The sequence below is a fragment of the Ornithodoros turicata genome, chromosome 6 (assembly GCF_037126465.1).
Source record: "Ornithodoros turicata isolate Travis chromosome 6, ASM3712646v1, whole genome shotgun sequence".
NCBI lineage: Eukaryota > Metazoa > Arthropoda > Arachnida > Ixodida > Argasidae > Ornithodoros > Ornithodoros turicata.
In genome coordinates this window covers 66,105,569-66,175,980 of record NC_088206.1, presented here as the reverse complement: position 1 = coordinate 66,175,980, position 70,412 = coordinate 66,105,569, and the positions used below count along the sequence as shown (strand labels likewise).

The 70,412-nt window shown below is 46.0% G+C and overlaps 5 protein-coding genes and 2 long non-coding RNA genes across 7 annotated transcripts; all 7 read right to left on the bottom strand.

The window, feature by feature from the left end:
- Positions 1–16,582: 16,582 nt before the first annotated feature.
- Positions 16,583–20,358, bottom strand: LOC135398215 (uncharacterized). The gene is made up of 3 exons (XR_010424040.1): positions 20,203–20,358; positions 18,293–18,476; positions 16,583–16,822 (listed from the first exon to the last, which is right to left on the bottom strand). It is a non-coding gene; the product is annotated as an uncharacterized LOC135398215 (long non-coding RNA).
- Positions 20,359–29,171: 8,813 nt separating this feature from the next.
- On the bottom strand, positions 29,172–33,939 carry LOC135398214 (salivary glue protein Sgs-3-like). The gene is made up of 4 exons (XM_064629638.1): positions 33,815–33,939; positions 32,149–32,332; positions 31,263–31,358; positions 29,172–29,448 (listed from the first exon to the last, which is right to left on the bottom strand). Exons 1-4 carry the CDS (start codon positions 33,888–33,890, stop codon positions 29,259–29,261), a joined length of 546 nt encoding a protein of 181 aa, XP_064485708.1. The 5' UTR covers positions 33,891–33,939; the 3' UTR covers positions 29,172–29,258.
- Positions 33,940–39,896: 5,957 nt separating this feature from the next.
- LOC135398213 (uncharacterized) lies at positions 39,897–42,983 on the bottom strand. Its single transcript, XM_064629637.1, has 4 exons — positions 42,888–42,983; positions 41,731–41,868; positions 40,732–40,918; positions 39,897–40,189 (listed from the first exon to the last, which is right to left on the bottom strand). The coding sequence occupies exons 1-4, from the start codon at positions 42,928–42,930 to the stop codon at positions 39,964–39,966; spliced, it is 594 nt and encodes a 197-aa protein (XP_064485707.1). The 5' UTR covers positions 42,931–42,983; the 3' UTR covers positions 39,897–39,963.
- An 807-nt stretch (positions 42,984–43,790) lies between these two features.
- On the bottom strand, positions 43,791–45,110 carry LOC135398696 (uncharacterized). The gene is made up of 3 exons (XM_064630081.1): positions 44,580–45,110; positions 44,141–44,481; positions 43,791–44,070 (listed from the first exon to the last, which is right to left on the bottom strand). The coding sequence occupies exons 1-3, from the start codon at positions 45,108–45,110 to the stop codon at positions 43,791–43,793; spliced, it is 1,152 nt and encodes a 383-aa protein (XP_064486151.1).
- Positions 45,111–46,658: 1,548 nt separating this feature from the next.
- On the bottom strand, positions 46,659–51,462 carry LOC135397081 (uncharacterized). The gene is made up of 3 exons (XM_064628417.1): positions 51,268–51,462; positions 48,954–49,131; positions 46,659–46,918 (listed from the first exon to the last, which is right to left on the bottom strand). Exons 1-3 carry the CDS (start codon positions 51,344–51,346, stop codon positions 46,720–46,722), a joined length of 456 nt encoding a protein of 151 aa, XP_064484487.1. The 5' UTR covers positions 51,347–51,462; the 3' UTR covers positions 46,659–46,719.
- Positions 51,463–53,765: 2,303 nt separating this feature from the next.
- On the bottom strand, positions 53,766–57,676 carry LOC135398212 (uncharacterized). Its single transcript, XR_010424039.1, has 3 exons — positions 57,561–57,676; positions 56,390–56,570; positions 53,766–54,030 (listed from the first exon to the last, which is right to left on the bottom strand). It is a non-coding gene; the product is annotated as an uncharacterized LOC135398212 (long non-coding RNA).
- Positions 57,677–64,760: 7,084 nt separating this feature from the next.
- Positions 64,761–66,988, bottom strand: LOC135398211 (uncharacterized). Its single transcript, XM_064629636.1, has 3 exons — positions 66,733–66,988; positions 65,579–65,645; positions 64,761–65,073 (listed from the first exon to the last, which is right to left on the bottom strand). The coding sequence occupies exons 1-3, from the start codon at positions 66,803–66,805 to the stop codon at positions 64,851–64,853; spliced, it is 363 nt and encodes a 120-aa protein (XP_064485706.1). The 5' UTR covers positions 66,806–66,988; the 3' UTR covers positions 64,761–64,850.
- Positions 66,989–70,412: the final 3,424 nt, after the last annotated feature.

The window sequence follows — 70,412 nt, the reverse complement described above, 5'->3', positions numbered from 1 at the left end:
GTCTTCGTCATCACACACGGGCCGCCACAATGCCACCAACGGCAAGCTGTTACCGTCATCATCATCACCACCACAACGTCATAACCCATCATTCAACTTCGCACATCACACACATTACATAATTTTTCATGATGTGATGGTGAATTGTCTATATGAGTCATCACAAGTCAATTTACCTACATTCGTCCGAAGTGTTTCCTTACTGCCGTTTGGGTTTTTATAGCGCCGCTCCCCTCGGACTGCCCGACACGATGATGGTGTGCTGAATTTATGCGTACAATGCACCCAGTACTTTATTGTTTCTGCTGATATTATTGTTGGGCAGCAGCGACGGCTGGACGCCTTTCCGAGTCTAAGTTCCGCAGCTATGCAAATGACGTAAAGGCCTCTCTAAGGCGCCTGAATCTTACTGTTCACTGAAGGGCATCTGATTTTGGATATATTCACATAGATACAAACATATTTTGCCCAGAAGAACAGTCTCTGTTCGGCCGCATACCCACATGCGATAGAGATGTGCGCAACCACCTGCCGCTTGCCGCGCATATGCATGCCGCCTCAGCTATACTACCTCCGCCCGCGGCTCTCCACAGCGAACGACAGCGAAGTCGAGTTATTGACTGTAGTGAACGTTTTCGTTCTAACATCTGAGCTTTTGTGAAATCAACATCGCAGATGCAGGCTTTGGGTTCACTCACTGTGGCGATGGCGCATTGTTTTCTTGTGAACAGTGTTTAGCTTTCAACTTCCTGACACTATGGCCTACCACCACCTCCACTCCCAAATTTTATACCAGTGTCGGTAAAAAGGTAATTTTAATGCAACGCTCTATAATGTAGGCAGCAATGACATTTTATTTCCTTCATAAATTCGCCGGTTGAAAAACGTGAGCACCGCTGCAACGTACCTTCCAGTCAACGACGCCGTCAATGCGCTCCTTGCAGGAGGCCGGAAGAAAACAAGAACGTCACACAACTTCTGTTTACTTCCTGATTAGCCGGGCATGTGCGGATGCCGCTAAAAATCGTGCACTGCGCGATCGCCAAAAAGCGGTAAGCGAAGGTGGCGTTTCCCGCCCAGCGGCAAGAGTTTACCGCGCCACGTTCGCGTTTCCACGCAGATTCTCTGCATGTGGGTACGCGGCCTTCGAGGTATCAGCGGCTACCTCGTATTGAGGCTCCTCCCTTTTCACTTCTTTACGAGTTCTGAGTATTCTACCTTGCTATACGTGCTTTGGTGTAGTTATGTCGGTACATTTTATGTTGTACGCACAGCTCCTTCACACCGCTGGTGTTACTGACACTGCTTTTTCCCCATGTACTGCCCTTTCTTTCTCTTGTCTAGTAGTAGTGTTCCTTTTTTTGCGTTTAATTCAACTGCATGCGTTGTATTTGCAGTGGTTTCGACAAGAATGGTCTGAAAAAAAGGTACAGACCTAAACGCGGAAAGAAACAGGAAAAGGAATCTGGAACGAAACAGGGGTGAGCGAAGAAGGACACTGTGTGTTCCCACCGAGGAACCACGAACAGGATTCGCGCACTAACCTTCCCCCGAGTAAAAACATTTTCACGTATTCTTTCTCTTCTTGGTTTACTTTGAGTTATCTCCGTCTGCCCACAATAAAGATGTGCATAGAACCTCCACCAGAACAGTGCAATAGATTTGTGTTCGTCCTCGACAGAACATGTAGAGGTATAGATCTGCAAGGTTCCATTTTCTTTGATTGATTTCTCGCCCTGATACTGTTTTACGATCGTGAGTTCGAGTGGCATTATGGAATTATATGTCGTACCTATAACCCTGATCTCATCTGATCGGCGATGAGATCTCACCTGGAAAGTGAATTTTAGATCTACACTCTTAAAACGTTCACTTCTAATAGAGGCATAAAATGTATACGCGTTTTTACATCGAAAAGTAAAAAGTATGGGATAACCTCTAACTGGTGAAATAATTCAACATATTCAGCAAAGCGAAAAACGATCAAGCACATGGTAGTGAGAAACGTTACCGATTTATAAGTAACAATTTGTGAAGCGGAGGCTCAAACGATCGCCATTGTAATGACAAGCGTTACTCACTTACTAGTAAAAATCTGCTCAGAAGCCATGTAAGCGGGAGCAAAGAGATCGCTCCAGTTGTAATAAATGTCACCGATTTAGTCGTAACCACTGGGGGGAGTATATGTTTGTTAAGAAAAAAAAGAAAGGAAAGGTTAGCCAATCAAAGAGCCGGCTCGCTATTCCAAAAAAAGAAAAAAGAAAAGATGCAAAAGAAAAAGAAGGAAAGAAAGACAGGAAGAAGAACAAATACACTAGAACGTCAGATGCAGTTCACGAGTCCTGAGAGTCCGAGGAGAGTAGCAATGACAGCCTACTGGTTGGAATGCAGGACGGGGCCAAGGAGAGCGGCGAACGAAAAGTCGTTACAGTCAGTCTGGAGGAGACGGCAACGGAGGGTGCTGCTATGATGAAGGTGCTGCTGACAATGCAGGTGCTGTTGTGGGATGTCAGCTGCAACGCCACAGACACCGCAGTTTGGTAAATTTGGCCGACCCATCTTGAAGAGAAATGAGGGTGTACGGGGAACATTGAGTCGTAGACGGTGGAGAAGGGATTCTTCTTTACGACTGCGGTTGCAAGCAATGACAAGCTCCATCAATGGTTCGATAGACCATATAAATGGGTTGTAAGTCATAGTTTCAGACTGGAACTGCTGAGCACATGTGGCACACCGACGGCGAATATGTAGAAGGCATGTGGAGGCTGTAAGCAGCAGAGGTGCCAGGGCTGAAGTGTCATCATACCCCATAGCTGGGCGAACTCACTCATGAGGGCCCTCATGAGTGTCCCTCACCCTCACCTCACGCCTTTGAGGTGAGGGTGAGTGAGGGCAAGCCCGCGATCAGGCCATCCGTGAGTGCACTCATGAGGTTCTTACCCTCATGAGGTCTCCTGTGAGTGCACTCATGAGGTCTTACCCTCACGAAGTCTCCTGTGAGTGCACTCATGAGGTTTTGCCCCTCATGAGACCTCCTGTGAGTGCACTCATAAGGTCTGAGGGACGCCAGGTCTGTGTGAGTGAAGTCACTGGTGAGGCCTGAGGGGTGTGAGGTCAGTATGAGTGCATTCAGAAATGAGGTTAAATGACCCTTACGAGACATGGGCAAATTATGAAGGCACTAGTGATATGGTTCCAGCGATCCAACTACCGGCAGAGTGCACTTTAAAGGGCTGGTGTTCCCGTTTTTAGCAGTTTCATCTACGTCGCGCTGGGAACACAGCCAAGCGTCGTGAACTGACGGACTAGTTGGTGATATGGTTCCAGCGACCCAATTACACGGAGTGTGCACTTTAAAGGGCTGGTGTGCCCGTTTTTACAAATTTAGTCTATGTCGCGCTGGGAACACAGCAAAGCGTCCTGAGCTGACTGATTACTTGGTGATATCGATCCATCGACCCACCTACACGCAGTGTACACTTTAAAGGGCTGGTGTGCCCGTTTTTAGCAGTTTCGTATATGTCGCGCTGGGAACAGAGCAAAGCGTCTTGGCTGACTGATTACTTGGTGACATAGTTCCAGCGACCCAACTACTGGCAGGGTGCACTTTAAAGGGCTGATGTGCACGTTTTTAGCAATTTCGTCTACGTCGCTCTAGGAACACAGCCACGCGTCCTGAGCTGACTAATTACTTGGTGATATGGTTCCAGCGACCCGACCACAGGCAGGGTGTACTTTAAAGGGCTGGCGTGCACGATTTTACCAATTTCGTCTATGTCGCGCTGGGAACACAGCAAAGCGTCCTGAGCTGACTGATTACTTGGTGATATCGATCCATCGACCCACCTACACGCAGTGTGCACTTTAAAGGGCTGGTGTGCCCGTTTTTAGCAGTTTCGTATATGTCGCGCTGGGAACAGAGCAAAGCGTCTTGGCTGACTGATTACTTGGTGACATAGTTCCAGAGACCCAACTACTGGCAGGGTGCACTTTAAAGGGCTGATGTGCACGTTTTTAGCAATTTCATCTACGTCGCTCTAGGAACACAGCCACGCGTCCTGAGCTGACTAATTACTTGGTGATATGGTTCCAGCGACCCGACCACAGTCAGGGTGTACTTTAAAGGGCTGGTGTGCACGATTTTACCAATTTCGTCTATGTCGCGCTGGGAACACAGCAAAGCCTCCTGAGCTGACTGATTACTTGGTGATATGGTTCCGTCGACCCACCTACACGCAGGGTGCACTTTAAAGGGCTGGTGTGCCTGTTTTTTTGCAGTTTCGTATATGTCGCGCTGGGAACAAAGCAAAGCGTCTTGGCTGACTGATTACTTGGTGACATAGTTCCATTAGTTCCAACATAGACCAAATTGGTGAAAACGGGCACACCAGCCCTTTAAAGTGCCCCCTGCCTGTAGTTGGATCGCTGGAACTATGTCACCAAGTAATCAGTCAGCTCAGGACGCTTCGTTGTGTTTCCAGCGCGACGTAGACAAAATTGCTAAAAACGGGCACACCAGCCCTTTAAATTGCACCCTGTCGGTAGTTCGGTCACTGGAACCATATCGCCAAGTAATCAGTCAGCTCAGGACGCTATGCTGTGTTCCCAGCGCGACATAGACTAAATTTGTAAAAACGTGCACACCAGCCCTTTAAAGTGTACCCTGCCTGTAGTTGGGTCGCTGGAACCATATCGCCAAGTAATCAGTCAGCTCAGGACGCTTTGCTGCGTTCCCAGCGCGACGTAGACGAAATTGCTAAAAACGGGCACACCAGCCCTTTAAAGTGCACCCTGCCGGTAGTTCGGTCACTGGAACCATATCACGAAGTAATCAGTCAGCTCAGGACGCTTTGCTGTGTTCCCAGCGCAACATAGACGAAATTGGTGAAAACGGGCACACCAGCCCTTTAAAGTGCACCCTGCCTGTAGTTGGATCGCTGGAACCATATCACCAAGTAATCAGTCAGCTCAGGACGCTTTGCTGTGTTCCCAGCGCGACACAGACGAAATTGGTAAAAACGGGCACACCAGCCCTTCAAAGTGCACCCTGCCTGTAGTTGGATCGCTGGAACCATACCACCAAGTAATCAGTCAGCTCAGGACGCTTCGCTGTGTTCCCAGCGCGACGTAGACGAAATTGCTAAAAACGGGCACACCAGCCCTTTAAAGTGCACCCTGCCGGTAGTTCGGTCACTGGAACCACATCGCCAAGTAATCAGTCAGCTCAGGAGGCTTTGCTGTGTTCCCAGCGCGACGTAGATGAAATTGCTAAATACGTGCACACCAGCCCTTTAAACTGTACACAGGCAGTGGTTGTGTCGCTGTAACCATATCATCAGTGTTCATAATTTAATTTGCGCACGTCTGGTATGCGTCATTTGACCTCATTTCTGAATGCCCTCATACTGACCTCACATACCTGAGGCCTCACCAGTGACTTCACTCACAGGGACCTGGCGCCCCTCAGACCTCATGAGTGCACTCACAGGAGGTCTCATGAGGGGCACAACCTCATGAGTACACTCACAGGAGACCTTATGAGGGTCAGACCCTCAGGGCTTGCGTTTATGAGTGCCGTGAGGGTGAGGGCGAGTGAGGGCCAGTGCTCGTGAGGGCGGTGAGGGTGAGGGCAATTGAGGGCATGTGTCTGTGAGGGCCGTGAGGGTGAGGGCAAGTGAGGGCCTGTGCTCGTGAGGGCGATGAGGGTGAGGGCGATTGAGGGCATGTGTCTGTGAGGGCCGTGAGGGCGAGGGCGAGTGAGGGCATGTGCTCGTGAGGGCGGTGAGGGTGAGGGCGAGTGAGGGCATGTGCCCGTGAGGGCCGTGAGGGTGAGGGCGAGTGAGGTTTCACCAAAATGCCCACCTATGTACCCAGCACGTCTCGCTACTACGTCTGCTCGGGTATTTCCATACATGTCTACGTGGAAAGGGACCCATTGAAACGTGATGTTGTAACCAGCGGCTAAGAGTTGATTAAATTTCAGAAGTGTCACAGCATGCAAATCGCTTATTATGCTGGCGCGAGATGGCAACAATATATCTAATTATGCCTTGCGGTTGGTAAGAATGACCCACGTTGCCTCTCCCGATCCGATAATATGCTCCATTATTGCCAGGTTGCCAAGCAGATCGGCTTCTGTCGAGCACACTGCATAGGGGAGTTTGTAACCATGCCCCTTGTCTTCATCCGAGATGTAGAAAGCCGCGCTCGAACTATGATGTGTTACTGAGCCATCAGTGTATATACTGCGGATTAGTCGGTGTCTTGAGGCGAGATGCTCGAGTGTAAACTGGTGGGTGGGCCACAACTGTGGTGGCGTCTTTCTTTCGCTGGAGACGAGGAATGGGAGAGTAAATACGGGGTCTTTCAAGAATCCACGTCGCCACTGGCTTAAAAGTAACAGGAAGCTGAAAAGTAACATGCCGGAGGATGCCGCCCCACTTGTAACCTTTTAACCCGTAAGTGTTGTATAGGCACGAAACCGGCTGCAATGTGATCTAGCATAAAGATCATAGATGTTCACGATTAACATTAGATGTGACCATTTTAAAGGAGCATAGAAAGCCATCTAGAAACATTTTCAGTTCCAAACGTGTTGTGGAAGCAGGTAACTTAACTTGATGATTGACACACAAATTGTCTCTGTACGCAGTATTTGTTATCTGACGAAACAAAAACATCACACTAACAAATCAGACCCGCTCCGCAGAGTCGAACGAAAAGGGGGAGGAGAAAACATCATCGGTGATGTCTGCATCAGGAGCATGCATATGGCGAATGAGTTGAGCATCAGTGTCCAAATGGAGAGCTGTACAACGATATAACAAAAGTCTCCAAATTACCGTGGGCACTATGAAGATCAGCCAGACAAGTACCACAGAGTGAATCTCTCGCCACTGTCGCCCCAATCATCATAGCGAATTAAGTCATTCTCTATATTCTGAACGATGACAATGGCAGAAGAGCATTGACGACTTATACCCCTGGTGATGAAATTCCCCACTCATCAGTAGTATATCACTATTGCACACAACACCACCTTTTTCGAATCCAATAGAAGCCAGTTCCAATCCAGTTCCAAGCAAAAATCCTGTTCTGATACAACACAAGCCAATTCTAAGCCATTCGATCCGCCGATTGTAGCTCCGCCCCTTTACGCTAATGAGCTGGCTTGGCTCCGCCCACTTCATGCTGACTGGTCCAGCCTACTGATCGCTGATTGGCCAGTAATCAGTGATTCACCCAATCCGCGATCAGTAGGCTTGGAACGAACCAATCAGCGTGAAGTGGGCGGGCCCAAGCCACAATTAGCATAAAGGGGCGGAGCTACGATCGACCGATCGGATGACAGAATTGGCTTGTTTTTTTGTTTTTTAGTTCCGTCTTAGCGCCGCGAAGCAACTGTGGCTATGAGAGGCGTACAGACGTGGACAGATGGAGCGAGGACGGCAGGAAGGAGTGGGGGACAGGGGGCTTAGTACGCGTCCTGGGCCGACTTCAGGGGGAACTGTGCCGACATTCAGAATTGGCTTGTGTTGGATTAGAACTGAATTTTGGCTTAGAACTGGATTAGAATTGGCTTCTATTGGAATAGAAAAAGGTGGTTGTTGTGTGTGGTAGCGAAATACTACTCTCATAATCATTTAAATAAAGTTATTAACTGTATTGTGACGGCATTCATGGGTCTGACTCCGAATTATTATTATTATTAACCTGTGCGTAGGGCTGTCTCATGGAGAAAGCCCCTGCAAATGTTTCACGCAGAACACTCATGAGCATGGTAACTCATGCGCACTCATGCTGATTGTGACGAATGAGGTGAGCATGTGTGAGCAAACAGAAAGCTGAGCGGGGAGGTGGTGAGCATGAGTGAGCAAATGGTTAACTGAGCAAGAAGTGAGTGCACATGAGTGAGCAAACAAGGAGTTGAGCTGGGCAGGAGTCTCAAGTGCTGATCTCTGTCGCTCATTGGCCACCTCAGCACTTCCCGAGTCATTCAGGGTGCTGAGTTTCTACGCGTCGTATTTAAGATGTCGCGTTAGTCGTAAACGTTGTAAAACCCTATAGACAGACAGAAACCCTAAGGCTATTATCGGAACGGCTGTTACTTCACCTGAAGTTCAGCTATCATTACGAAACACATCATTCGCTGCTCTGATTTGTCAAAAACAAGAGGTCTACGCCTTTTTTGACAATTATGCAGTTCATAATTGCCACAAAAAAGGGGTACGCCCCGTGTTTTCAACAAATCTGGGCAGGGGAACGAGGTCATTTGAAATGAGGGTTGGACTATAGGTGAAGTAACGTTCGCTCCACTAATGAACTTAGGTTTGCCTTTTGACTAGGGTATGAGGCTACATTAACATCAATGCTGATAAACACCTCTTAAAATTGTCATAACCTGGGTCACAACGCCATTAAACGATTGTGCGGTGATATACGGTGACCTGTACCCCAAGAACACAGACAGTTCCCAGGACGTCCTCACAGAGTCATCGTGTCCTCGTCCTTCGTTTTGTGTTCCCAGAATGTCCTGAGTATGACACTCGTGGATTGTCTGTCAAGAGTCATTCAGGTACATCCTGTGCCAGTCCCAGCAGGTAGCTCTCGGGACGAGAAATACCACCTTGTTCAATTTACCTGCTAAGACTCTGCAAATATTGAGAAACACAATTGTTTTGTTTTATGGGCCGATACCAGGGGCTGAATGACAATCATCAGAAGAGGTCGCGGTCCTACGTAAAAGTTCTCTCCCTCCAAAACTGTGTCTGTCTATGATACCTGGAACATTTACTGCAGAAAAGACGGAAAAGCACGACTCTGTAGCTCTGCTTTTGACTTTTGAAGGTACTACCTGAATGTGTCAAACCAAAAGGAGTAAGAAACATAGACTTCGCATTGCGTGAGAGTTGACCCTTCAAACAATTCGTCACTTAAGTATTGTGTGTTTGCTAAATTTAATTAAACTTCGATGGCTCACCCTTCGTTTTGTGTCGGAGGCGAGGAGTACTCTCGAACCTACGGAGGATCGCATAACAAGCAATACATAGTGTCTGACTTTTCTTTGGAAGGGAATTCCAGTACCTTTCGAACTAGGTTTGTCGGCCTTTGTTCTCTGGGCAAGACTTCTTTTTTTTTTTTCACCTTCTATAGGTTTCTGTCTTTTTAAGTTGCCGTGCTCATTTAAGTTATGGAAAGTACTACACTTCATGCGGCAGTTTGTCAATATGAATTGACAGTAATCAATCAGTGAAACAGAAGTTGCAAAGACTTTGTGTGGTTCCTGACAAAATCAAATAAGGTACAATAAAACGATGCTAGATTATGTCCCTGCTGTATCATCACACTCTCCAACATCAGTCCTTGGTGACCTCCTAGGGGCAACCAAAACATCATTATAAGGACATGTGTGAGCCCCGTTTTAACGCATGAGAGATATTCTGAGGACCGATTTCGCCCACCGGCGGGCGTCTGTCTGTCCTTGTATGATAACTGTCAGATATCGCAGGGATGACAGTGTGTTCTTAGGGTATAGAACAGGTAAAGGTTGCTTTGTAATTTTCTATAACCAAGTGAACAACCTGGAACAAAACTTTGGTTTAGGAAGGAGTTTTAAACACTTACTGTATCTTAAGTTCCAAGCTACAATATAAATATTCGCCGTAAAGGTTATATCCAATGTTGACATGTGTTCAAATCAAATCTTGTTCTTATCTCGAAACAAACTGGTAACATTTGTTACTAGCACCTCAATTTCAATTTCAATCTATTGCTTTGAAGTACTGTTATGCTTCAAAAATGAGTGATGAGCAGGCAACAGTAGATCTAGCAGTATGCCATTAACCGTGCTTCGCAAGCAGTACAACATCTCTTTAAGTGGCATATGCTCATTGTGTTAATTCTATAAGAAATATCTATGAGTTATACGCTTTTGATCTTTTGTAGTAGTCAATCATACTGCAGAAGTGGAATACCTTCCACGAGGGGGACGAACTTATTGCATCTTTCACTCGTTTGTGGACAATAGACGTTGTCTGGTTATGATACGATGTACTTTACCCGCCGCAACTTTCCGGCAGTTTCCCAGATGGTTTCGCATCGAGGAAATGTGTTTCTGAAAGGTCGCATCTTTCACAATATTTATAGTTAGGTGTGGAGAATGAGTTTGTATACAGGGTGTCCCAGAAAACGTGTCATTGAATTATAATAAAAAAACTACGCCGCCTAGAATCATGCGGTCAACAGCATTTATTCTTATTAGGTTTTTGCCACCTCCTAATGTGAATGTCGTGTACTCCAAGTTTAATTATGTAAATTTTTGCGAACTGAACTCGGAAATTTGCCAAGTAAAGGTCACTTTTTTACCCCACCAATGCGAAGAGCGTGCCGAATTCACTCAAATTTACGATAATTGACAGTGATATTCACGAGCTATACCATCGGAAAGAATAGCCCAATATCATGCTTTTCGCGGCACCGGACCATAACGCGCGATGACTTTTTGAGCGCAATCGCTCTCAGTGCGACGAAAGGAGGCTCAGAAGCCTGCCCACAGAGTGATAGTAGAGAAAGTAACAGTTCCTAAAATTGGGAGAGGGAAAGCGTTATCCCAGCGAAAGTCGGATGTGATAAGCCGTGCCTGTTTTATCTCGTTCTGCGATGTCGGGGAGGGCTGGGTTTCCAACCTCCTTTCGTCGGACTGACAAAAATTGCGCTGAAAAATTCATCGTGCGCTATTTTGTGCGACCTCCGTAGAGCATGATGTTTGGCTATTTTTTCCGATGGGATAGCTCCTGAATATCCCTGTCAATTATCATTAATTTGACTAAATTAGACACGCTCTTCACATTCGTGGGGGTAAAAAAGTGACATTTACTAGGCAAATTTCCGACTTAAGCTCGCAAAAATTTACATAATTAAACTTACGTTACACGATATTCACATGAGGAGGTGGCAAAAACCCAGTAAGAACAAATGCCATTGACCGCATGACTATAGGTGGTGTAGCTTTTTATTATAATTCAATGACACGTTTTCTGGGACACCCTGTATACAGCATAGCTTTGAGGTTTTTCACGATTGCAACGAGGCAGACGCGGCGTCTTAAGCATGATTGTTAAATAAATGGCATAATGGTCATTGTAGGCTATAGTTTGTCTTTTTTTTTATTTGACATGAAGTTTTTCTAATGTTTCATACTTAGAGTTTGTTGACCAGTGTGTGGGGCTGTGGCTGTGGCATATAAACTGACCGTGTATGAAGTGAATTCAGTCCTTTCCTTTCTTTTTTTTAATGAGCATATCCCCCCCCAATTCAGTCATAATTGTTCATTAAGCTTAACTAATCAGTCGCGAAAGTCGCCAAGTGATTTTTGGCACGCTAAATGTGACTGTCAACAAACTGATAGCATAGTATAAATGCAGTTAACCTAGTGAATGAAATTCATGATAAAAAAATTCTGAACGTTAGCCACGAAATCGTGGCCTCCGTTGAGGCTCCACCGTGGCTACTAAAAGACCAGGCTTCTGCAACGGTGCCAAATCAACCGTTATTGGATTCTCAAACTATTTTTGTTGTCCCATGATGCATTTTGTGGTTGCTGTGATCTTTGGGCCTGTAGATCTGTCGACCTATCTCCATCTCCCTTTCTCCTCGAAGCTTTCCTTCGCTCTTAACTTTATCAAAAATCAATTGCGTTTTTTTTGTCCCGGTTACGACACGGGAACAAGCATGAAAGAAATTATCCAATGCGGAAAATATATTCTGCTATGTAGCACTTGTATGTCAATGGAGAATGCATATCGTGCATTTTGAAACAGGCATTGCACAATGTACAAACAAAAGGCAACAGTGTCGTGACCGAACTGCGTTACGAAGATACTTCTTCAATGAGAAAAAGAAGTCATGTTCTTTTTCCGCTTGTGCTGGAGTGAACAGAGACAACTTCTACCCAAGGATGATTGATTGTGTCAAAGACTGCTCGCCAGGTAAGGCACTTTTTGTTTAAAATGGGAAATTTCCTAAGGCATGCAATATTGTTTTCTAACAATCGAGTTTCCATCTCCAGCGGTCACAGAGTAGACAGCATTCAGGCCAATGCATAGCAAAATATATAACCTGTATAACTGTCAGTTCAAAGAGAAAATATAATATCTGCACTGCGCTCTTCGTTCGAGCCTATGATAACAGGCAATATATTGAATACTATTCGCAGCAAAATCGAACTCTAGGTGGCATGGCGGAGGAGCCCTACAGTACGGATCCGGCGCAGCAGAAATGCGCTTTTCCACGCGGTCAGCTTCATGTGCCGTAGTGTTTCTTGATGAATTGCCGATGTCAGTGCTCCATATACTGTGGGTAAATTTTCTTGCGTACTCAAATGCGTTACTTCGAACACTGAAAAAGTTGTGAAAGTTCACAAGTTCACGAAAAGTGCCGCTATGCGAATCGCGAAACTCTGAACAGAAACTCTCCGGTGGGGAGGACCTCGATATCCCCGGTTCCAAAATCCCCAATATCGAAATTCAGCTTATCGAAAGCAGGAAAATCAAGGATAATGCTCGATTGCTTCGTAAGATGATATGCCGTTGTTAAAAAAACGACGTGACTATTTAACCACTCAAATTCACGGGTTTTCTATGTGTGTCCAAGTAACATTTTAGCAGTTGTTAGGCATAGCAGGGCGGACACGACGGAACAGCAACACGTTGGTTAGTTTGTTATTAAGATAGTCGATGTTCGGTGTTTGCATTCATATGTCCAGGTTAGTCTAAGTTAATTACGACTTGCCAAGGGGCAAGTCGTAGGCTAGTCGTAGGCTAGTCGTAGTCGTAGGCCCGGTTTCACCAACGACTCTCCACAATTGAACAGAGATCGACAGTGCCTCAACTTAAATTTAACGCTTAACTGTGCTTCACAAACGGGAGTTATTGGTACTGCAACATTAATCACATCACCAAACAACGTTTACAAAAAGAATTGAGGGTTAACTTCGAGTTTTAACAAAGCTTGATCCCGGTTCAAAGTTAAGCAGCATTGGTGAAACCGGACCCTAGTCATGTAACATTTATTTACAGTACACTGTTAGAAGAAAACGTATATAAAAGGTATAAAAAAGGTATAAATAAGGTCGGGAGTACGACATTTATACCTCATCACCATTGTCTATACCCTGTTTAAACCATGTGTAAGGTATAGATCACTGATTCTATACCTTCCACGGCAGCTGAGGGTATAAAAAAAGTACTTCTATATTACGTTTATACCTTCAGCATTTTGTATACCTCTTCCCCCGCAACATCTGGGATCACATTAATTTGTGACGGCGACTATATCATCTCAGTTAAACAATAAGTTATTTTAAAAACATAGTCAGTAATACAGTAGCATTCTAATTACATTGGGTAGTGACATCTGGAAGCCAATTACTTGATCCCAAAATAAATAAATTTACACGCCCTCACTTCTTAAGTTGCTTCCCGGGCGAAGGATGGTCTCCACCATGTGTAGCCGCGGTGTGTTGTATATGTACCTATTCTCCAGCAAATGCCAACAGCTCCTGGAAATATTTTTCCTAATATTTGTTGGTGTCACTTCTTGGTTTCCAATTTATTGCTAATTGTTACTTAATTTCTTTCCTCTCTGATTCACATCCATGCTTTGTGAGTTTGTGCGCGAGTGTCTCCAGGTATTTTCTTTTTTATTATCGTTCCTTTGGTCTTTTTTTTTTTCAATATTTGTGGAAAGCTGCGCTGGGAAGCCGCCACTCGGATATGACGCTGAAACAAATCGAATATTACCATTTTCTTCAATTATACCACAAGGTCTTCAAAATATACCCTCTAGGAGGTATATGTTTATACCCTGTTGTGCAAATAATATACCTTCAGGGAGGTATAACGATAGTATACCTTGAGGAAGGTATAGCGTTTATACCTCAAAAGGTATACGCCCTGGGACAAGCCGTTTATACCTCAAAAGGTATAAATTTTTCTAACAGTGTAGTTTATTTTGCAAAGGGGATTTCGATTACGTCTACTGTACCCCTCCGGTGTACAGTAGACGTCCAGCAAGAGCATCACGAATGACAATTTTCGACCAATATGAAAGAACCGAAACAAACGTGTGCGTATAAAGGGCTTTTGGTAGGAAAAGGACTATCACGGTCCCTAGATAGATTTCTGGTCTTGCAGCTCCGTCAAAAAGTTGGCCTAGGGACAACGGGAGCCGGGGAACACGGGAGAAGGTCCCCCTCCGCCAAGTCATGGGAACGGCAGATGCAGTGTTGTTTTTGCGCTTTTCCAAACATCCTACAGGAAAATTATTTGTTGCGATGGCTTCCTGCTATGTTGCAGCAGGTATAATGCGAATAATCGTTTTCTAAGAGAGAACTACAAGAAGAACAACATCCTACAGCTGGCTAACCTTTTCAGTGACTTTCATCTTTCATCATTAATCGTTTTCTGTTCGACTTTATTTTATGCGGAAAGCTGCTGCCGATCACTTCGAGTGGCACGGATGTATTTTCGCGAGTCTCCTATTTTCAAGCCCTCAACCGGAGATTCTGGCGCTGTTTATGTGCATAGTGCCCGGCGGTACGACGACCTGTACTCTATTTAGCGCGTAGAGGACCTTCTACTCTTAATCGTAGACAATTTTCTGCACCCATGACGGCGTACTAATTGACGCGATCGGCCGATCGCAATCACACCGGTCTCTTTTACGTGGTACCAGATGACTCACTCTCAGTTGTTGCCGCAAAGCTGATGAAGACAAAAGTATAGATTCTAAGAGAATCTCGACTGACTCAGACATGTCACAAAATATACCCGCTGTGTCCTTGTTCATCTCTTGTTTTAGTCATCTCGTGTCGCGACTTCATTTCTTTTCCGAGGCTGATAGTAACCGCCATGTGTTCAACATGCTTGCGTGAATCAATCTCGAGCAGCATTTTTATCCTGCTATGCTAAACAACTTTATTAATGCGTACATCATTTACGCGCAGAGCACTTCCTACAGTTAATCGCGGACAGTTAAATGACCGCATAGTATTTGACGCGTTCGGTCGATCGCGATTACAGGAGTATTGCACCAGTTAACATCCCTGGGAGCCAAATCAGCTCAAAAGCCCCAGTTGCTTGAACAATTTACTTTAAGATTCTGTCCATAAAAGCATTGAGTAGTGAATGGGTTCTCATTGATTACGCAGGCGCAAGCCTCATGCTGAAGCAGTTGGGAGGCCCAGAAAAGGGCCGTTTTGTGTCTGCAGACGATGGCTTGGACACTGTGAAATTAACGATGAAAGATGAAAGTCACTGAAAAGGTTAGCCAGCTGTAGGACTCGAACCCACATCTTCTGGATTACCTGGAAGTCGCTGAGGAGGTGTGTTAGCTTTGCTCAATTGGTAGGGGCCTGGATCGTAATCCAGAATATGTGAGTTCGAGTCCTACATCTGGCTAAGCTTTTCGGTGACTTTCATCTTTCATCATTCATTCTGGGTTGAAATGTCACGACTCTATTAAGCAATTGTGGATGATATATATGGTGACCTATATACAACAGACGAAGGTTGCTTTGCAATTTTCCATAACCAAGTGAACAACCCCGGACATGATTGTGATTTTGGAAGAACTTTTATACGTTAATTGTATCGGAAGTTTCACGTCACAATATAAGTATTCCCCGTAAACCCTCGTGGTGAAGGTTATATTCAATGTTGATATGTGTTCAAATCAAATGTCGTTCCTCATCTCGCAACAAACCGGTAACATTTGTGACTATCACTTAAATTTCAATCTTAATCTATTGTTTTGAAGTACCGTTATGCTTCGAGATTGAGTGATGAGCGTTATATATGTGCGTTACAGGATGATGACTGCGGTGTTTCATCGCCGGGGTGTTTCTCTACCCATTGCTGGTGGTGATGGGGGGAATGAAATAATGAGCCCCTTCACAGATTGAGTGATGAGCGAGCAACAGTAAATATAGCGGTATGCCATTCACTGCGCTTCGCAAACAGTATGACATCTGTTCAAGTGGTATGCTCATTGTGTTAATTCTAAAACACAATAACCATGAGTCATACGCTTTTGATCTTTTGTGGTAATCAATCTTACTGCAGAAGCGGAATACCTTTCGCGTGGGGGACGAACTTATTACATCTTTCGCTCGTTTCTAGACAATAGATGTTGCCTGGTTACGATACGAAGCACTTTACCCGCCTCAACTTTCCGGCAGTTTCCCAGATGGTTTCGCATCGAGGAAATGTGTTTCTGAAAGGTCGCATCTTTCAGAAGGAAATAAACGACGTACCAGCCTCCATAAGCGTTGTTTGGTCAGTTTATTGGCAGTATTCCTGATATTCACCGATTCGTTCCAGCTGTGCTAATCAGTCAAGCGTTCAAGGACAAACAACATATTCCAGCACAGGATGCCAAGTAGTGTCCTCTAACTCGACCACCTATAATATAGAGCTTAATGGGTCGAACGTAATCCGTCGAGATAGGCGCAACGGCGGTGTACGATCCACTTGTCCAAATGTTCCCTCGTCGACCCAGCAAATATAATAGAATGACTTCACAGTGACGGATACCACCTGTATTTATTATTGAATGTTCCATGTCTCCTTTATGCTGAGAGCCTTTATATGACCCGCGTACGGTCTGTCACTCTTTTCCTGTTGATGGTTTCGGCTTCTTTTTCTTCTGCTTCTTTTCCTTCTCCTTCTTTTTCTTCTTTTCCTTTTTCTTCTCTGCCTTTCCAGTAGTGTCACTGGGGGCAACTGTCTGAGATGGCGCCGGGGTGGATACACGAGCGTTTGCGCTGGAATACAAACCTTAGTATTAGCAATAAAAAAGAAGAAAAACACTTTTCAGTGGATTATGGTGAACATAAACTTCTTGTTCACCATAAATGAATGTCCCTAATTCGCTTTCCGAAAACCTGGCATCGTTCTACATTGTTTCAGACATATGTCGGCACAGTTCCCTTAGAAGTCGGACCAGGACGCACACTTCCCTCATAGCCCACCTATGTCAGGCCGACAACGGCTAGCTCTTTCAGCACCAGTGTTTCTAACACGTATTTTTTTTACACTGAAAAAAATGGTTAGGAAGCAAGCGAGCTGGTGAAGATGATGCATAATGTAAAACCCCGAGACTAGGGAACACGAAGGGACAGACACAACACGACGTTTCAAGCTTCTCTTGAGACTTCGGGTTGTGTCTGTCCCTTCGTGTTCCCTAGTCTCGGGGTTTTACATTACGTATTTTTTGTATGCTGGTGTCAGCTACATCTCACCAGAGTGTATCTCTTATGGCAAAGTGTTGTTCGTGTGCTGTTTTATCCGGCCAAACGTCTCGACCAATACAAACAAGCCGGTGTAGTGGTAAGCTACGTGCACACGCTATGTCATCTAAAACGCGTCATACGCAGGGCTAACTTACACTTTTACACATACGGATGTAACACAGTAAGTGCACGTTCGATCACGTCGCAAAAGTACAAATGATCCGTGTAGAAGGCACAAGACAAAAAACTAAATAAATAAATAAATAAAAAGATAGGGTCTCTCAAGGACAAAAATAAAAAAAAAACTACGGGAGGAAAGATCAGCTAAACAGGACGTGGGCTTGCTATTCCACAAAGAAACAGAAATACAAGAAGAATAAAATAAATAAAAAGAAAATAATTAGGAAATAAAGTATAACTAACAAACAGTGAAAGAAGGATGAGATGGATTAAAGACAAATATGACTTTACAAACATGAGGTTAATGTGTTGAGGGTTAATGCGTGCGTTCCGTACAGCTTGGGACGAAAGTTTACGGACCGCGGCATCTGCGTATTTATTCATCGCGCTGCTCCCATACTAGTTTTCAGGAAGAGACCGAATAAGAAACGGGTGGTCGGCTATTCCTCTTATCTCTCAGTATGTGTGTAAACTCCTGTTCGCTGCTAGGTTGTCTCTCCATTGGACAAATGCGACACACACCGGTGTTCCGTAAACTTTTGTCCCAAGCTGTACGACTGGTACAACAGTAACGGCTACAAAAAAAAGGAGAAGAAAAAACACACAAATAACGAAACACCAGACTACTGATGTCTGTAAGTCTGAGGAGAGCTAGGCCCCATCATCTATTTCTGTGGCATTACCATGATTACTAAATTCATGCTGTCAATTTTGTCTTCTTGTAATCTCAGTGGTGCCTTTTAATATGACAGAACAACATTATTTATCCAATAATGAAAGGTGGCCTTTCCGGAAGAAATAACCAGTAGATCGCATACTTACGTGCAATTCTTGTGCACCTGACTACAGTCCGTCCATAGGGCGTAGGCGTGGCCTATAACGTGCACACATGCTCGCCATTTCCGGCACCGTTTGGCATCAGCATCGTATACGTATAGCTGAATCAACCTCCGAAAGGGATTATAGGGACATACCACAGTAGGCCTCAGGGAACAATTCGGCGTCGCTGTAAATGTAAACACACAAAAATTCAGCCTTATCAATTGGTCCTGCAGCTCGCTATAGGAGTAATTAAATACTTTCCGAAAGCAACTCCATAACGCAATGCGAATGTGCAACGGGCGTTATAGGTAAGAAGCCGGCAATATCCAGGGAGGCCAAGACGAAAACCAGACTTGTACTATTGCGCTATTGGACTTGTATTTGGACTACTGGACTTGTACTAGTGCCATACTTCAACCGGCAGGAAATGTGCCGCAAATATTTATGCTGCGCGGTCCCCCAGGCGACCACGGCAACGAGCGCCCATTTATGCTTGAAGAAATTTCCCTTGAGCATGAAGCAGTGGACAATGACAACATATTTGCCTCTGTTACCACAAGTCCAGGACAGTTTTTACCCTTGGCTTGGACTCCATGTGCCTATTACAACAGGGCCCGTTTGCACGAAATTTTTTCAATGCAACACTCAACGAGTGACGGTGATGGATAGAAGAAAAACAGTATTCCCGCTTAACCCTGAGGGATCCCTGCGCTTCCAGGGAACCTTCCAGCAGCTTTGGCAATGCATTGGGCGCTCGCTCGCTGACGCGTGCATAATTGAGTTGCAAAAGCCACTGGAAGGGTCCCTCAGGACTGAGCGAGAATACGCGGTAATCGGACTGGCTCGAGCCCTAGTGCTTGTCAATAGTCTTGAGTGAAAGACTCGCTGCTCTTGCACTCAAAGAGTTTCGTGCAAGAGGGGCCACGCGTGAAAGCCTCAAGAAGAGGCTCTGTCGCACTTAGTTCGGATACCTGCTACAGTGGCGCCGTCTACCTGGTAAACCGCGATCTGCCGCGGTCTTCTACAGGAAACAATAATTGTGAGGTATAACCTCAGTCCGCCCTGGCAATTGCGTGCTACAGGTTCCCCAAATTTAGTCTAAAGCGTTGTGTGCACCACTCGTTTACATAGATTGTCACCGGAGTTTCCAAAACAGTGGTGCAATAGTAATTTCGGGTACCCGTCGTCCTCGCACTTTTTATATCATGTACACGTACGAGAATTCATTGCTATTTAGGTAATTGCTATGGAACACAGCGTGCCACCCTTGGCTGCCGCCCCTTCAACTTGTCGACCATCCTCGGCCCTTGGGACACCGCGGCCGACTCCAGGGCGGCCTTATACGTCACGTGGTTGACTTCTTTGAGGCGACAGGCATAAAGGACTCATTATGACCCCAGCAGCGCCCTCGGACATTCCCACCATCACGATCACGTCCAGCATCGTCATCGCCACTTCGATCATTCCCGTCATCTCTCATCGTCATCACTCATCATTGTCACCACTCATATTAGACCCCTATCTATGGGGTAGCGTTCCACTCCAAGAGTGGAAAACCTCCCCACTTCATCATCACAATATATATGTTGTTGTTGTTGCTATGGAAGAATCCAATTCGTTCTTGAAAACAGCGATATTATAACTATGTGACATATTACCACATTTTCCGGGTCCGTCATTGAAAGACGTCGCCTCTATTTGGCCACGTATGGAGAGCGCCATTGCGGTAAGGAAATAAACTAAGGTCGAATAAAGCTTTCAGTAGGAGAGTCGTAAGGGTTTCACGTCTTGTGCAGTAACCCTTGGTAAATTTCCCATCATACAAAGCGTCAACCTCTTTCTCCGTGAACGTCCAACCTGTGATGACGTCGAAATCAAACCGCTATACTTTCATTTTACATTATACTCACAGTCGTTCTTCCCAAACGTCCTGATTATCCGTCCAACTCGAATGCCGATTAACTGTATGTTCTCCTCTGCTTGTATTGAAGCGAATAGCAGAACAACGACAACGCCGAGGTGCATTGTTTCCTCGATCCGATCGGTCTACATCGTACATCTTTTAATGCGGCTACCACTTCCCACGTTGACGGTGAAGAAAATGCCCGAGCGAACCAATGGCCTCAGATCGCAATCACGTGACATTCAGGTTGGAAGAAAACAATTCCGTGTAAAGTACCGATTGTTCAGACACGGAAGGGATCCACAGTAATGATGTACGAAGAGTGGTTTGCGCCCCGTCTGAGTCATCCATTAAAGATATGAAGAGAACTGCTTCCTGACGAGAGCCGCCGATATTTCGAAGAGAGACTGTTCTGAAAACTCTCTTAATACATTCCTTCCAGTTCGCCGGATGTCTACCCGTCTACGCCCAGTAAACCGTAGACGTCTATGAGATGTCCACCTGATATCCGAAATTGGATGTTTGGATATCCCATGGATCATTGCAGACAGCCCGCAGACGTCGCATGTACGTTTTGGCGACTATGGTTTGTCCCACTTTTTCCGCATTCCACGAACGTCGCAGAAACGCGACATCGGGATATTTGGATATTCACAGGACGTTCTCAAATCTGCACATATTATTGCTATAAATGTGTTCTTTCAGAAATATGTTTTGTATTGTGTATGTATGTATTGTGTAGTATGTATGCATTGTGGTGCCACACATTCTCATAAGATATGTAACAAGGTTTTATTTCGAGGGTAAATTATGGCCAGGTTTTTGGCACCATAAGCGTATTGTAGTGCGGTAAATGGCAGCCCAGCGACCTTTCGGCCATAATGCAAGACCGCCCGTTAATAAATGTGCTTTTGCCTTTCACCATATGAGACGCAGGCTCCCTTTTTGGCCCCTCCACCGCGTACGCGGATTTCAAGAGATACCAGAGCAAGTATATACTGAAATACAAATTGTTGGAGTACGTTCATCAAGTGTAGCGTGGCGTATCACATTTGCAACGGTGACAAGATCTTTACAGTTAGCTTGTGAGTCTCCAAACGACGTGAGCCTAATACTCGCGAACGTTCCTGACACCCCAACCTGGCATATATCGTGTTTTAACTGAAGCTACCGTCTATAATGTGATTACTTGGTAAATAGAGCAGCAAATCCAAAAATGTTCCCTTTCGCTTACGTCATGCCACTAAGGGTCACGTGTCGTAGGTGTCTCCGAAAAATTTCAAAGTCACATTGAGGACGTACAGGTAATGTCGCATAGACGTGACGGACATATGCGACTTATGCGACCTTTGTGGGACCTAGCTGGGATATTTCTGGTCTCCTACTGATGATCCGATGGCCTCAGGAGGTAAGCAACCCGCACTCTCTTTCTCGCCCAGAAGAAGAACAGTCTCTCTTCGAAATATCGGCGGCTTGTCCTGTCGCAATTCCCTTCATACTTCCCTACCGGTTCGCTGGATTTCTACCCGTCTACACCCACTAAAGATGTCGGACGTGTGCTTCCGGGGGGTGCGATGGGGGGGGGATATATGTTTATTTACGAAAATAGGAAAAGTTAGCCCGCGCTACAGCGGCTGCGTCCACCAAGTCACGTGGCAGGCTTCTATAGTGCGAGATATATGTGCTTTGTGGTTCAAGATTGACAGGACCCGAGGACTATTTTTTCTATGCCGTCTGCGGTTAGGCCATCATGAAAGTGACCATTATGAAACACGAAATCATTGAACGTCGTTTGGAGTCAATAGTCCAATCACTGTAAACTTTTTTATTTTCTTTGGAGGGTCCTAACGATGTCCATCGCAATATACCTGCACAACCAACGGTCGATACACTAGCCATATTCGGAATCAATCGGATATTCCGAAAAGTATGGAGATCGGATGAAGGCTTCTCTACGCTTCTTCCTGTAACACAACACAATCGCTATACTCTTGACTGAAAGGCTTCTTCTTTAAGACATAGTCACGTAGCTATAATCATCCTTTGGTGTAGTAATGTTGTGGTTTGGCAAAGTGGGACTGAAAAGGGACTAGAAAACCAGGGAGAGTCCGTCGACAGGAAAACCCCGCAAACAGGGTAGGGGGATATATTTATTAGAACAAAGAAAAAAATGAGGAAAGGTCAGCCAAAAGTGACGTAGGCTTGATATTCCACATAAAAAGAAATAGACAAGAGACAGGGAGGAGTGAAGAAGAACACTGTTTGCTTGCTTCACTAGGCTGTACGGTGTTTAGTCTTCTGTTCCAGGAACCACGGAAGCGAATCACAGACTACGTTTACTTCTACGTTTCTTTCTTTGCCAATAAACCTCTCTATGTATTCTGACTTCTTGCTTCACTTTCGATTATCTGCCGCCAGCAAAGAATAAAGATGTGGTGGTGGTGATGATAGGGCTCGCCGTTTTAAGAAAGGTCGACAAGAAAGTGTCCAATGACCTTGTATTCCTCTTGGACAGAATTGTGTGCCTTAGCCGCACTCAAATGGGCATCGTCACGACTATAGCAAAAAAAAAAAAAAAAAAAAAGGAAAGTGGGAGAGGGGAGTTGAAGACTTCAAAGTGATGCATAGGCAGGATGACCGATACTGATGGGACGGAGGCACACTGTAGGTGAGTGGCGCACTAGAGTGGTCTTTCTGCTAGGCCCGTTGTTTGAAGAAAGCGCACGAGGCCGCGAGTTTTTGAGAGTCGTTCCGCACAAGAACCTTCGGGGAAGAGGACGTCCGTCAGTATGCCAGGCCTGGCAACCACCACACACCACCACATAGCACGCTCCTAGCCAACCGTCAACCCGAGTGACTTTGTTCTTTCCCCTGATTTGCTGAAGAGGAGGCGCGTATGCCATTTTTGGGGGATTATGCAATTAATAATTGCAACAAAACGGAGCACGCCCCCCGTTTTCATGAAATCAAGTGACAGAACGTTGTCGTTGCATTTCTGCTAACGACCGATTGTCTTTGAAAACGTTTTAAGATTATGAGTTTGTGTGTAAATATGCAGTTATCTATCTTACCTATAAGGCACATGATTCCATGTGGAAAGCTAGTTTTGGGTTCCCAGAGATGGGAACGCAAATGAATAACTTCAACGGTACCTTATTTAGCACATGAAGCAACACGTAATGAGTTATCGTCTTTATTCTTAAATCTTACGTGATGATCTGTTTGGGCTTTCCAGGAACCAGGGGCAGATGACATTCTCCAACCATTGAAAGGACGAAACCTCTTGATTAATAATCCGTTACTTCACGCACTTACTGAGTGCCAAGGAGAAAGTAATCATTTTCCTACGTGGCGTAATTGGCGTGATACAAACTTTTGAAGCAACTTCTACGTCATACGCTCTGACGTCACAGCAGCGTGAGTTTTGGCGATTCCTATAGGCTCTCGTGAGAACTTCTCACTGGCCTCTTGAGCGTCTGCCGTGTTTTCCCAGTAGAATGAGTTTCGACTGCAGACCGCAGAGTCTATACGCGTCTACTTGTGTCTCCTTCGCCGTAAAACGTGGAAGGATATACGCCCCGTGCAGCGCCTATAGGGGCGCCACAAGCGAATCCCCTAGCGGGTGGAGCGGACACTTTTCCTGGGGCTCGTAGCACACGTAGCGCACTCCGCGGTGTTGCCACTATGCGGCCTGCTGCATCATGCTTACCGTAAACCCTCGATATTTCGAACACAAAAGCAGCAAGCTATCCAGTTCGAGAAAGACTACGACTGCAGAGCGCAGAGATGTGGCACATGTACAGTGGCGTAGCCAGACCTCCAAGGTAGGGGGGGCTCGATACGAAAACTCGCCCCCCCCCCCCCCCCCCCCCGCTGATCGTGTGTCGACAACACACACATACTTGTGCACACTGCAAACTGAGGAGTAAAAAAATGAACGAAAATAGTTTATTTCGACGTTCACAGTACGATTACATGTATAGGCTGTAATGACCAATGAGGTGGTGTTCAGTATTTATTTTATATTGTAGGAATTAAAAAATCTGATGCAAGGTTCCTAACTTTATTCAAGAGTGTAACATGAACGCATGGCACACAGGGTTGCAAAAAATTGCGATAAAATCAAATAAATCGGATTTATTTCATTTTCCTCATAATCGTGAAGTACAACGATATCTTAATAATTCGTAGTGATTCACACATAGCATTAAATTTGTACCCCATGACACGTTGGTTTCCTTGGTGATGTATACTGTCCTATACTGTTAAACAACGGAGCTTGGCCCTATTGGCCTATTATATTGGAACTATTGGCCTTTATGTTTTTGGAATGACGTTGAAATACAAGCTGAGATTTTACGCTATACATTGTGGAGTCCTCTTCCAATGTCACAAAGCAATTTCCTTTCCAAGGAAAGTTATTTGGTAAAAGGCAATAAAATTGTTTAAATCACGTTTAGCATTATAGTGATTTAAATCGAGATTAAAATCAAGATGATACAAATCACGCAACCCTGATGGTACATCAAATGAAGAGCATGCTTATGTTGGGAATGTAAGACAACTTGGGTGTCAGCTGAGACATCGCCCACACGGTGCTGTGTTCTTAGTGAGTAAGTGTAAGCAAGGATCATTTGACTTAGCACCGTCCGCAAAATTGCGATTACATATTACAGTGTTATTGGTGGACATCCACGGCGAGCTATCTTTACTAAAAGAAACAGTGAACGAAGTTAAGTTCGCTTAGCTTCCCGACACTGTAAATACACCACTCAAAGCGAAGACGTTTCACTGCAGCGTTTTACTGCGATCCACTTCTCTCCTTTTCACGAGGCTTCCCAAGAAATGAATACAATTTCGTTCCAGGCGGTGCACTTCTATAGGTGAATGCACAATTCGCCACGCAACAATTGTGTTTTGACTTCTTCAGCGCAATACGACGTGCAGCAAACACACAATATCAACACGCTGGACGCTGCGCGCTACGGTCGGAGCCGCGGAAAAACTTTCCATGCTTGACGCAGGGCGGCGCGAGAAGCGCTCTGCACGACGCGTATAATTACTACAGGGGTGACACAAACCCGCCATTGTTGTAACTACCCTCAAGCGGGTGCTTTTGGCAAAACTGCCGTCTTGTCCTGGTCGCACGTCATAGAAAACGTCATTTTGAGGTCATGTGAGTTTGTTTACATGTCGTTTTGCCGCTTACCGACGTATTTTCGCCGTCATAACACCAAGAGATGACCGTATTTCGCCAGCGTAAACTATGCGGTGCTTCTTCCGCAACATGGTAGCCCATTTCACCTTAGTTTAAGTACATCGCATCGGCTCGGAAAGTCTTAACGCGCGGTCGTCATCACATCTTTGGAAGGTGTCAGCAATACGAGGCTTTATGTGTAAAATTGCGCGTTTTACTGCGAGATTATCGGATAGAAATAATTACCGTGATCGAAAAACATCCAAAACGTCGTCCAGAAACAAGAACCGCATTGTTTACAAACGGTTTGGCCGCCGATCACGGGCGCCGCCATCTTTAAGGTCACGTGTGCCTTGACGTTTGCTGTGGCGTGCGACCAGGACCTGTCCAGGATGCATTGCATTCGCTCAGCACGCTTTCGTCTACGGAGCAATACATTGGATGCCACCCCTGTGATAATTACGGTCCCCTTATGCCTACGGAAGACTGTAGCTGTATTCGCATCGATGCAAACAACAATTGTTTAACTTTGTGATAACCCGTAGCGAAATGTCGAGTGAGCTGAGACGTACGGTGATATAAAACAGGTGACCGTCGCTTTATAATTTTCTATAAGGAAGTGCATAACCACGGGAACGCAGATATTATTTTGCAAGAGCTTTGATACCTTGTATCTTAAGTTTCACGCTGCAACAACAACGATAATAATAACAATAATTTGATGCTTACTTTTCCTTGTACCTCTTGTGTTTCCTATTGTAAGTGTCTGCTTTTTATTTTTTATTTTTTTTTAGTGTTCGTCAATGGGTGTCTGTCCCGCTCACAAGCGTTTTAGGCTCACTTGTCACTGAAGGTCACTTGTATTTTTATTGCAGAGCCTCGCAATAAATTGAATTCCATTATTTATTAGTATTGCTATTAAATAATTAAATTCAATTTATCTGATTATATAATTTACTTAACTACAATGTACAATATAATTATTCCCCGTAAGCGCTTCGCTCGAACGTATAATATTCGATGCTGATAGATGTTTGAATCAAATGTCGTCGTCATCTGTCAAAAAATCCGTAATACGTATTTTAACTTACACTTGAATCTATATTGTCTCGACGCGCCGTCATGCTTTTATCTTAAGTGGCGAGCGGGCAACAATATTTCCATGCGTCATGCCAATAACTGCGTTGCGCAAACAGCATTCCGCATCTTGAAATGGTGTGTCCATTGTGTTAATTCTATAAGACAATTCCGATTGCCTATATGCTTTTGACCTTATCGGCCACTCAATCTCACTGCGGCAATTGAAAACCTTCGGCGTGGGGGACGACCCATCATTCTTCTATTCGTTTCTAAGCAGTAGTTGCCACCTAGTTCACTTTATCGTCCGAGATTTTCCCGACAGTTTCGCAGACCTTGCATCGAAGGAATGTGTTTCTGAAAGGTGGAACCTTTCAGAAGGAAAGAAACCACCAGCTTCGAGGAAAACAGTCCCTGTAACATCTTAAATCGATAAAATCGTAACAACCCGTGTAGGGCATAGAAAGGGACGAGGGACACACCACACCACGCACAGAACTGTCCATTAGGACACTAGGGATACTGTGAAATAAAAGTAAATAAATAAATAAACTGACAACCAAGTCTTCATTTTCCACAGCAACAAGCGTAAATATCCTGCAGAACATTCGACATTGCCTGCGGCAGGAGATATTTTTAAGATGTTCGACCGACCCGGTCAGCTTCTAACTCTTTTCATGTCTCTGGAACGTCACGCGTTATCAACTATTGACATGATTCATGTGCACTATCCACGGTTGCATTTTAACATCCGGGATCTTGTTATCACAACTACAGCGCGCATAAATATGTTATAAAATCTTCCGAAATACACATGCAACTATGCACTGGAAATCTTCGAAATATTCGGTAAAAATCTGCAATATATACAGTGTGTTTCATTGTTATTGGTACGAAAGGAATGCACCAAATGCCTATTTTATTAAGTATTTTTTGTATCTCATTAAGTATCTCATTATTGACCATACGGTAAAATAAAGGAGTCTTCGTTCTGCAGCACACAACAAAGAGTACTTGCGCCACATATATAAATTATGGAGCTGAACACATTCCGTTCGTGAGTGATGAAATAGTGTAAACGCAGGGCAACATGAAAAAACACGAACATATACGTATGTTTGTGTCTTCCACCGCATGAGGCTGAACGTTGCATTTACACCTGCCTTTCAACACCGTGTCGGCTCCACCTCGTCCTCCCTCTGCCCCACTTGTGGAGTGCACGGCGACCTCTACCACATCATCCTGACTTGGAGGCAGTATCACCACGAGCGTGCGCTGATCGAAGTTGCCATGCGACGTATTGACAAGCGGCCGTCCAACCTCGCGAAGATCCTCGGACCGCAGTCGAACGCTGCCCACCAGATGCAAGGCCTTCGTCTTCTTGCAGAGTACTTGCGCTCCAGGTGGCCAGCAGGTGGTGACGGCTCTCTGAAAGTGCTCCCCCTCCCCATCATCATCATCCCCTCATGCGTTCCCAATGCGCAATAGGGCGGTGTACCGCCTGCGTGACGGTGGATCACCCGCCGCATCATCATCCAATGCATGTGTGTGTTTTCCACGTTGCCCGTGATCAGGCTTGCTTCATCATCGCTTTGCGTTCGACACCGATGAAAACGGGAACGCAGCCCGCCTTCGTAACGGTATTGCGGCGAAGGTGAAGTACGACCCATCGGCCATGCACGCGCAGTTTAGTATGGAGCAACCAGGGCACGTGCTGAACACCGCATCTCACCGCACTCAAACATGGATTCGATCCCTACGAGAATTTTCGCGACAGACGACGACACCACACCGTCCGGATACCAGAAAAAATCTTCCATAAAAAAGAAGTAAGCTCTCGCACGTGAGAATGTTGCAAAATATGTTGTTTCGATGCGCTTTCGTGCGAAATATGCTACAACGTGGAAAACATGCTTTTATATGCCTCTTGATCGGCCAGAAGCCAAGACTAAAAGTGTTTTCTTTTTTATTGTCTACGAAACCATATCGAGGAATACGGAAGAAAAACCAACAACAACAACGAAATGCACTGGCATGTAAGTCAGCGCTTTAGTGACAACGTTTGATAATCAGTCAAACATTCAGGCGCAAACTATATACCTGAACGTAACATGGTAGTATTCGACCCGTAATTCGACAACCTGTTTATGAGCATCACTTCAGGAGATCGTACATCTCGCGTCATAGTTAACTTGAACGCCATTCCGGCCTACAGGCCATCGTCGTGCTTAGTAGAAACGACAGGCAGTGTCTTTTTGCAATTAGAGGGGTAACCCTTGTTATGAACGCGTTGTTTTTTGCTAGGCGCCGCCAGGGTGACGCTGTTTCCGTTTAGCACGCGGGAGGTGTGTTCAAATACGCTTTGACGCGAGCCGTACATAATTTGTTCACACAGTCGTTGGTGGTGGTGCTGGTGCTGGCGAAAGGGCTCACCGTTTCGGATGGGCAGAGATGGGCAACGTCACGACTGACGCCCTGGCTGAATGTGCGTCTTGGGCCGACTTCTAAGGGAACTGAGCCGACATAGGTCTGAAAGTGTCTCAGACATCACAGCCGGCAACGGGATTCGAATGCGGTTACCTCCCAGTCTCGACGTGACATGGCCAACACGCTAACCATTGAGCCGCTGGCGTATACCAACCATTTTCCCCATATGTTCCCTCAGGGCACCAGCAAATGAAATAAAAAGGGGTGTACTACGATGGACGTCATGTGTATTTATTATAGAATGTTCCATGCCTGGCTTTATACTGAGAGCCGTCGACGTTCACTGAGGCGCGTACGGTCGATCACTGCTTTCCCGCTGACGGTTTCGACTTCTTTGGTTTCTTCCTCTTTTCTTTCTTCTTCTTGTTCTTCTCAGCCTTCTCGCTAGTGACACTGGAAGTAACTGTCGTGCTTTTCAGAGTAGTGGTGGGTGCAGCGGTCGTCGTCGTCGTCGTGGGAGGTGGTGTTTCACTCGATATTTCAGCGTTTTTCCTGGAGTACATATTTTAATATGAAAAAAAGAAAGGAAAAAGCCATTGAATGTTCCTATTTGTACTCGCGTTCGGAAACCTGACGTCGTTCTACACTGTTCATTGCACGTACTTTTTACGTGCTGGTTGTGGAACGCTCTGACGAGGTTTAAAACGAAAGGCCCTGTCAAAACCGTCAAAACCAACACTCGGCTGTCAGCTGGCAAGGTGCTTGCAACTTTTTTTTAGGAACAGCGCGGCATTTCGCACACTGATTCTTTGCATGATCGTCGCACAACCAACGCTGTATATTAAGGTGAACTTTTGAGTGAGGTTAAACTTGCTTATCGCAGCAAAAGGTGTGACCAACCAGCATGCACAGTGATTCTCCTATGACAACACCAGACCCCACACTGCAAGTGTCAGATATATGCAAAAATTAAGGGAAATGGGCTAGATACTACTAGAATATCCTCTCTATATAGCCGTGACTTATCGCCTTATGACTTTCACCTGTTTGGGCCACTCAAAGAAGCTCTGGGGGTAAAAACGATTCGGCGGCGACGACGCAGTGGAGGAGTTTGTGCGCAACTGGCTGCTGGCACAATCCACTTCTTTTTATGAAGAGGGGATCAAAAAGCTACCGCCAGCCGGGAAAACTGCATTTCTACATCGGGATATTTTGTAGAAAAATAATGCTGACTTGGTTCATTTCCTACTACAAATTAAAAAAAATATATAAAACGAAAGTCTCGTTTATATTTGATTCACCCTCTTATATCTCACCGGAGGGTAGCCTTTATATTCCTGGCTGTGGTCGGGCAGGTCGAGCTGGGAGTCACAAATGACTGCGAATTCCCACCTCATTATCGTGCACGGACAGCACATGCCACAAGCCACTTGCATTCGAGTCGGTGCTGTTAACATCGCTGGCAGAGCTCTCACTGACAGAAACGGCCTCTGATGGACCGCAGAGACCAGGCAAAGACCAACAACCTCGAGCGTTGCCTCATCAATGTTCGAATTTAGTATTGAGTGCCGGATTTCACGTATGAGGATCTTTGGTAATCGTCCAAATGTGGAGGCACAAACAATATGCTGCAACGACAAACAATGTGGCTGTTGTCAAACGGTCAAAAACGGGTCTGCAGCTGGACGGCTGCGACACGGAGTGACAAGTGGCTGTCACGACACCCCCAGAAGAAGAGGGGCACGGCACTCCAGTTTCCCTGGAAGAAGAGGGGAGGCTGTCTCCCTTTTTCCTGTGTCTCAACTGCTTTTCCTGTTTTTTACTTGTTCGAACTTGGAGGTCTCTGGACCCCAGGGAAAGCCATCAGCCACCAGCATCAAACCTCGCTTAGCAAAGACATCTTTGTGCTACGTGTCTTCTTATCGGTCCTTTGTACCGGGCCAACGACAGCTTCACGGTATCATCCATATATTGTGTAACGAGTGGGATATCAAGGGGTGCAAGATATTCTTCCACTACAGAGGCACAAGATCTCTCCTGACCTTCCCCAGCAGCACAATGTACTGAAAGTCGAGTGCAATAGGGGTGGACGGTATGTGTCTTATCAATGTTCCTTAGTTTCAAGAGTCTGTTCAAGGTCTTCCACCTACCCGTCCACCCCTATTGCACTCGACTTTCAGTACATTGTGCTGCTTGGGTTAACTCGAGCAGCTGTCTCTGAAGCGCAAGTGTACGAACGGTTTCGTCCAAATATTCCGCGCCTGTGCACCAAATGTGATAAGACGGGTTTGCTGGGGCGCCTAGTTCGTACTCAGAGCCGTCAGCATGGGCAGCCATCTACATGAACATGGCATGCGGTTGCTCACCCCTTTCCTTTTGACGGTTTCGCCTTCTTTGGTTTCTTTGTCTTTTCACCTTTCTTCTTCTTCTCTGTTGTGGCCGTTGTGGGCAATGGTGTCTCCCTAGAACAAATATTTGTTTTACTACTATTAAAAATAAAATAAAAAAGATGTCGCCGATATCACCCTATCCCTACTTGTCTGTTGCTGATGACGGCTACAACGTTCCAAAGTACATTGTTTTAATCGCCAAGTATTTTTGTGTTTCGTTTTCGTTTATCCTATCGTTTCGCCTTCTATATAAACAAGACTCCTCAGCAATCAGATGCGATTATGTGGCGTACACCGTAGGCAGTTTTGTCTTAAAAGGGACATTATGTAGGGTGAATTTATCACTTCTCACATCGCAAAAAATAATTGATTGGAACTGGTAACTCACCTAGAACATCGCATACTGCTAGCCATCTCCCATAACTCCGCCTAACTAACTAACTAAGTCCCATTAACCAACTAACTTAGAGTCCCATATTCTGTTCAGCCGTTATTGTCGTGAACACGACTTAAGAAACAGCGAAATCTTGCCACATGCATTCGCATGCCCTATATCGTTCAAAGGTCGCCAGTTTCCCTCTGTTTGTTTGACTGCATGGCCCCATACTGATGGTTATTAATCTGCAAGCTTTGTGGTGAGTTAGACGCCATCTGGTATCTTTTTCGCCGTGATAACAATGTGGAATGGTTGCTAAGTTCACCCTGCGAATCTATAACCATTGCATTGTGTGAACATGTTTTCCATACCTACAATTCACGTGGAACTTTCAGATATGCCATCGAACAACATGATAGATTCGCTAATCTAAGGCGCCCGGTCATACCGCTTCCAGATAAGATAATAAATAGATTGCGTACTTACGAACAGTGCTTATTCGCTACTCTACAGTGCACCCACATGGAGAACGCGTGGGCTTGAACCTTTTCACATGCTGGCATTTGCCAGCATCGTCCCTCGTCAGCATCGTACACGTACAGCTGAGGCAAACCCCGGCTAGGGCTTGAGCCACATACCTGTCTAGGCTTAAGGGAACAATTCGCCGTTGCTGTAAGTAGAACGACACGAAGCAGCATTAGACATGCACTTGCAGTCAAGCAATCAAACGAATTTCGCAAGCTGCTCCACAAGGCATGGTTACAATACAAAGTGAATGTGCACTTATAGTTGCGTGACGTCATCCTCGTACCAGTTACTCCCGTTCTAAAACTAGACAATTCAAGACTAGAGGTGCTGACAGTATAGACTCCCAGTGAGTCTCTTCTTGATGCCGGTCGCTGGAGTCGATGAGATGACATACGATGACTCTCATACGTCACGAGTTGAATAACAACAACTACAATTTTATTTTAAGACGATCAGTGTGAAGCCTCATCGCCAGAGTCGATACTTTAGCCCATTCCTGGTGGTGATGTGGGAAATGAAATGATGAGCCCCTTCCCAATAAGCATCCAGCAGTCCGATTGTGTTCGGAAAGGTCAACAGTGCTTTGAACGCACAGCGTTGGTGGTCTGGATTCGTCCAGGGACCAAGCAGTTTTGATATGGAGAAGGGGCGAGAGTCCAGCCGACTAAGAGACCCAGAGAGTGCGTCTCGGGAAGGTTGGTAGTCTGGGCAAGTAAGAAGAATGAAGGGCAATGTGTTTGCCTTTGTTTATTCCGTGTCAGCGCCGCGAAGCAACTGTAGCTATGAGTGGCGTACAGATGTGGACGGATAGAGACAGGACAGTAGGAAGGAGTGGGGGATAGGGAGGTTAGTATGCGTCCTGGGACGACTTCAAAGGGAACTGTGCCGACATTCGAAGGGCAATGTGTTGGCAAGGAAGAACGAGTTGAATAGACGAACACAACCGATGTGAATCTCCGATTCCCTATACTTATGGGTAGGGAATTAAGCAGTTTTCAGTAAAGACAAGAAAAAAAAAGAACGAAGAAAGAAAGAAAGAATGGACAGATAAATAAAACGAACTTGTACTATCGAGTGTCATAGTCTAACAGGCAGTAAATGTGCCAGTCATCTCCTGTGGCGCCCCCAGACGACTACAACCATATGACACGCCGCTATACCTCCGCGTGCTTCGCACAACGACTGCTTAGTCCTATCGCCGAAGGACAGAGACCACGCGTTGGGAACCCATCTAGACCACATCTGGCCATTTGATGCGTTTCGCCATCGCCAACCAGGAGCTGTACGTGGAGCGAGACAAACCTTGTCCACGAGATCAAAACACACAGTAAGCAGCATTACATCACGGCATGGCGAGTTATATTAATGCGGCGTTGAGCTTTCCTGTGATGTGCAACACTCTGCTCGTCAGCATAGGGTTTCAGACGTCCGCTCTTTGTTTCCCTGCCTTGCCTGTAGGACGGTGAAGCGGTGGACAATGTTATGTTCTCAACCTCTCTTCATTTTGCCCTTAGCAAGTTCCACCAACGCGTCGAACGTTTTGTTGTCAGTGACGCAAGATTGGCAACGGCAAGGTTGCTGGAGGTTGAAAAGAAACATCTCTTTAACGCCGTATTGTACTCACAGTCTTCTTTTCCAAAGGTCCTGGCACCTGTATGTCTTGCAGCTAGTAGCAGAGCAGCGACAACGGTGACATGCATTGTCTACTGATCTGATCGATCCACGTCACCTATATGGACTTTTAATACTGCTAGCACTTCCTGTATTGAAGGAGGGAAATACCAGGCAGAATTAATGGACAGGATTGACATTACGCTGCATGTGCGTCTGAAGAAACCTATTCCGTATGAAGGATACCCATTGTTTAGACACAAAGAGTATTCGCTGCAACGACGTCCGAAATCAATAATCCGTTACGAATATATCATACGTGTGTTGCGCAAGTTACTTTTACTTTGCAGTCAGTTAGTACGGACCACTAATTTGCTGTTTCAAGATTGACAGGACTCGAACTATATGGTTTCTGTCTGCGGAGAATCAATTTAGTGCACTTGCAGTTACATTTCCATTTTTTTTTTCAATCACATGACATCAGTTGTATCAAACGCAGTGTTGTGCAATCAAATAACGCCATATGCAATTAAAATAACGCCAGCGAAAAGGCGAGAGAAAACATTACGGCTCGCTTGGACCGGCTCTTGACGGAATGTTTGCACGAACAAAGCGCGTTTATCGCGTGAAATCGTCTGATGTTTTGCAATGAACAACGTCATATGAACAAATGCTTATGCACCCCGCATCTTCTTATCCACCATCAATCATCCTTATTCAATCATCATCACAAAATGAAGTTGTTATTGTTGTTTCCTTGTGATATTCGAAATTCGTAGTCGGTTATTTCAATTTCAATTCGTTTTTATTAATATTATTAACTCAAAAAATTAAATTAAGAATTAATGAAATAGTAATTTATAATTATTTTTGTTAATTTATTAATTTTTATTATTATTTAAGTTCGTATTCGGTGTCGGTTACGTGATCACCCCATGCGTGCAGGTGGTTCGTCGCAGTAATAAGGGGCATACATGTGTCCGGGACCGTGGATCTAGGGGGGGGGGTCATTCCTGGAGCCCTTGCAGTGAGTTCCAACCTTCCGCGAGTCACTAAATAAGGTTCGTTTTCAGAGTGTCGACACTGAGGTCCAAGGCAGAGCAGGAGCGCCATCTTGTTTCCGCACCACATCGGTACCATCCCCCAGTTGAGGATCCTAGACAGCTAACACAATACTCGTTGTGGGATAAAGAAGCGCGTGTGATTGTTGCGCGATAATTCATGTATTGTTCACCAGAGCACCCCGAGTATCTCAAGGTGAGCTCAACGCCGTCAGCATCTTGCAAGGGACGGGGACATTTCACCAGCGCAAGATAGATGGCATCGTCCACTAAAATGCGCATGCGCGTGGCAACCGTGGCGCGAAAAGCAGGTGGCACAAGCTCGCTCTTGGAACTCAGTGTCACTACCCTGAAGCGAAGCTTATTTAGCCTTTTTATTAGCTTTAGCTTTATTATTCTTTCTTTTCTTTTTCGCTTATTTAGCTTTCGCTTATTTATCTTCCTTTTCTTTTTCTACCGATGTGAACAGCGCCAATGTGGCCGGTAAGCAAACTAAGTTTGGCGCAACTTCTACTTGGGTCTTCTGGGATTTTTGGTGTCCGCCTCAGCATTCGTCATACCATCCGAAGGCGTAGTGCACGGAAGACGCCTTTCACATCCAACCTCCTCCACAGCTGCGGAACTCTATGCCATGCTTTTCTTTCTACAACACATCGCTGATTTTACACCCCGGGAATGGGCAGTCTTTACAGACCCAAAATCTGCACTTCAAGCAATTGAAAATTCCGGCATACGAGGCCCATCCGTACCCCTAGTCACAGATGTGTTAATGGCTTACCACACTATCTACGCCGCAGGCCACAGGCTAGTTCTCTAGTGGGTTCCAGCCCATTGTGGTGTCGTGGGGAATGAGCAGGCCGACAGCGCCGCAGAAGCAGCACTCTCGTATCGGAAACGGACCCGTATTGTTCTGCTGAGAGGAGACCGCCGTTCAATTCTGCGACGTCTAGTGACACCCCTGGCTTCCCGCCAACGGACAACCGTCATTCTTCCCCCCTCTATGTTGAGCAGAGTTGATCCAACGCTCGCTTTCCGCATGCCACGAAACACCTCTCGTCAAGATGCTGCATTAATCCACCGAATGCGCCTCGATGTGGCCTTTATAGCTCAGTGGCGTTACCGCTTGAGACAAGTTGACTCTCCCACCTGCTGCCACTGTGGTTGAGGATCTGGAGCATATTCTTCATTGCTCTCACTACCAACCTTCCCGGACCACACTCTCCGAGTCTCTTCGTCAGCTGGACTCTCGCTCTTTCTCCCTATCGAAATTATTGGTCCCTTGTCCAATCCAGCCCAGCAACGCTCTGCGCTCAAAGCTCTTCTGACATTTCTGGACACCATCGGACTTCGATCGTTATTGTGAAGGTGCTCGTTATTTTATTCCCCCATTCCAACCAGCAATGGGGTAGAGTATCGCCTGTGGCGATGAAACTCCCCACTCTCCAAGGTCAAAAATAAAGTTGTTGTTGTTTGGTGTAATGCGCACATGAAGGCCTAGCCAAACGGTAAAACGGAAGAGAGGCGAATATATTGTCATCGTCTATTGGTTCACAATGCATTGGAAACTTCTTCAAGCATATGCGGCCATTCGGTCCCTGTGGTCGTCTGTGGGACGCCACAGCAGATGACTGGCACATTTTCTGCCTGTTCAATTATGGCATTGGCTACTGTAGTACAAGTCCGTCTTTTGTCTTGGCCGCCGTGGTTGCTGATAAACTCCTTGCTTGTGACGTTCGTTGCACATTCACATTGCGTAGTAACTATGCTTTGTGGACTGTAGGGTAACTTCTGAAACGAATTTGATCGTTCCTGCAGCTGCATGTGTAACGCTCCTTTGTGGTGTTACATTTGACTACTATGTCCCTACACTCTCGGGAAAATTTCAGATAGTAAGAGTAAAAAAAAAAAAAACGATGCGTTTTTTTTAACCTTATCCTTTTACCCTTATATGCAATTTTGTTGCATATATTCGATTCTGGAAGTAGTGCCCACTAATTGACTCTTAACAACTCGGAAATACGAAATTTGTAGTGATAGTGTGGTGATATAGGAATCGTTACAGCAGTCGCGGGCCGGCACATACGAGTAGTATAGCAGCCGCATACAGCAAGCCAATAAACTCATAACGCCTGTGAGAGAACGGCAGCATGGTCTCACTCTTCACTCTCTTCTCTGCCTCATCACCCTCTCTGTACCCGGAATCGGTGCCGGAAACGGTCTCCCAAGAAGGATAGTCTATGCACTGTTCTCTATAGTAATAGGCTGGATAGCGGACTGAGGGTGCGACTGTACGGTCACCGGCCGCCGTCTTGGGAAGCTCAAAAACATTGCCGTCCGCGACTGCAGCTGCACATTCTGCATGTGCCTTTGCGTAGCATTTTTATGGTGCCATGCCCACCTGCTGTGGTTATGGGTGTACTGCCCGTAGTGGCAAGGCACTGGGGACGACATTTCACAAGTAATTGACTTAGTTTTACAAAGAATTGTGACTTATTATTTCACGAGTGGGGTTACAAAACGTAGCTTTTGAAGCATATGTGCGGCACTTTGTGATTCGTATCTCAAAATCTAACAGTTAAACTTTAAGCGGTACGTTATCTGGATAGAGTCATTGTGATAGTCCAGACTTCCTGCAGTTCACTGATATGATCTGAGCATGCAGCAGGCGTTGAAGTGCGCTTGTCAGGCGTGGGATCTACCGCTGTGTTTGGCGATCACGGTATCGCCGATTGCTTGCAAGGATCAGCCTTATCATCCCTGCCGTAATTCATGGTATAAATTGTTCAATGCAGGTCGCGTAATGGGCTTATCATGCCATCTGACAATGTTGTCACCATTTGCGAAATTGCCGAGAAGCCAAGAAGCTGGTTATGCAGATGCTTAACATTTTTGATGGATCTTTAGCTCCGCATGCTCAGGTTGGGGAGCTTCTAACGAGAGCCGTCTTGCAACATATCTCATCAACATCACTGCTGCCCAGCATCTTCCCTAGTTTGCGACAACATATGTTTGAATGCAGCCCAAATGAAAACCATGTGATCCGTCTGATCAAAGAAGTTTCCCAGTGCTACAGCAGGATCAGGCTGTACCACCTTGCCAATCAATATACAGAGAAGGTCACGGCCAGGTCTCATCTCCGAAAGAAATTGTCAAGGTTGATCGTATTCAACAACCAGTAATGCACTCTGCTCACTTACCTGGTTGACTGCTTCAAACTTGCCTTTGCAACTGGACTTGTGATACTTTGGTGTTGGAGCTTTCACCACAAGACGTTGCTACTTAGCATGGCATATTCACTCAATACATCTAGTTATTTTGAACTGTCTTTACCGCCATTTAACTTCCTAGTGCACATTTTCCTAGTCGATATGTTTTTACCGTCATATAGCCTTTATACCACCTACTTAATCTCATTCTTGTCCTGTGGAAGTGCTTTACTGCCGTTTGACCCCCCCCCCCCTTTCATGTCATACCTAGTCATATCTAAACTTCCTGTGCAAAGCATAATGTTTATGCCCAAGCATTCCTAGGCATATTAAGATAGTTTCATAAAAAAAAAAAAAAAAACGTGCCAAACACTGAGCACTGAATGCCACCACTCAATTCTGAGAATACGGATCCCTAGCATTCCAGACTGCCGAACAAAAAGGAAATGGGAGAAACACGAGAAGCAACATGGCGCACACGCTGCAGACCACAAAGGAAATGTAACACAACAAATACAAAGCCACACAAGACGAGCAATTCACATAATAGAAGTTCAAAGTACAAAATTGAAACGACACGCGCTCACACCAGTACAAAACAGAAAGGAAAAAACACGTACGTGACGGGATTTCACACAAAAAACGTAAGGAACCCAATCACGAGGGATTTCTGTAGCAACCCGTGGCAAAATTCTAGCGAAGCAGCAGGAAGGGAAGCGCTCGCAAAGAGCAAAACATATCACAGCTTACATCCATTCCTATGGGCTGTAATCGCTATCTTTTGAGCACCGCAGTATGGCGGCCGGTTCGCGTACCCTTTCCCGCGATGCCCTCACCCACTGCCAATGCCGTTCTTCCCGCGTCAACAGTTGTACAAATGACGTCACTCGCGTGTCGTTTCCCGCTGTCTTCGTTTGTTCGCTCATACCGCTCCTGGGATAGTATATGGCGGACTAGAAGGTTACCATAGTATATTTCTTCTCTTCTCGGCATTGAATGCTCTTCTCCGCAGTATTTTTGCACTGCGGAATCGAGCAGTGTTTGTTTCTGTTTGAGTTCTGTGAGCTGGGAAACTACATCGCACACGAAAGGAAGTTGCGGCATAGTTTCGCGTCGCCGCCAAACATATCGGCTGCGTTCCAATACCCCGGTTAGTCGACTGCCTAGAGGTCTAACCGGAAGTGCCGCCATGTTAAGTCTCGTTCCAAATCTCGCCAAGTCCGCTATTCAGTCGGCTACCGCCTAGTGCGCATCGATGCAGTCTAATTATACGCCTGACCATCTGACAGCCGGGATGGCTGACAGCGGGAAACGCTAGTGCCTGCTGCGCTTGCGCCGTACGCATTTCTTGCGTGAGCAACGAGATGGCGCCACAGGCGCCTCGGCTAGGCAAGCCTCTTCCAATAGTGACAAGCAAAGGGGTCTACTCAGCTGCCTAGTCAGGCGGCTTCGCGGCCGCGAGGTATTGGAACGCAGCCCCGTGTGCTATCACTGGGGCCCGCTACGTGGCGAGGAGCCAGTTGGAGCGGAGAACAATAATAATTAATAATTGGGTGTTTACGTCACGAGACTACTGAGATAATAAGCGACGCAACAGCGGGCGGTCTGTGGATTGCTTTGCCCACTTGAGGGTTCTTTAACGTGCGATGAAAGCTCAAAACGTGTCCAAATAACTTGTAACCTGCCGCCAAGTACATGGCGCCCTCGGCCGGGTTCTAACCCGCGATCTCGGGATCAGAGGACGAACACGCTACCGACTGAGCCACCGAGGCCGGTAGGAGTTAACGGTAGGAGTTCAGGGAAACGACCAAATGGGTTGCTGCGAAACTGATTATTATTATTTATTTATTTTTTTTGCCATCATCAACATGTACATGAACATCGCGTGTGGTCGCTCAATCCTTCCCTTTCGACGATTTCTTCTTCTTTGGTTTCTTATCCTTTGGTTTCTTCGTTTTTTCATCATTTTGTTGTTTCTCCTTCTTCTTCTTCCTCTGCTTCTTCTTTGCTTTCTCTACCTTCTCAGTAGTGGCAATGGAAGCAACTGTCGTAGTTTTCGGAGCACCGGGAGGTGCAGTGGCCCTCGTGGACAAAGCTGTCACAGTGGGTCGAGCGTTTTGCCTAGAATAAACATTTTACTAAAATAGTAAATAAGTAAATAAATAAAGATAGACATTTCTGATTGTCCCAATTTCTACATTTCTGTTGCTGATGTCAGCTGCACGTTAGGAATTTCTGTTTTTATCGCGAAGTTTTTGTTTTTTCTGTTTCCTTAACGTCCCGGCTCATAGAAACAAGACTCTGCAGTGAAAAGATCCTGCCATGTGCAATACGCATAAGTCCGTTGTGTAGTTTAGAACGGATATCCCACACAGTACATCGGAATACAAGGAGATGGTACAAGATGGAATAGATAGATGGAATAGATAGATAGATAGATGGAATGGATAGAATACAAGGAGATGGTAAACCCACCTCAAACTTTGCAGATTGACAGAGCCCTGAGAGATTAGTAGGGACACACTTTGAGATAGAAGTGTGGCTTGCAAATGTACCCCGTGTGCCGTAATACATTCAGGTGTCATTGAACAACATTATAGGGTCGATTATCGAAGGCGTCCATCCGCTTCCTGACAAGATAAATAAACAGATTTCGCACTTACCCACAGTGCTCATGCGCCCGTCTGCAGTGCAACCATTCCAAGTACGCGTGGGGACAAACTTCTTTACATGCTACCATTTGCCAGCACCTCCTCACATCAGCATCGTACACATATAATCGGGGCGCATAGGCATGACGATGGCTTAAGCGACATACCTGTACAGGCCTCAGGGAACAATCCGGTATCGCTGTAAGTATAACGACACAAAGCCATATTGGACATGCACTTCCAGGAGCAATCAAATGGATTCCACAAAGCAAGGTTACAATACAATGTGAATGTGCAATTGTTTCAATTCATGGCAGGATTCATCAAGGCCAAGAAAGAAACAACAAAACTTGTGCTATTGAGTACCATAGTCTAACCGGCAGAAAATGTGAAAGTCATCTGCTGTGTCGTCCCAAAGTCGACTACAACGACGACACCTCGCTATACAGCCGCATGCTTCGCACACCGACTGCTTAGCCATATATGGGCAAAGGGCAGAGACCGCGGGTTCGGAATCTCCCTATATCTCACATCTGGCCCCGCGATGCATTTGATCATCGCCGACCAGGAGATCCGTATAGCGAGACTACCTCATCCACGAAATCAGCACACACGGGAAGCAGTATTACGTTACGTTATGAGAAGTTACAATGCTTCGTCCAGCTTCCGTGTGTTGCGGAACGCTCTGCTCGTCATCGTAGGGTCTCATACGTCGCCCTTTATTTCCGAATCTTGCCTATATGGAACTGTTTCATCGTGGGGCGCCCTGAGATTGACTCCAACGAACAGTAACGAACGCGCATTGAGCATGACGCCGGCTCACTGAGATCTTGTTTCGCCCAGAGCTCAAAGTGTAGGAGTCAGCCACTTTTCGGTATATGCGCACACTTTTTCTCAACAACAAAATAGAGAAGAAAAAAACGAGAATCAAAGCGTTTCTTGTCAGCGAACCTCAAGATTGATGTGAGGTCGTAACGAAACAACCATACTTCCACTCCGAATCGTACTCACAGTCGTTCTGTGTAAAAGTCCAGGCACTCGCTGCTTGTGTCACAGCTAATTGGAGAGCAACGACAAACGTGGCGTGCATTGTCTCTCGATCTGATCGGTCCACGTCACGTATGTTGTCCTTTAATACGCTATCATTTCCTGCATTGATGGGAAGGGGGAATGCCAGATAGAATTAACGGACAAAGATCGGCATTAGTTGCGTATGTGTCTGAGGAAACCAATTGCGTATGAAGTATCATATCGATTGTTTTGACAGAAAATCGATTAACAGGAACGATGTATGGACGGTGGCTGCACCCCAAATGAGCGATGTATTACAAATATGTAATGCGTGTGTTGTGCAAACTACTTATTTCGTTATGGTTAAAGATTGGCAGGACTCAAACTACAGCGGTGACTGCCTGCAGAGAATGAATTTTATGCACTTCGACTTTGTTCTACCAAGCGCAATGCTGCGCAATCCAATAACTCCAGCCACATAGCGAGACAAACGGCCTCTTAAAAGCCAGATAAAACATTACGGCTAGATTCGACCAGCTCTCGACAGAATTCTTAAAGGAACAATATGGTTTTATCGCCTGAAATTGTTGCGGCAGCCTGAAATCGCCAGATGTGTACTTTGCAACGAACGACAGCGTTTTAACAAATGCTTAGTCTGTGATCTGTGATCTCCCAAAGCCGCATCGCCGTTCCTTCCCGTGGTGATGCTCAGAAAGGGCCCATTGTGTCGACCACATGGTCCCGTCTGGCGTGCCTCATAAGCGTGTTTCTTCCTCTCTATACTCAACCTGATAGCGTAGTTGATATGTCGTACTGTCTCCATTGGAAGAACCACGTGTCCTCATCTGTGCACTCTTGTCTCTTGAACTTTCTTATATTTCTCTTATCTCTTGTGAACTTTGAGGGGGGAAGCATGATTCACAGAAAAAGGAGTAGGAAACATCGCAGGCGTTGGACATTCTCGAGGTAGACTTGGGATGCCCTCATGTCGAATAAAGTGAGTAAATAAGGTACCCCTCTGGGGCACCCTGTGCAGTGATCCCTATGCCGAAGTGCCGAGGTGTAAATGCAATGATGGAGATCACCCTCATTACACAAATGTATACACAGATGCTTACACACTCCTGTAGTATAGATTTGTCTCAAGAGATATGTACCCTTCCTTCCGTGGGAGCTGGTAAACCCTCGATGCGAGATCATCTAAGCGACAAGCCCCGTCAGGGCGACAAGCTCAAGGCGACAAGCACCGTCAACCATTCATCAGGGCATGGCTTTTCTTGCTTGGCTCTCGACTACTGGGGCCCTCAAAAATGGAGTTTGTTTGGATAAATGCAAACTGCTTTATATTTCACCGGCGGTATATGTTCACAAGTGTGTGTGTGGGGGGGGGGGGGGGGTACAGTCCTCAAGCTAAGCCGGAGGTTATTCTTTCCGCATGGCAGACGCGGAATCCACACTTCAAGTCAAGTGGACGTGCTCTTGCGCACTGAGGAGGGGGACATCGGGCAGCGCAGTTCTAGAAGCCGTGAGGTTGGTCCTGTGTAAGGCGTTTCCGGCGCGCCCGCCGTAGAAAGAGACGGAAGAGATTCTTCTGGAACCAACTAGAAGCCGCGCGCGCCCACGAGCTCGTCCCAGGGCAGGGCCCAGGGCCTCCTCTCCGGGCGACCTTGACGATGGAGCGCGCGCGCGGACGTAAGCTTCGAACGAATTTATGGTTGACATGTCTACGCCGCTGCGGCCTGACTTGTACTACCGCCTGCGCGAGCGCCGCCGACCCAAGTCTAACAACAGCCTCAATATTTGTGTCTCTTTTTATTATCGAGTATCGTTAAAATACACGATGCACTAAAAATGTATTTTCGATACCGATACTCCGATACTCTCATTTTTGGCACGCGATACCTAATACCGATGTACAAAATGTATCGAAAGATTGTATCGAAGGTACATCTATCTGCGATACTGCCCACCACTGCTGGAGACTCCTTGCCATCTGCTAGGACCAGGTATGTCTCTGTTGGTTTGGGAACACCCAGGCAGACGCGCAGGCTGCGGGCCATCTATGACAGCATCCGGCCCCCCACGCCAGCCTCTTGGAGTGTCCCACCAACAGTACTGTGGAGTACGCTGTCGTAAGCCTTCGGAACGTCGAGGAAGACAGCGGCGGTATGTAGGCCTTCAGATCGGGCTTGCTGCGCGGAGGAGGTGACGGCGATGACATTGTCAACGGCAGATCTATCTTGTCTGAATCCGGCCATCACCAGCGGGAAGAAGCCCGTACTTTCAAGGTACCAGGCGAGGCGCGAATGGACCATTCTCTCGAAAGTCTTCCCGATGCAGCTGGTAAGGGCAAATGAATCGATGTTGTGTGGTGATTTGCACGGCTTTAAGACAGGGAGTACCATCGCACATTTCCATTCTGTCGGGACGGAACCGGCTACCCAGGACGCGTTGAAAAATGCTCAGAAGAGACTGGCGCGTGCAAAGCGGTAGATTTCTGAGTGCCTTGCAAGACACATGGTCCGCGCCTCGCGAGGTATGCACGGGTGCATTCTCCAGCGCAGATTCAAGTTCAGCAAGGGAGAATGGAATGTCTAGGAGAGGTTCGCTCGACGACTCCAGAACTACGGGGATGTCCTTGGATGAGGCTAGTGAGTTGGTGGGGGCTGAGGCGAGGTGGTCGCAGTACTCCTCCGCTATTTCGAGTTCCTGACGCTTAGAGGCAAGCGAAAGCGATCGAAATGGCTGGCGCTGAGTGACGGTCACATGGAGCCCTTTGAGCACCGACCACAGCCGAGACAGCGGCGTGCGCGGCGACAGTCAAGTCGCAAAGTTCCACCAGTAGGTACGTGCCAGTTTGACCAGGTGCCTGTGGACAGCCTTCTGTACACCTCGCGCCTCAGACGTGTGTTCCGGCAGTGTTCCGGCGACGGGCGCGTCGTTCCGCGCGCAGCCTCTCGTACTCCGCATCGACGGCAGTGAACTTTTTCCGGTATCCGCGCAACGCTGGTGGAGGACTGCGCGGCACGGACGACTGCTTGACAGAAGTCCCTTTCATTCATCGGCATGGAGTCTGCGAAGTCGGTCTCCAGAGCAGATCTGTAGGACGCGCAGTCAGTAGGCTTGACGCACCGTGCGGAGCGCCGCTCCGTTCTGGAGTGCCGAATGTTGACCAGGACAGGCACGTGATCGCTGCCCATCGTGTCAGCGTCGACTTGCCACCTGGAGGTCCGCGCAATGGAGACCGAGGCCACAGTCAGGTCCAAGCAGGACGAAAGGAGAGTCGACTGCACAAACGTTGGGGAGCCGTCGTTTAGGATATGGAGGTCGCGTTCTTCAAACAGGGCAGCCAAGCGACCGCCACGTGTGTCTGTGCGCATACTTCCTCAGACGACATTGTTTGCGTTGAGATCACCACAGAGCAGGTAAGGGGGGGGGACGCTATCTAGTAGCGCCGCTATCTCGCGCATATTCTAAGCAACAGCCGGCGGTACGTACAGTGAGACGGCGGTGAACACAACCTCGCCTAGGCGAACGGTGCAACAGGCGTACTCGCCCACTCCTGTGCAAGGAACAGCTCTCTTTAGTGCCGATATGTCGGACCGGACGAAGAGTGCGGCACAGCTTGTCCTGTCCGGGGAGCGCGAGGTGAAGGTAATATAGCTCGACAGGCGGAAATGTCCATTGATGCCACACTCCGAGATACACATTAAAGGAAACTTGTGCCGCCATGCGAACTGGCGAGCAGGGGGGCATGGGTGGGATGAAGCGGGGTATAGTTGATTGGCGTACATACTGAAGTAAAAATCACCTTTACAGAGACTGTTCTTCTGGGCTGGACTGTTCGAAATATCAGCGGCTCTCGTCCTGAGGTAGTTCCCTTCATACTTCCTTCCCGGTTCGATGAATTATCTATCCTTCTATATACCAAAGAACAGATAGCTCGGGTGGTGTTGTGTGGCCGAGTTTCAAACAGGGAACCCCAATGTCCCTCCCCCGCCCCACACACACACACGCCCCTCAACTGGGAATGCGGGCCTGGCGGCGTTCGCCATGGTTATAGCGGTAAACGCATACGACAATTTCTCGACGGAAGAACGGCCGGACGAACCGCATGCACGGATTTCAACTGCGGCGGACGGTGGCGCCCTAGCGGGCGTTTCGTTAGTCCTTGTTAAATTTTGACATCAAATTAACTGATAAATATTTTGCTACACATAAAAAATTTATAGTGGCACACAAATGAAGTTTTTGCGGACAAAGTATATTCGCGAAGCAAGCGCAACAAAAGCGCCCCCAGACGGCAGCGTGCGTGCGACAGAATGCTTCCTAGTTCCCAGGTTGCTCATACGGGCATCCGTAATGCCCGCCACGTCCGCTCGTGGAACGATAGCGCGTGGAGCGGTCCTATTGGCTGCCGTCAAGCGGCCGCTTCCGCTCTTCGCCGGATTTTTCTGTCCACCGCTGTCGTCGAGAAATTGGTGAAGTTCCCGTTGCTCGCGTCGGCTGACCGGAAAAACGGTTAACGGTGGCCGGTTTTCCGTCGAGAATTCGTCGTATGCGGTTACCGCTGATGTCGAATAACAGCTTAGGCTTGTTCTGCAAACTTAGAAACTCTTAGACCGCACGTGGCGATCGACATGTGTTGTTTCTTTTTACTGGACTACTGTTGCCATTATTAAATTGTTCTATACTTGTCCGTGAAACAAAATTCCGAATGCAGTATGGGGGGACTGACTGTCTGCTGCAATAGCATTTTCTCGCACGTTTAATTTTATAGTAGCATTTCCACAGTTTTCTCACGGGAATATTTTTTGCTCACCCCTTTACTGTGCACAGGAATTGAGTTACTCGATTTCAGGTTTACGTTCATCTTCTGCTGCGTGTGTGGGTGCACTTGTTTGATATACCGTGTCACAGTGACCATGTCGATGTCAGCAACGTTCTCGTTTAATGGTTCAGAGAGGTGTTAGGGCCTTAAGCGCCCTCTTAATCTTTTTTCGTAGTTTTCTTTGGTTTCTTCTTCTTGTTCTTGCCCTTCTTATCCTTCTTCCGCTTCCCCTTCTTCTCTTCCTTTTTGTTCTTCTCCTTTTCTTCCTTCTTTTCCTCAGGTTCGGAACATGCGGTCACAGCTGGTGTCGAGGGTGTGATTGTCGTTGTTGTTGCAGGAGTGGTCGTCCGAGGAGCTCTGCAGACAAACGTCGCAACATGTAAAGACTCAAGTTAGGGGTGTAAAGGTACAGTCCCAAGTGCATAATTTGTACGATCATAATGTTGAACACATACAAAGCGTTGGGTCGTTTCGCTGAACTTTATTCGTGTCTTGACTAACAAGCTTCAGCGGAACGATTCTGGTATATGGAGAGAAGGCTATACTATTCGTATTTGAGTCTATACTGAACCATTTGTGCATACCTACTTTAAAGGCAAAAGTGTCGTATTTAGTTTCCGTTCAAATTGGTGAACGAAATAAGTATTTAAAAAGATTGAAACATTTATTTTATTGAAGAACAAGCTTTCGGACGGAGTCCGTCCTTCATCAGGTGAGGTGAAGGACGGACTCCGTCCGAAAGCTTGTTCTTCAATAAAATAAATGTTTCAATCTCTGTAAGTACTTATTTTATTCACCTGCGAGTGCTAGACTTCTCCCATTTTTGCCTGTTAGTTTCCAAATTGGTGAACGGTAAGACCTGCTGCTCCGATTTACTCCATATGATAAGTTTGCGTTGTGCTTCGCCCTTTAGCAGATTACAATCACTGTTTTATCCAGCTGCAACGAATCCTATGGCACCCTGCACTTGTCGCATGCAGATAATGTACAACAACATTTTATGTCCACAGCTTGACATTTTCACTGATTCTTAGTATCCGAGGAGGGTACGTCGAGGTCTTTTGTGTCAGCCCTATGTTGATCATTTTAAATCGTACTCTCTGTCTCGCTTGCCTTTGCTTTTTCATATGGTTTGCATATGTTTCCTTATGTTAACTGCTCATCGCTGATTTCCTTTGTTTTATGTAGCTGCACTGACCTTTAGGGTACTGCTGTCCGGGACCTTACTAAATGAAATAAAACGATCGAATGAGCTTGCGTGAACTACGACACCATTAGTACCTCTAATAACGTGTCATGAAGGTGTTCGCCAACGTCAAACGCGCACAGAAAGCTGACAGAAAACATTTAAGACATAATGTTGCACCTAGATTCGCTTCGTCCTAATGCTGGGAAATTGCAGTGTTGACTTTTACCCAAGCATTATGCTGCTGAAATCGAACACGTGCGGGGAAAGAAAAATCAGTAACAGTGGTATACCGTAAACAAGTTTTTCAACGGTTTACACAGTGTTGTGCGTTTCTAGATATGCCTGGTGGTTAGTTTCTTCCCGATAATGAGTAACGTTTGCTTATTTAATAAAACATGGGTGTGCCGGTATGCACTTGGAGGGTAAAAACGCACCGGGATAGAATGACAAAACGGCACACACCACTATGCACACTCACAACATTGTTGAATAATCGGGAAAGGTATATAAGAACGTGAATATATACATGGTCCAAGTAACCGAATTCCTTATCTGTCCTCTGTTCCGAGTATTAACTGTAGTGGGTGGTCAAGCAGGTCTTATTAAGTGTTTCATTCGAAGTACTTTACTTTCTTTGAATTGCGTCTCGGTTCAGTGTCCACTGTCCCCTCACTGAACCCCTTACATAACGGACATAAGCATAATGTAGATGAACGGAACCAGGCAGCATCCAGGTAGAAGCAACACAAAAGACAACTAACAATGAACACTACTTTTATGGGCACTAGCTTTCGTTTAACGGACTACACTTCTTCAGGTATAAAGGTACAACATATGATACATTAATATATACAACATACAAGATAACCATGTGACATATAAATGGTGAGAGTGCGGCGTTTTGAGTGTCAGTGTGTATTGTTTTCTCTTTCTGGCATTCTTTCATTCTCACACTTGTTCAATCTCACCACACACATGTCACATGGCTATCTTGTATGTTGTATATACCCATGCATCATACGTTGTACCTTATACCTGAAGGAACGTAGCCTGCTGCATGAAACCTAGTGTGAAACCCATTAAAGAAGAAGTGTTCATCAAGACTAACATCTCCATTTTTTTTCCTTTTACAAATCAATCAATCAAGTGTTCATCATCGATGGTTCTCGTTTGTATAAGGAACATAAGCGATGATATACTCACGAACAATGCTTGTGCGCTTTTTTGCACGAATACAAAGCTGAATAACCATGTTTCTCATACTGCGTGCATTCCCCGGATTGTTTGCACCTCTCGAGGTCGCGGGCGTAAAACCATCTTTGCCTACTCCCAATGCCTTTCTCTTCGCAAGGATTTTGCAGCAGGTCGCATGATGGTATCTCTGCAAAGACGAGGGTAATAGACCTCTACCTGTTTGTAAACAAATGACGTCATAATGTTCGACAGCGCCACGGGTTTGGTAGAGTTGAAGCACGTTCGAAGCCAGTGGCGAACAAGGTCGCGCCTGAAAGCCACGATCTTGAGGGGATTACGATGGTCTCTGAAAGGGACGCCACCTTCGGTCCTACTTTGTTTCAGCGAACAATTGCTCATTCGTGGAACCCAGTTTTCCCCTTCCGATCTGTTTTGGTTTCGGTCTGTCTACCAACGTCATGATGACGTTTGTCGGGTAGAGGTTTATTAACGCTGGAAGCAGCCACTGTGTCGCCTCCCTATGGTTGTCCCGGCACGTGAAGTAATGAATTGTCCTCATTGCGCAATGACATTGGAAGATTGGAATGCACGGCGACGTAATCTTAAAAGCACCGCAATGCAGATGACACGCATTTTATATTGGTGGAGCAGTTCCACGGTTTGTTGCTCGTTAGCCAGTTTGGCCAGCGCAACAAGTTATCCATGTGACAGGGCACTCTTAATATTACCCCAGTAATTTGCTAGCAAAATTGCACTAAAAGGACGCGGGGCGACGTCTGGCGGGAAGCAGTCAATTCTTCAAGCAACAGTGATATACGCGTATCCGAAACACCACCCCTGACGGCTACGTAGCCCGAACGTAGCCGACTTCAATCGTTTTAGCTCCAGTGTTATGGGCATGGAAGTTTTACCGCCGTGCTTGGCGTGCCGCGAACGTCGACATGATGTTGCCGGCGGTTTTGAATTTTAATTATAAAAAAGGACTATCGGGTGCGACTGCGACGAAAATTGGGGCTCAAGAGTAGTGTCGGCTCAGACTATCGAATAGATATTTTTTTAGCTTTCACGTCTACGGTTTTACCGTACTTTTACGGGGCTAGTACGCTCTCGTTTCTGCAACCACGTTCAACAGGGGAACTATATACGTTACGATGCAGTTGTTCCTACGAACATAGCTAAAATAAATTTAGTTGGGAAGGGAAGCCATCCCTGACGTCTAGCAGGAACATGGCCTGGTGGGTAGACAATACTTTTTAATGTATTGCTTTTGTGGTCATCTTTCCAGTGCCTGATGTGGTTAGAAAACCGAATCTAGATATTTTTTTATTTTTGAACAATCAGAGGTACAGTAAGTATTAATTACTGTCCCTTGTCATCTTCTAATTGCTTTCGAAACTCAGTTCGAAGAAAGGGAAGAATCATAGAGCAACACCAAAAATTTAACCTATTAAATGACTGAAAACGAATCAAAACGTCTTTCACGCAAATTGAACCATGCCGCCTATACGATTTAAAAAATGCACGGCTAATCCGATAGATGCTGGTGGGTGTCTCGCTCAGTAAACAATAAGGTACAGAGTACACGCCGCTGAAGGAACTCAGCTACGTGCAGTAAAGATGGAAGTAATTTCTCGTTGTTAAAACAAAAGTTTCAAACTTTTATACATAAGGGTTTGGTTACTGTGTAGCCGAACAGTTGTTTACCGAAAAGCTGGTCACATGCCACAAGTGTCGACGATACGCAGGCGGCACAGACGAATCACACAATGTTGATAATTAGTTGTCAAAGTGGTGGTCTACAGAAGCTGGCCCAGGAGTATCACTCACAAATCGCATTACTTTGTACTTAAAGACCACAACTCTGCGGTTTATGTAACTTTTGCTCTAAGTAGCGCGGCAAGAGGACGCGTGACGACACGAGCAAACGGGCTAATGGGAAAAGCGCTGACGAACGTACGGGAAGAGAAAAGGGAAGTTTGGATTTTGTTGCGTTAGCGGGCACGTTCGAATACACATCGGTGAAGCCCCACAGAATGACGGCAAGTGCGACGCGTAACAAGTCGAACGTGGCCCTGGTCGCTGTTCCTTTGTCTAGCAAAACGCGGAAGCGGCATACGACACTGCTGTTTTGGAGTTCCCGGCAAAACCAGGGGTTCCTCAGCGGGACAAGACAAAGATACCTGAAACTACCAGCGAAACAAAAGTATCTCCTTCGGATAGACTCGTGAAACACGCAATTATCTGTGCGGAAAAGCTAAAAAAAAAGCTCTCCGTATCAACCAGCAGAATTCCCTATAAGCCACTTCTGGTAAGAGAAACATACGCTTCGCATCCTCTTCTTTCCACCCTGCAAACGCCACAGGAAGGAAAAGCAGGAACAGGGCAGCAGTGTTCATGTCCATGCACAATCAGGACGGCAGTCCTTGCTGCAACACGCCGTTGTGCGATCCCGGGGCGTTAATTCAGTATATATGTAGCATTTAAAGCCTCCCTTTGCGCTGGAGAGACAAAGTGGAGTTCACCAATTGAAGCGCAACCAAAAACCCCTACGCATTACAGGTTGCGTCATATGGACACGCAGGCGCCTGTAGTTCGAAGGAATCCAATTACAAATTTTGTATCGCTTAAGACACAGACAGCGACAACAAAAGACACAGTCACAATCGTGTGTCTGGTGTTATTGATGCCAACTTCGCAAACAATACTTCATCAAGCTTCCAGTTAAGAGCGACGTGATGCGGATGCCTTTTTCAAATCGACGCCATCAATCTTCAGCGTCCGCAGTGAATTCCGACACTTCCATTCGTTCTAAACCTCTCAAGTAAATTAATTAGACTTAAGTAACTGATTTCGTAATACGAATCAGCTGTCGAAACTATAATGCTCGTGAAAACGCAACCTTCCGTGCCATTGAGGAGAAACTAGGCTGTTCTTTGCCATGAGCTGAAATCAAGTAAATGACGTGATGTTCAGATTAAACAGAAATTTGTTGGCCTACGGAATGGCCGTATCCTGCAGATGCGATGTCATATGCGTGTTACCTATGCAGTAATTGTTTTTACATCTTTCAGCATGTAAATGAACACCCTGTGAGAGGCCTTTGTTGGGGTGGTCGCTATGCGTAATGACACCCCTGAACACCCTTTTTATTCCGCAGACTCCTGTACATGGTGTAAAAACAATTTTGAGAATGATGTGCGCAAAACACACACGTGAAACTTTGTTTTAAATGGCATACACCACCCCTGAAATGGTACTTTCATTAGAATATGCCATTTGAAAATGTAGAAAAAATGGAAATGAACGGGATACAAAATCGCGCTGATTACTCGACTGAAGGAGAATCAGCTTCATGGTCAAGCTATGACGCTTCCCGCCATGTGTCAGCACGAGAGAATAACACGATGACCATCTTTTTTCCGCATACGCATTGCATAAACGTAGAGCAGTAGTATACAAAGAAACCGAAACCTTCAGATTGTCCTGACAACATGGCCGTCGGTGAGAGAAAACTGGCTTCAGCTTCTCCATGAGCGGTTTCTCCTGCAACCTGTCAATCACACGTCTCGTCCTTGCAAACGTGACCAGTCCCTAAAGGGCGACCCGCATAGAACGCCAAGCGCTCGGCATTTTTACGTTCAGCTCCACGAACAATAGCCGTCGAGCGAGGACGCCGACATCTGAGGTGAACAGATCGCAGCACCCAGCGCAGGAAGCGACGTGTCCGTGTTGACTAATCGCATGCTTGGCCGGAAACGACCGTCTCCACAGCCGCTCAGCTGTGTGGGCATAGACGGTGTGGTCGCGAAGTACGCGCAAGTGGAAGACAGAATGAAGTGGACCAGGCAGAATTGGCTAGAAATGAAAATGAATGCGGACACGGGAGCGACAAAACGTACGCCATCCCACTAGCCATTGTTCGATTGTCGTTTCCCTCTGGCCTAGATTTCGCTGCACCCGTAGTGTGTTCTGGACGGTCTTCTTCAATCCTTCTACCGCAACAGCTGTCGCTTTTAGGGAAGAAGCAGTTTTTTTTTTTCTTCTTTAACAGCAGCATCAATTTTAGCCTTTGGTCCATGCTGAGAGACGCGGGAGAACACCGGACGGAAGCGGAAGTACAAGCTAGAGATTTCCACGTTGATGGTCGGCGCGCTTTGGTTATTGCCTTTGGTTACCAGATATTGTATTTATACAAAGTAATACTGCATGTTTTTCAAGCGATATCTGTCGCGTATGTTATGCCAGCCTATAATAGCTCTTACTCATGACCAGAAATGCCGCCAGGGGCCTCGAGTACAAACTTTGCGCCGGCTCCTAGGCTGCGCCGAGAAAACACCGTTTGCGGGTGGGCCCGACGTTTCTCCATCGGGAGTTACGTCATGACCTCAAAGCTCGGCGTATCTGCGTCGAGAAAACGTCGTATGCGGTTCATCGTGTGAATCGACGCCTAGTCGTCAGCGACCGTTGAAAACGACTGCTTTGAGAAACGCGCGTAGCGCCTCTGTCAACCTCTAAAACGACATTTCTTTCCGTCCAATCATGAATCCAATGATGCTTGACAGGTTGACACGCTTGCTGGCGCTATACGCGCGTTTTTCAAGCCAATTGGCATCCACGGTCGTCGAATGGTGCCCGTGTAAGAGGGGCACAGCATGGGCATAACACGTTTATAAACGCAGTTTTCTCACTAGGATATTTTTCCACTTGTGCCTTTATTGCACAACAGGAAGCCAGTTGCTGCATTTAAAGTTTACGTTGTATCTTTTGTTTTGTGCGGCGCTGCACTCGTTTGCTATAAGGGGACATCATGTGAGCAGCATCCTCCTTTTTATAATCCTGAAAGGTATTTAGGTTTTATTAGGCTTTTGGGCACACTTATTCATCCACTTTCGTAGCTTTCTTTGGCTTCTTCTTCTTGTCCTTCTTCTTGTTTTTCTTCTTCGTCCTCTCCTTCTTTTCTTCCTGATTGGTTGTCTCGTTTCCTTGCTTCGTTACCGGAGCTCCGCAATCTGCTGTCACAGCTGGTGTTGAAGGCGTGGTTGTCGTGGTGGTTGTTGTGGCGGTGGTGGTTGTAGGTCGAGTAGGTCTGCATGCAAACATCACAAGAAGTAAAAATATATTCGTATCCCGGCACGCCGTATTTGCGCGCGCATGGCAGTGCGAGACAAATACAACCGGTGCCAGATCGTCAACTTGTCGTTGTCACATAAAATTTTACTAATCTAATTTAATAATTAATAATGCATTAAATGCATCACTACGCCCATTGGTGGTGGTGGTGGTAGTGAAAGGGCTCGCCGTTTTCTACCTCACCAAGGTGTGCAACGTTCGTACGTAGGTAGGCGGGTATTATCTGCGGCAACGTCATCGGCAACGCATCGTCAGATCGGCAACGTCACGACAGACACACAGGGGAATGCGCGTCCTGGGCCCGTGGTGTTGGTGGTGCTGGTGGTGGTACTGAAATGGCTCGCCGTTGTCGGCCTCACAGAGGTGGGCAACGTCATGACTGACACCCTGGGAGAATGTGAGTCCTGGGCCGACTTCCAGGGGAACTGTGCCGACATATGTCTGAAAGCGTCTGAAGAAAACCCAGGAAAAACCCCAGACAGCACAGCCGGCACCGGGATTCGAACCCAAGTACCTCTCAATAATCCACCACGGGACTTGAGCGGGCTTACAAAAAGCGGCTGTGGAGCGCGCGAAATTTAAATATAGCGATTACTATCGCTATGTGAAAGTTTAGGATCGCGGCCTTGGTGCGGCCGTTCCTCTGGGCGTTATGTGCCTTATGACCCAGGAAGCAGATTATCCTGGTCCATTATTGTCGGGACACTGGAACTACCGGTCTTATATACAGGACCACGTTTGCCATTATTCTTCCAATAATCGTTGCAGCATGGGAATGTTAGTCTAAGGTTGCCATCAATCGGTCAATATTCGCTGGTCACGGGAAATGTGGTCGCCATATAGCCGTGAATCAGGGGATATTGACTGAACATGGGCAATATGGTCTACATGTAGCCGTCGGCGAAGGAATATTGTCCGAAAACTGGCAATACTGTTTACACATAGCCGTCGGCCAAACACTATTACGGGAATGTTGGAAATATGGTCTAATTGCCGGCGACCGAACAATATTCCATGAAAATGGACAATACTCTCTACATATGGCCACCGGCCAACGAATGTTGGCTGAAAACTATTAATATGGTCTAGGACCAAATACGACTAAATAATATTGGATTCAACTGGGCAATATGGTCTACATATAGCCGTAGAACAAATAACATGCCAGGCAGCACACAATATTGGGCTCATATTGGCTAAGCATTGGCGATACGGGTCCTATATGGGGCCAGTTCCGCATGACTTTCCCTATAGTGGCTCAAAGTTGGCAGTATGGGCCCATATGGCGAAGTTTGATCCAATATGCGCCCCATATTGCACATGTGCACCCGATATTGGCTGAAAATGCGGAAAATGGGACGAACCCGTGATGGGTACTTGCACCAAATGCCAAGCAACACGGCAAGATTGCACATTGAAGCGTGCGAAATACCCTACCCAATACGTCGTTACATCCAACAACATCCCGCAAACGATACAAATTGTTCGAAAGAGTGAACATCCGGCAATCCCACTGTAACGTGCACTGCAACTCAGCTTCTGAAGCTGATGCAAACAGCCGTCATCTTGCTTGGCAGTTGCCAATCGGTCGTAGCTGCGGAATAAAATGAAACAACTCAGAGCGTTTGGTCGTTTCAGCGAAATTGCGCGTCCTGCCACTCGTAATGCGCATGCGCGGCACTCGGATCGGTCCTTTTATTCGAGCAAAAATGTCGGTGGTTATGGTCTCTAATGACAATAGAAGCTGCAGGACAAGCAAAAAAGGCAATATCTGATCCGTTCAATAACGCAACGTGTCTTGAAGTTACTGCAAATGCAGTGCGAGATACTGAGGCGTATGTCCGTCAACGTCACCAAAGTGTTTCGCCCCTTTGTACTCTAGGAGTGGGCTGTAAGGTTTTGGTTCATATCGTACTGAGATCCCAATAAAGGCTTCTGAGCGATATTCCGTATGGGTACGGGTGTGTGTATGTGGGTATGAGTTATGGGCAAGCTTTCGCTTGTCCCATCCTACGGTTGGCAATGCGATTTCTTTGGGACTACCTGGATCCTAGAGCAAGACGGGCACTGCTCCTGCTGATTGGCAACCCTAATCCCGATTCAGCGTCGAGCTATAAGGCTTTGCCCAGCCGCCGCTCAGGAGAAGTCCACATTGATATCTGCGTGTAATGGTTGTACATCACACCGCATATGTCAGTCTTCAAGACTCGTCTAAGACCAACGTCTCAACAAAAACTGTCCAGTCTACGCAAAACTTGACATAATTTTTAGGATACTGAAGGCAACACGAGCGAATTGCACATACTGGTACTCACGAGCAAACATGTCGGTGTGCTGTGTTGCATGAAAGGGAATTTGAATATCCATGTATCTGATACTCATTGCAATCTCCGGATTCTTTGCACCTGCCGAGGCCTTTGGCATAAAACCACCTGTCTCTACTCCCAATGCCACTCATTCCGCAAGGATTTTGCGGCAGGTCGCACCTCGGTACCTCTGTATAAAGATTAACAAAATTAATTCACTGTCATTCATGTCACCCATTCTCGTAGTTGCCCTACGACGTAAACCAACGAATTATCCTTGTCATGCGAGGACGGTGGCGAACCCAATTAAAGCGGACCGGACGAGGAGCAATCGCATAAAATGAGTTCACTCAATAGCGCACGTCTCGTCAGGAGTTAAGGTAACAATTTTCGTCACAATCACGGACATATTTTATAGAAAATCCTAATTGAAAATTGCGTGCAACACTGCGCCAAAGTACACACCAACGACACCGCATTGTCCGTCATCGGGTCTAACGCTGCGTTGCGAAGCAAAGTGAGCGCTAGAAAAATGCCGGGTACATGAGCGCTCCTATTGCCCCCTAAAGTCAGGGTTGTCTCACGCCAGGCGTCGCCCCGAGCGATTTTATGCAGCTTTGCAACCAGTAATGCGAAAGATGGGAGTAATTTCGCATTCTATAAAACGAAAGCTTCATAGCCAAACACTCATAGACCTAATACGCAAGAACAAATCCGAACGTAGGCGACCTTGAATAAGAGAAGAAAATATTAGAAATGTCCAATACGAATTCCACTAGCCAATTTCCAGCGAGCACCGAATGCGCAACAGAGCAATGAAATCCAGCACGGAGGGATGGATGCAGACTCAGCAGCGAAAATACAAGCCAAGCCGAGTGTCTGGCACAAGTCTGAGAGTAGATGCGTGGTCCAGTCATCGCCGCTGCTATAGGCCTTAGAAAAAGACGCGAAAGTTACGACCCTGCTCTGTTGACGTTGTTGCAAAAGCCGGAGTTCTATTTTTTTTAGCGGAGGAAGGAGGGATCCGAAACTAGCAGCGAAACAAGCTTATCCCACTTGTGAAACATGCGTTCTCCATCGGGACGCAAAAGAACAAAATCTCGCCAGATCATCCAGGATACAGTCACTAGTTCAGTTCAGTTCCCCATAAGCCACTTCTATAGTATAGGACAAAGCATACGGTTCGCATCGTCTTCTCTCCACCCTGCAAATGCCACAGGAAGAAGAAACAGGAACACGGCAGCTGTGTTCATGTCGGTGCAGTGTCAGCAGTGTTATGAACCGCCGTTGTTCGATCCCGGGGTCTGAATTCTTTTTATATGAAGCGTACAAGCGTACAAGCCTCTCGCGTGCGCGGAGGAAAGCACGTGGAGCTCACCTTTTGAAATGCCACCAAATATTCCTACGCTTCATGTATTACGTGTTCCGCAATATAGACGCAAAAGTGTCTGCATTTCGAAATTATCCAATTACAAATTGTGTATTGTTATGTTTGACGATCAGCTTACAAAACTATACGCAATCGTATAGTAAATTACTTTGGTCCAGTGTTATTCAGGCCAACTGCGCACACAATGCTATACCAAGCTCCCCGTTGAAACAACAACAACAATACACTGTTGATGATGAATGGAAAAATCCGCAGCCGGGCGTTAAAAGGGGTACAATAGAGATACATTTTTCTAACCAACGCAATCATTCTTCAGCGTCATTAGTGAATTCTGACATGCGTTTCATGCGCTCCAAACATCTTAAGCAAATCAATTAGACTTACATGACAGATTCCGTAATACGAAGCAGCTGTTGAGCTTGGAAGCTCTAATTATCGGGAAACCGCGACCTTTCGTGCTATAACACGTAGCAACGATGTAGAAATGTTTGGTACGTGCTGAAATCAGGTAAATGACGGGATTTCAGAGAGGGGAAAAGGGAGAGACAGAAGAAAAGCATTATCCTTCCAGAGGGTGGCCATGAAGAGTCTCAACATAAATTTGTTGACCTATACAGAATGGCCGCATTGCGCAGATGTGAAGTCATGCGTGTCTCCTACGCGCTAAGAAAAGAATGAGTAAAACGGAGAGTAATTGCAGCTTCTACTCCCCTGCACTCTAAATCGTTTCACACATTTAAAGGTGTAAAATAGGTGTATTAACAAAGATCACACCCCTTTCACATCCTACAACTTTGTTTTGGAAGTTCCTGAGGGTGTAACAATGGTGTACTACATCCTGAGGTGAAATATGCATGGTGATAAGTGTGTCGCCTGGGTGTATAGAAAGGGAGAATGTTTATTTTCATTCACATGAACGAAAGTAAATATTTACAATAACAGGGAACGGCAAGTTACATTACAAAAGTGCATGGCGTGGATTTACAACACATCTACCATCTGGTAATGTATGCAGGTTTAGAATATCTGTTAAGATAGTGCTTAAATTTCTTCAAACACGTTGCTCCCCATTGGAAGACAGAACAAATGCAAGATAGTGCTCATCATACTCAACTGTAGTTAATGTTTGTATGAGAAAAATGGTATCAGAGTTAGTGACATATATGCCTGCAATCTCAACGAACACGGTAAGTCCTCCTAGGAAGATTCTTTGGCGACAACACAGCCAACAGCAAAGGTGTTATCATTATAAATCAACTGTACTTTTCACATAGACTATAGGTTCTGCTTGAATATCACGGTCATGAATTTAACTCTGGATTGCTTCTGGAGCATGTTGAAGTAGTATCTCCTTGGAACCATGAGTAGATGTAGCATTTCTGAAGAAGGGCTGCGGCCACACATACATTTGATAAAATAGATGGCTTCTTGCCAATGAAAGGGTAATGTTCTTAAAAATTTCGAGTTTTTCTAGCAACATCTTTAAATGATGGTGTTTCCCTTCGAAACGTATACACCATATAGCTAGGAGAGGACCAAACATCCTGATGAGCCGCGGATAATGAGCAATGTAATCCATTTTACAGGGGATATATATTTGTGGGTACAACACTGCAAAGCTTGAAGAAACGAATAAATGCAACGTCCTAGGTAATGAACATGCCCATGGGGGAGGTGCCTGCTCATGAGAAGGCTTACAATTTCACCAAAAAACAATATACAGCTGCCATGCTTCATTTTCAGGAGAAACAGTATGTCCAACGTACAGCGCAAGGTGTCGAAAGAGGCAAAATTTCTGTAAAGCAGTCTCTTTTATTACGCCCCCCTTTGACAACAAATGCTGGAAGACAGACTCAGGCTTGTTTTTATATGCAATATGCTAGTAATTGTGAATACACAGTTACCAGCATATTGCCACGAACCCAGCAGTTTTATTCGGCGTTACATTCTTTATACCCCAATTGCCATGAAGGTGTTAAAATACACCTTAAAAGGTGTGCGCCATGAACATTTTAATTTACACGCTTTAAGGTGTAAAACGATTTAGAGTGTAGACTGCAATTACAACACATTTTAGTCCCCTAACCCCGGCATTTACTCCCCAGGACTGCAAATTGTCACTGAACTTCGCGAATGGCCTCCTGAATGCAACAGTCTACGTAAATGTGTGTCCTTGGTCAATTTGATGGCATAAGGCTGTATAACTCAGCCAACATAGCAATTTTCCACCCACGCAGAGTAAGAAACAGTTAGCTCTTCTTTCTTCGCAGATTGTGCACTATACGTATGGCGCAAGATTTTATATCACTCGATATATGACGGTTGACGGTTTGCTTCAAAGTATTTTCGTGCATGCACACGAATTATGTACCTTGGACTCTTACAACAGAGCGTGAAATGCAGTCTCCACTCTGTGACATTCATTTACTCCCGTGCATTTACTCACGTTCACGCACGTCACTCAACGTAATGGTCATGTTCAGGCGAATGTACCAGATCACCTATGCTAATACACCTATGTTTCAAGTATAGCGCTGTTGAGGATACTAGAAGCACCGGTTCGCTCCTTGCGTATATGCGGATACTGTCGATGTTAACCGCTCCCTTCACTACTCGTACCTTGTCCAGCTACGTAAAGCAATGAATTATCTGATCATGCAAGCACGTAAACGTGGGAAAGGGCAGTGGCCAACCCTCAAGTTTAAGGGAGAGAGTACAAGTCACTGTCTAGAGGATCTCACACCACGTCCAGTTACATGATGGGAATTGATGTTATGAGTCTGGTACACAGAAGAAAGGACAACACAACAGACAAGCCTCAAATGCCAAAGAACAATGAAAGAAGGAAGTCATTGAAAAGTTAGCATTAGATGTGGGTTCGAGTCCTATAAAGCTGGCTAACATTTTCAGTGACTTCCTTCTTTCATTGTCCAGTTGCATGCACGCAGTAATGTGAAAGCAGTGAAAGTAATGTGGAAGTAGTTCGGAATTTCTTAAAATGAAAGTTTAATAGCCATTAATGCACATATTTAAAAATTAGTGTCAAAGTAACCGTTCCCGGAAGCTGGAGGACGGTGTTTGCACCGTTAATAGCACAAAGTCTTTGGCTCAGACGAGAACTATAGGCACAGACGCCGTGGGTTTCGTCAAACGATTAAGAACGTGTTGACACAGAAGATATTGCATGTACAACAGCAGCACGCTGACCAATCTAGACCAACGTTATGTAGACAAGTTAAAATGAACGCGAATGGGGCACGCGGCTCAGAACCAAAAAAGAAAATGTCTAGTATTGATGAATTCCTCTGGATGATCTGGACCGAGCCCGTCGGTACGCTGCAGAGTGATAAAATCAGGAACGGAAGGACCGAATTCGAATCCAGCAAAGATAAACAACAGTGAACTAGCCAAGAGCTTTGCAGAAGCCATAACGTAGATCTCATAAACTCAGCAACTCGGCTGCAACTAGATCGGCCTTTCAAAATGCGAAAATGACGAGGGTGCCCCGTTGGATTTCCTCCGAAATCGATGCTTCTCGGAGATGCAAGGAAGAGTGGCGGCGGAGGGAGTTGTAAAAAGGGGCATCCAAAACGTCCAGCGAAGCCTCTCCGAATTGAAGAGTGAAGCACGCATTCTTCGGAGTTTAAGTGAAATTAAGGGGGTGGGGGGGAGAGACCGGTCGTACAGCGGTTTGCAGTGGTAGTACAAAAATTTGCAGACAGACTTCAAAAGCAAAAAGCAGGAGAACGCCTGCATTGTTCATGTCAATGCACAACCAGAACGTCAGTGTTTGATGGAACATACCGCTGTTCCATTCCACATTCAATTCAATACACAGGGTGCTCATTTCTATCGGTTAGAGATTTCTGTTTATATGAAAAAGCTAAATACGTAAACGCAAAACAACAGGGACGTCTGTTGGAGGTGTTCTGCGCTTGCAAGGCGCAATAAAAACTGGGGTGAAACGAAAAGCCCATGTGCAGGGACAAATGGAACAAAAAGGACATCTTGACTACAATTACAGCCCGTCCTGTAATACATGACTAATTTGAATGAATACTGGCGAATTAATAAATACTGTGCTAATAATATGGCTTCTTTGAAATACTGGCTACAAAGAAACATCAAACCAGCTGTGGATTACAGCATGCAGGTCAGAGGACACCGGCTGCGAATGCGCCGTATGCAGATACTACCTGATGCAGCACCCTTAACGGCATTACAGATTATACATTCTCGTTCACTTGGTTCTAGCGTTGCACCGAGGGTCGATATCTTGGTTGTTCTGTGTAGAGAACTCGCCGTCATGAAAGTATACCACTTGCCTAGCTTTTTTTTTTTTTTCGTTTCTAATGGCACTGAACTGAAACAGCCTAATGTTAACATTCATTCGAGTGCGTAGAAGGGAAGGTTCACCTGTCTCGTGTTCAGTTCCAGGCCCACCTCGAGTTAGATCCGGGTTAGTTATTCCAGGATATTCTTCAGGGCCCAGTTGGAGTCTCCAGGCCCACTTCGGGTTAGATCCGGGTTCGTTATTCCAGGATATATTCCAGGAATTCGGATAGTTATGCCAGGTAGAATATTTTATTATCCTGTGTTAGGTCCGGCGAAGCAACGGTGGCTATGAGTGGCATACTTTCGTGAACAGATGGAGAGAGGACTGCAGGTAGGAGTGGGGAACAGGAGGGGATTTACTATGCGTTCCGAACCGACTTCAGGAGGAACTGTGCTACCATTCGTCTGGAAAGTTGAGCCCGGAGTCTGAGCCATTTTGAGTCTTGAGCCGGTGGTAGGATTCGAGCCCCACCACCGTCTTCCCACAGTCTTCAGCACCACCTTGGCTACCAGGAACGAGCATATGCTTTTGCCCCCCTCGGCCATGCCGTTGTTCCAGGTTGTTCCAGCTGAACACTAGAACAAGTACGGGCAGTTATTTCCACCCTATAGTGCTGCCCGCATGGCGCGTTTTTCTTGCGTAAAAGCTGAGTTTTCACGCCCAGCGCAAAATTTTGTACGTCGCAGCTACTCGTAGCGCGTGATTGACTGAATCAGAGCAAGTTTGATATTTCACGCAGCAGTCAGTTCACGGGCGTCCATGGCAACCAATCACGGCGCAGTAACTAGTTCCGGTCCAGCATCCTACTTCCTTTTTAGCAATGGGCGCTCTTACGAAAAAAGCTGCAGAAGGACATCTCCTCCAAGTAGAACAACTTTCGCTCGTGATGGTCCGTTAATCAGTTACAAAGGAACGCACACAAAAACAACCATTTCAGGAGGAAACAGCTAGGAGAGGAGAACGTTGCCAACACTTCGTAAAGCGCATGCGCCAAACCCGCTGTGCGCGCAGAAGTGGGATCTACGCCCCATGCGGTCTGACAGGCGTATTTTTTCACGGTGCGTGGCCATGCAGAGTTTTATGCAGTGCGATATTCACAGAAACACGCACCATGCGGGCCGGCCTTTATCCGTGGGCTTGAAACAGGACGTTGCAGTATTAACCAATTGACAGCTAGGTCCTTTGCTTTCCTCTCCCTCACTGACTCTCTCTGCTCGTCTTCTGCAAACAGCTATAAAACGTGTACCTGGGTGTGATTCCGTTACCTCGCATGTCACGTGGTCTTCCAAACTGGTTACTATTTTGTGCGCAGGCGCCTACCTCTGTCTACTCCGAGAAAAGCGACGTCGCAAAGGTGTGGAAAGGGCATTTTCTCTTACTCGATCACAACCCGTGTAGTAAAAGTGGCTTTTGCGCATCATGGAAAGCTATGAAGTGTGAAAAGACTAGGATTTTCCGCCTTACTCCTCTGTGACATGACACCTCACATGGAGTGCAAAGCTTCACCAAAAGCGTACGTTTATAACCCTCTATTTCACAACGGGCACTCCCTCCGCGTACAAGATGTGGTACCCTCCCGAATGTTTACTGTCCATTCATCTCATATTCAAGACTTTTTCACAGAACTATATGATCTCTACACGACTTCCTTTTTCGTCGGTACAGATAATTTGCCGAGTCGCCCATGGCAGGTAGGACACCCCATATTATTCCGTTGTACTGCGTGCACAATTTGGAAGCAAGGGGAATTGCAAGTGTGCAGGGTGAAAACATTCACGTCCAAAAACTCATGGCGGTGGTAGTGGTGGTGCTGGCGAAAGGGCTCGCCGTTGTCGGCCTCACATATAGGTGGGCAACGTCACGACTGACGCCCTGGGGGAATGTGCGTCCTGGGCCGACTTCTAAGGGAACTGTGCCGACATTTGTCTGAAAGCGTCTGACCAGCTCCCGTGGCACAGTGGTTAAGATGATCGCTTTCCACGCCGAGACTGGGAGGTGACACGGGTTCGAATCCTGTGTTCCGGCTGTGCTGTCTGAAGTTTTCCCTGGGTTTTCCGAAGAGTTTCCAGACGAACGACGGCACAGTTCCCGCTGAAGTCGGCCCAGGACGCATACTATGCCCCCTGTCCCCCACTCCTTCTTGCTGTGCACTCTCCATCTGTCCACGTCTGTACGCCGCTCATAGCCACAGTTGCTTCGCGGCGCCAACAAGGAAATAAAAAAAATGAAAGCGTCTGAAGGAAAACCCAGGAAAAACCCTAGACAGCACAGCCTGCACCGGGATTCGGCCATGGCGACATCATTAAGATATAACGAAACAACCAATAAGACTGAAATACGTGATTTTCGGAAACTTTTCGAACACAGCACAAGCAAGTCAGCTTCCCGTGTCAAATGAGTTTGACCTGCGCAAGTTCCCGCCCGTTGTACGGGATTGCAAATGCTCCTTTGTGTCCGGCTATACGACACGATATTGATAGCTCAAGCGGGACCCGGCGACTGAACACGAATTAACACAAACTTGCTCCAATCGGAAGTGCTTTGTTGCGATTGTCTAATATCCGTACATTATGTTGTTATTGCACGCACAGTGTTATTTGTTAGTTTCCGATGTTTTCATTCATTTATTTATTTGAGTGCGTCGACGATTGTGAGATGTTCCGTATCTGTGTATCGTTTATTTCTTCAAGGTTTTGAAAAGAAGTTGAAAAGCCCCCTCCCCCCCTCCCGCTTTCTTATTGTTCTCACTCCCGTAGTGGATTCGGCTTCTGCGTCTGATTCTTGTTCTTCTTCTTGTTCTTCTTGTCTTTTTTCTTTCCACCCTTTTCCTTTTCTGATTCGCAAGACGGTGCGGTCACAGTAGTTGCTTCTGTTGTTGTTGTCGTTGTTGGAGATTCTGTTTCTGTTGCGACGGTTGTGGGAACCATCGTCGTTGTCTTCTTCTTCTTGTTCCGTTTCCCAGAGCCTCTGCACAAAAAACACCACAAAAAGTAAAGGTACACAACATGGAACAGAGATACATGGCTTCGCTCACGCAAGTTTATGGTGCAAAAATTCAAATAGCACTACACGAACAGACAGGGTCGAGCGCCATGAGACAACTGTTTTTATTCTTGACAGACGTACAAAAAGCATTCCTGAACAGATAGCCCTAAACGTCCCCCCCTCCCCCCTCCCACCCCATACCCCACAAAAGCAAACCACTTCCAATTCCCTTTCTGAAACGCATGACATATAATTTTTAGTAGATCGGAAGTTGTTCAATTATGCGCGTGCATGCCTGCGTGTGTGCGCACCGGTGTCTGCTAAGACCAGATCAGATGCACTTTGAGTTCACACAAGGAAACGCCAGGAAACAATGCGTTACCTGAAGTGTGTATACATGGAACGTAACTCGAATAACCATGTTTTGTAAAAGTCCGAGCGTGAATGAGATCATTTCCTGTCGCAATGAACGCCGTCTAAAACTCACTTTGCACGTTCGCTGATCTCAACCAATGGTTCAACCAATTCAGCATTGTCCAATTCGCTTGGCGCCACTGCAAAGGTAAGAATACATGAACAAGGATATACGAAAGCTGAATAAAATCGTTACAGGAAATCATCCGATACCCTGCTTTCCGTATTAACTTCCTTGGTAAGCTCGCATCGGAGTAAAACGCAAACGTACAACAAAGGACGTGGACAATTTCTTTCAAAAGTATTACTCATTATTTGGTGCGATCATTACCGGAATGCCATGCTGGCTATCGGTTGTCATGTTCCCGCCTCAATGGCGATAATGAACAGGGTCCTCTGTACGTATTCGAGTACCATATGTTGTGAGAATAACTGACCTCTACACTACGTGGACGGCTACAAAGTTGAGTTTGGTCGACGCTAATCCTTTCAATGGATGTACCAGTGGAAGGTTGCCGGTGGAGTAATCATTGTCTACTCCTTCGGTACAAAGTGTGCGTGCAGAACCAATGGCGGAAGCGCGACACCATAGGACGGTAGAGAAGAGGAGAAGCGAAAAGTGAAGCTCTTTTCAGCAGATAACTAGGGGATACCAAATTGGTACTAGCTATTGGTACTCGATCGCTTGTGTACTTTCCATTTCTTCGTACTAGCTATGGCGAGCCGTCGTGAATGAGACGTCGCTCGCCGAACTTCCGTACTTTACTTGGTTGACCTGTTCGAGGGCTGTGTCATGCAAGCGCTCGAAGGGCGAAAGGGGTCTAAGCTTAGACTTTAGCAATTCAATTCTTCCAGGTGTGCCTAGAAAAGGCGATTCATGGGCAACCTTCAGCTCTTTCACGTTGAAGGCGCTGCGTTTGAATCGGTTCTTAGCACAAACCTCCTTCGGGAAATCTTGTTTTATTTTTGAAAACTGGGAAACTTTGGACCAAAAAGCTATAGCAGACGCAAAATACAGCTCATATGTTACACACACGTTAAAGCACTGCATGGAAAAGGTCGTGCACGGAACCCCTTTCGGACCTCGGGGCAGTTTCCAACAAGCAACATCGTTCGATATCGAAGTTCAGAGATATCAAAGAACGGATTCAGGGTAAATGTAAGCATACATGACGGCGATACCGATGTTGGTATCTTCTGGAATATTAGCGGAAGGGCATTACTTACGTTGAGCGTTGTCTTCTATCACCCAAGTGTACGCCAGAGAGACGAAAAGAAGGAACACGATAACCGTGTTCATGTTGATGTATATGATAGGGATGGCTGCAGTATCCGATTCCCAATATTATACTTATGTATACGTGTGCTGTAACACAGTCCGTCTAGGCAGGAGGCAATCGGGATGAAGTTCAGCCCCTCAAGCACCAGAGAGGAGTTGCAGTTCCGGTGACTATCCCTGCCAATAACCGAAGGAGAAACACGTTCGCAATATATTGCATTACAACAGAATGTCACAGGTACTCATGCCTATCAATCACTTTGTAAGAGGCACAATGAGAGCTCACAGAAGCAATTACACAATCCATTCGACCGAATTCGATTATCCACAGTCATCATATGTGACGCAGCTGTTTACTGTTTAAAGGAAGTCGTCATCAAACGCTCTCGATCAACAATTCGGGACCCTCGTGATTGTGATTTTCTGTGCGGTTCCTAGAAGTCGAGAATATCAAAGTAAATTAATCGTAATAGGCTAACATCGAACCGACATCGAGCAGGCATTCCATTGTGTTGAAATGGCACGCAAACGAGAAAAAAAAAAGAAAGAAACCTTCCAGGCGCAACTAGTCCTCGCGAAACTGAAATGAAAATACATGAGACTAAAAGAAAACGCGAGAATGAGAACTATACAAAACGCAGGCGGAGATTTCTAGGTTGCCTCCTAGACGCAACTGAACGCATTTCTCTTTATAACCGATGAACAACATGACGTACGAGGGCCAGTCAAAAAGGAACCTTGCAGGGACACTAAAACGCAAGAAAAAAATAGAAATGAAATAAAGAAAGGGTACTTCAAATTACGTTACACACCATCTCAATTTTGTACTTGTTATCATAATTCAAAAGTTTCATTCTGTTACGAAGCTACAATCGAAATTATACCAGACTCTTGCTTGCTTCGGCGCAAACCAGTGAACGACGCCTCAGCTCGTGCATCGGTGTTTTTAGCACGACCTACTAGATTTTAACGACCATGTCATAATCAGCAACCCCTATGAGGAGCCCGTCCGTACGATCCGCTAGGGGCGCTACTCATCGGCACGCGAGATCTGCATCACGATTGGACGATGGAAATTTGAATTCTGAACGCGCAGAAGCGTATATGTAGCAGACGACAGCAATAGCTCCTATGACAACGCGAAGAATGATGATGATAATCAACGTCAGAATGAAACATCTGTGGAATATCCACCGCTTGTACATCAATATTAAGGTAAGCTGAAGGACAAAGTATCTTAGAAGTTGAGGAAGCAATAACTGGGGCGATGAGTAGCACCACCGCTACCTTCGAGAAAATGCGGCGCTGGGAAGGGGTGCCTATGACATGGTCGTTATAATCTAGTAGGTCGTGGTTTTTATTCTATGCTGCAAGTGCACGCGCGTGCCACGCTATGGAGCAATCCCGGTGAAAAACATAGTGCCCGTTGCGAAGCAGATTGGCATCGCTGTCCGAAGGACATGAATATAAATGTTGTCACTGGAAATTCGCGAGAATTGTAGTGGGCTACAATTCATTAAAAAAATGCATTGAAAAGTTATTGAAAAATGCAGCCGTGTGCATCATGCCGCGCATATACGGCACGCTACGATTGGACCCATTCCAAATTCAGACGCTGACGTTATATAGGTATGGCCGCTCTTCTCCTGCTGTCTCATTGGATGCCGCCAATCTTTGCCTCCTGGAGATCCCATTCGTTGCCGCCGAAGACTACTCGATTTTCATTCAGTTTTTCTTCTAAACGGTACCGTTGTCCGGCATATGTAGCTTACTCGCACCACTTCTTTCACTCAGTCTTTCTTTCCATATAGTCATTTACCGCAAGACATAGTCGTTTTACCAACGCTCAGCGTTTCCATGACGTATTACATCACTATTTATCTGTATCGGTAAGATATATAGATTTATTATAATCCGAACGTTTGTTTTGTAGTTACTCGCACGCTGATTTCTAGCTTTTTGTGATCTGATTCCTCTGCTATAATGTTTTCTTTCTTTTTTTTTCTGTGTCCCTTTGCCTTGCTCACTATTTGATTATTAGTTTCCTGTAATAGTCATATATTATTCGATGTTGACTTGCCCGTAATACCAGGTGCTTCTGTTTTCTTTTTTTTTTTTTTTTTGCGTTCCCTCGTTTTTTCCCCTTGTGTAACGCGTCACGGACCCTCGAGGTGTACCGAAATAAATAAATAAATTAACGTCACCGATAGTAACGTAACAATTTAGACGTTGTGTAGCACACGAACGGACCTCATTCTAAACTCCATATTTGTGTCCGGTGACAAAGAGCTTTACAATGGGAACTTTTGTATTCTCGAGCAGTAAACTGTGTGAACACCAACATCACCAAGAAAAGCAGCGACACACACAAAACAGAAGGTAAAAACAAGATAAAATAATAATAATTTATCTGCCACGCAAACGAAATTTATTTTCGAAACAACGACGAAGTGAGACACACGAAAAGTAAAGGCTAAGGAATTTTTTTTTATTTTGTTAAAATTTCGTGTTAGCGCCGCGAAGCAACTGTGGTTATGAGCGGCGTACAGATGTGGACAGAGGACAGCAGGAAGGAGTGGGGGACAGGGGGGTTAGTATGCGTCCTGGGCCGACTTCACGGGGAACCTCAGACAGGACTGCCGATGACAAGAGTCGAACCCGTGTCACCTCTCAGTCTCGGCGTGGAAAGCGATCATCCTAACCACTATGCCACGGGAGCTGTATTTTCTTTTTCTTTTTTTTTCCAACGTTTATTATGCCACGGGAGCTGGTGATAAGGAACATATAACACCACATAAATTCAGCCACTAAGTGCAACAGCTACCATGCAACCGTACATACGAATACGTACAAGACACCACAACTACGACACCCAATACCACCTGACAAAAAAAAAAAAAAAATCTTTCAAGTCAATATTCAAGTCAGACCACATATATGGCACAAAACAATATTGATATTGTCAATATCAATATTGTTTTATGCCATATATTGTTCAACAGACTAGGGAGTTGTCGGGAGAAGCGGTGAAAACCTAAGCTAGTTCTGCGTTGGAGTAAAGAACATCGTCGTTTCTGACTGAGAGCAGAGATGCTGATTCCATCATTTGATAAGGAAAAAGCAAAAAGCGATTTTAATAGACAGTTGCCAATTTTTTTGTCTCGGATATAATAACGAATTAGACAGTATCGGTGCAACGAAGTAAATTTTAGGATAAGGTATTTCGAATATACAGAGGAAATATCCCAGAGATAACATTGGGTCGATCGATCAGCCATGTCCGCATCCTGCGCAGATGTCCTAGGGAAGTCCCATACCGATGTGAATATTCCCCTCTTCAAAGGCTGTGCTCAAGCTGTCCGGCGATGATCCGTCCAGGACTGGAAGCGGATGCACCTGCGCATTGTCACGTGGTCGCAACGGTCGTTGTACGTTGTACTGTGAAGTTCAATCATTGCGCAATCGAAACGCTACGGCAGGGTGTAATGTGTGTGCAGTTTGGGAATTGAAATTGTGGCGCCCGTGCGGTTTGACTGGCTTTCAGCAGCGATGGTGGAGCGGTCTCTGCGTCTGCCGTGGAACAACAACGTATATATTCTGATGATGAAGTGGGGAGGTTTTCCACTCT

Bases quoted from the DNA above. Each gene is read 5' to 3' on its own strand.
- LOC135398214 (XM_064629638.1), bottom strand. From the start codon at position 33,890: ATGCATGTCACCGTTGTCGCTGCTCTGCTACTAGCTGCAAGACATACA. The intron at 31,359-32,148 runs GTAAGTACGCAA...TATTTGTTCTAG, and splicing joins GTAGCGAATAAGCACTGTTC to GGAGACACCATTGCCCACAA. The intron at 29,449-31,262 runs GTGAGCAACCGC...TATGTACTCCAG, and splicing joins AAACCGTCAAAAGGAAAGGG to GAAAAACGCTGAAATATCGA.
- LOC135398213 (XM_064629637.1), bottom strand. From the start codon at position 42,930: ATGATCTCGCATCGAGGGTTTACCAGCTCCCACGGAAGGAAGG. The intron at 40,919-41,730 runs GTGAGTACGATT...TTATACTTACAG, and splicing joins GACTTTTACACAGAACGACT to CGATACCGGATTGTTCCCTG. The intron at 40,190-40,731 runs GTAAGTGCGAAA...TGTTTATTCTAG, and splicing joins CGGGCGCATGAGCACTGTGG to GCAAAACGCTCGACCCACTG.
- LOC135398696 (XM_064630081.1), bottom strand. From the start codon at position 45,110: ATGCGCACAGACACACGTGGCGGTCGCTTGGCTGCCCTGTTTGAAGAA. The intron at 44,482-44,579 runs GTACCTACTGGT...ACCGTCACTCAG, and splicing joins GCACCTGGTCAAACTGGCAC to CGCCAGCCATTTCGATCGCT. The intron at 44,071-44,140 runs GTGCGATGGTAC...TGCCCTTACCAG, and splicing joins CGTCCCGACAGAATGGAAAT to CTGCATCGGGAAGACTTTCG.
- LOC135397081 (XM_064628417.1), bottom strand. From the start codon at position 51,346: ATGGACATGAACACTGCTGCCCTGTTCCTGCTTTTCCTTCCTGTGGCG. The intron at 49,132-51,267 runs GTATGTTTCTCT...TCGTCTTTGCAG, and splicing joins GAAAGAAGAGGATGCGAAGC to AGATACCATCATGCGACCTG. The intron at 46,919-48,953 runs GTGAGTATATCA...GTTTGTCTGCAG, and splicing joins AAAGCGCACAAGCATTGTTC to AGCTCCTCGGACGACCACTC.
- LOC135398211 (XM_064629636.1), bottom strand. From the start codon at position 66,805: ATGAACACGGTTATCGTGTTCCTTCTTTTCGTCTCTCTGGCGTACACT. The intron at 65,646-66,732 runs GTAAGTAATGCC...TTACCTTTGCAG, and splicing joins GATAGAAGACAACGCTCAAC to TGGCGCCAAGCGAATTGGAC. The intron at 65,074-65,578 runs GTGAGTTTTAGA...TTTTTTGTGCAG, and splicing joins GAGATCAGCGAACGTGCAAA to AGGCTCTGGGAAACGGAACA.